The sequence below is a fragment of the Triplophysa dalaica genome, chromosome 13, assembly GCF_015846415.1.
Source record: "Triplophysa dalaica isolate WHDGS20190420 chromosome 13, ASM1584641v1, whole genome shotgun sequence".
Taxonomy (NCBI): Eukaryota; Metazoa; Chordata; class Actinopteri; order Cypriniformes; family Nemacheilidae; genus Triplophysa; species Triplophysa dalaica.
In genome coordinates, this window is record NC_079554.1 from 1,071,029 (window position 1) to 1,139,436 (window position 68,408).

Sequence of the window (68,408 nt, forward strand, 5' to 3'; positions counted from 1 at the left end):
ACTCAGTGATCGCTTTTCAAAATGACAGTTAAGTCTACAGGTTACACTTTATGATAAGGCTGTATTTGTTAGCATTACTTAATGCATTAGTTAACATGAACTTACAATGAACAGTATCGTTTTTCAGCATTTATTCATCTTAGTCAAAGTCTGCTTTTTTGTCAATTCTGCCACATGTACAGTTCATACATACAGTTGAAAGAAAAAGTATGTGAATCCTTTGGGCTTACTTGGATTTCTTCATAAATTGGTCATAAAATGTGTTCTGATCTTCATCTAAGTCACATCAATAGAGAAATACAGTCTGCTTAAACTAATACCGCACAAACATTATACGTTTTCATGTTTTTATTGAACACAATATGTAAACATTCATAGTGCAGGGTGGAAAAAGTATGTGAACCTTTGGGTTTAATAACTGGTTGACCCTCCTTTGGCAGCAATAACCTCAACCAAACGTTTCCTATAGTTGCAGATCAGACCTGCACAACGGTCAGGAGAAATTTTGGACCATTCCTCTTTACAAAAGTGTTTCAGTTCAGCAATATTCTTGGGATGTCTGGTGTGAATCGCTCTCTTGAGGTCATGTCACATCATCTCAATCGGGTTGAGGTCAGGACTCTGACTGGGCCACTCCAGAAGGCGTATTTTCTTCTGTTGAAGCCATTCTGTTGTTGATTTACTTCTATGCTTTGAGTCGTTGTCCTGTTGCATCGTCCATCCTCTGTTAAGCTTCAGTTGGCGGACAGATGGTCTTAAGTTTTCCTGCAAAATGTCTTGATAAACTTTGGAATTCATTTTTCCATCGATGACAGTAATCCGTCCAGGGCCTGAGGCAGCAAAGAAGCCCCAAACCATGATTTCACAGTTGGGATGAGGTTTTGATGTTGGTGTGCTGTGCCTTTTGTTCTCCACACATAGCGTTGTGTGTTCTTTCCAAACAACTCAATTTTGGTTTCATCTGTCCACAGAATGTTTTGCCAGAAGTGCTGTGGAACATCCAGGTGCTCTTTTGCAAACTTCAAACGTGCTGCAATGTTTTTTTTTGGCAGCAGTGGCTTCCTCCGTGGAGTCCTCCCATGAAGTCCATTCTTGTTTAATGTTTTCCTTATTGTAGATTTGTCAACAAAAATGTTAGCATGTGGACATCAAGGCTTTTAGATATACTTTTGTAGCCCTTTCCAGCTTTATGTAAGTCAACAATTCTTGATCGTAGGTCTTCTGAGAGCTCTTTTGTGTGAGGCATGGTTCACATCAGACAACGCTTCTTCAGAACAGCAAACTCAAAACTGGTGTGTGTTTTTTATTGGACAGGCCAGCTTTAATCAACACATCCAATCTCATCACATTGATTGGACCCCAGGTTGGCTGACTCCTGGCTCCAATTAGCTCTTGGAGAAGTCATTAGACTAGGGTTTCACATACTTTTTCCACCCTGCACTATGAATGTTTACATGTTGTGTTCAATAAAAACATGAAAACGTATAATGTTTGTGCGGTATTAGTTTAAGCAGACTGTGTTTCTCTATTGTTGTGACTTAGATGAAGATCAGAACACATTTTATGACCAATTTATGAAGAAATCCAAGTAAGCCCAAAGGGTTCACATACTTTTTCTTTCAACTGTATAAAGGATTGAAATTACGTTACTCTTAGACCCATGGTGCATACAAATAACACTTACACAGAATAAAAAATAAGGTATATATATACAGATTATACATGTTTGTCAAATACTATTACAAGCAGTTGACTCCAGTACAATTGTTGACTGTATGGTTATGGTGCATTAAGTAATGTTAACACTTTCAACTTTTGATTTTCAAAATGTGTTCGTACATTCTGAAATGAACATGAACTATAAAAAACAAAAGGCATTTGTGACATCGCGTTCGGTGTAGGGTGTAAGAATAATAAATGCTAAAAATTGTTAGATCATGTTTGGTAATGCATTAACTAATGTAAACAAATACAACCTTATTGTGTTACTTGTACACATGTCACACATCCTACTTTACATTTATTTAGCCGACTGTTTTATCCACAGCAAGATATAAACAACAAAATGCGTTGTTATAACAAATGGTAATAAACCTAATCTTTTGAAATAATAATAATCTGAAAGTATTTACCTTTCATGTAGTCTGACTTGTCTTTTCTCTTGTTTTTCTCTGGCCGGTAGAGACGGCGCTGCTTCTCTGTGCTATTTGATAGTCAAATACACCTGGCACAGGTGCCGCACCCGTTTGGTTACCATGGATGATGAACTCTTATGTCAATGGAAACGCGGAGCGAATGATATGTGACCAATCAGATGCTTTATTGCTGTACAGTGTTTTTGGTAAACAGAAAAGCTGACATGTTTGCAGAGTCATCAGAGATCCTGCTGTAGTGTTATTAGTGTAAACACTGTGAAAAGAACAGAAACACACACGCTCGTGTCCTCGACCGGTCTGTGCGCCATTGTCTCCATGGTCATGGTCTCCATGGGTGTTAAAAAATGTATAGGGAAATAATAGGAAGAAGGAGACAGTATTGAATTGGGACATTAAACTACTTTACATTTGACTGATTTTTGCTGTAAATATCTAAGAGAGTGTAAAGTGTTTACTGTACATCTTAATGTGAGTTCTGACATGAAAACAGACATAATTTCAATTAACTTTGGTCCCAAAATGGGATAATTTTTTATGAACCAACTGCAGTTTGATTGAAATTAATTGGAAAACACAATACATCTCTCATTTTGGTACCAAACTCTTCATATATATCCGTGACATAAACTTCCCTTTTTTTGTTTATGTTGGTAAGTAAATATTTCCCTAACTTCTTTTTTTGTATGAGGTAATGGATAGTCCTGTTTATATCAGAGTTATGTTTGTTGCCAGATCAGAATATAATCCACACAGAGCTCGTCCACTCAAACCCTCACAAGTATAAAGTGAAAAATGTTGTTTGTATATATAACCCACTTTCAATAACCGTGAGAGCAGCAGAAAATATGTTTGTGCAATGTCTTGTTTAGAGAACGCTCTTTGAGCTTCGCTAACATTCTATGATATATAGGTCTCTGTTTAACAATAAGTACTGATATATGATAATGTGACTTACTGCAGATATGGAAACCTGTACATTTGTGTTACACCACAGGTGCACATGCAGTTTTAATAACCTGTGCATGAATTACTGATGAGATCAGAAGCACTTATCTTGTTACCAACAGAGAGACACTGAATAAAGTCAAATACAGACAAATATTTTTGTTCCCTGTTATCTTACTACACTTTTAGAGGAATCATGAAATGGAAGTTGCAATTGACTTCTTTTCCGTATCCTGCTTCTGAATTAGAATAAAATGTTGAGCGGGGCTTTATTTTGCCCTCCTCTTTTTGATTGGTATGTTGTAAGTTGGGCCTGGAGAGGTGGGCTAAAAATGCTTGGCCATTGAACAGTCAGTATACATTTACAGTAATCATTAAGCAGACGCTTTCATCCAAAGTAACTTACAGAGAGTTCAGGGAGCAGTAATCGATATATATATCGTTTTTTGTTTGTTTATTGCTGACGTCATGTGGTGAAGAGTTGATGTGATGTGAAAATAATGATGTGCACAGATAAATAAGTTCTTAGGAATGAAAACACTTAGAAATGTCCTGTTTGATCGCATGGATCAAAAAGACTCTTCACAGTGATCCCAAATGAACCATTTTTCATCTCTTTCATAACTTTTTTTAATCTGAAGGACCTTTTTTGAAACAAATTGTTTAAGGTTCTTTATGGAAACATTTAGACAAACAAGGTTCTTCTATGGCATTGTGAAGCAACTTTATTTTTAAGAGTGTAGATGCGTGGTCGACGGTGTTCATTAGATCAAAACTGATGTGTCTTGATGCAAACACTTGATTCATCAGCGCATGTTTAATAAAAAAAATACTTTTATTTACAACTTTCTCAACCTTAGCTATCCGTATCTAAAACCTCTCACTCTTTGCACTTCCACATCTGTCATAAAGTGTCGCCAGATAGTTCCATGAATAAACTGGATTTACTCAATTAATTATTTGAAAGAAAGTACAACTTTTTAAAGGTTGACCCATGCTGCTTTATTTGCAAATGTAACTTCACTTGCATGCTGAAAAAAGATGAGCTGACACAGATGACATCATTAAGTTCCGAACGAGTATCTTTTTTAAAGAACAATAATGGCAACTTGATGTTCCTTTAATCACAGAAATGCATTGCCGTTTTTAGGCCCACAGCCTGTAACGCCACAAAGCTGTTGGTGTGAAATTTTAAAGGGCAAATGTGCTGTGATTCTCTTAAAAAAACTGATCATGTAGATCCACGTAGATCGTAAAGCATCTCAATCAGATAAGAAATGTAAGTTATGTACTCTTTCAATTAAATCCACAGCTGCCCTGTCACTCGTGTAAGCAGGGCATTCTTTCCCTTCCCAATATGACAGCGATGTCCTTGACCCACCATTCAATGGCCAATGCGGCATCTCAATTTTGACTATTCAAAATTAACCCTAAATTTTACATACATAAGCAAACATTTACTGGATCTAAGCCTCTCTTCCCCTATTCATTAGATGATTTAGAAAAATATTTTGAGTCATTCAAATCAAATCTAAATATGTTTTAATCCTAAAGTAATATTGGTCCTTTGTGTCCTCCTGATGTGTTTTATATTTTCTGCTACACTGGCAACTTATTTTGTATTTGTGTTTTCTTTCTTTACCGTATTACATTATTGCTTCAATGTTCTTTTGCAATTTCTCATTTAAAGTAGCTCTTGCGATGCCGTGATGTCATACGTTTCTATTTATTTATGTAAACATTTATTATAAACAAAAACTAAAAAGAGTAAAATATATTCATCCATATATTAATCCTTTTTACATAGGTCAAAGATTTTGACAATTCTCTTGGCTTGATCTACTACGAATTTCACATCAGATTCTCCCATCGATTTGCGCAGCAACGCACAAGATCAACCACTAGAGGGCGCTGCAATGTTTTTCTGCCACATTTCAACCTGCTGCCTTGTCTTTATTCACTGTCGTCGATCTGTTCAAAATGTCGTCCTCCTGCATATGACAATAACACTCGTGTTTTTGAATAGAACTGAAGGGATTTAATAACAGCAGTGAGGATGTGTCGAGCAGCGGACGGCAGCGGGACGGGAGGCAAGCAGAAGCCGGGCATCAGTGAGCGGGAGGCGGAATACAAGGGCCCGGGGCTCCGGGGAGTTAAAACCACCTCACTGTTCCGTGCTGTCAACCCGGAGCTCTTCATCAGACCTGTGAGTCACTTCACTTATGTCACTTTATAATGCACAACTAAAGTTTTGTTGATGGGGGCTATTTTGCCTCCTCTAGTTAGTAGTGTAAAAGACATCATTGATTGACATGATTTATTGACCTTGATCTAACAGGACTGACTCTCAAATTCCATTAAGCTGTGTGTATAAACAACATGACTTGTGAATGTGTGTGTTGTCACATCAGTAAGTTTGTTCATTTTCTTTCCCTGCAGAATAAGCCAGTGATGTTTTTCGGGCTGGTGACCATCAGTCTGTGTGTCGGGTATCTGGGTTATCTTCACGCCATCAGAGACCGAGACCAGCAGCTCTATGAGGCCATAGACAGTGATGGAGAGACTTACATGAGGAAAAAAACCTCCAGATGGGACTGATAGAGACTAAACCACTACTGACACTCAACTCTCCTATTATATCAAACTACGTTATCATTATGAAATGAAGTAAATGATGCATTTCTGTCCTTTATAACCATCACATTTTGTCAGAATGCACAGAAGGAAATAGTTTGACCAGCAGCTTGACAAAATCAGATTTATTTTAAACCGAGCAGGTTGCTGAAATGTTGAGGTCCCGAAGCTGTTTTAATTTCATTACTAGACTCACAGAATAAATGAATCCTTTCTGACTCTTATGTTTACAATGACATTTGTAGCTGAACGTTTATGCGTGCTGTAACATTCATGTTATGTGTAACTACATCAACAAACACAGACTGAACGAGAAATTTTATAGTATTTATATTTGTGTATTTGTATATTTGTATTTAAAATCTATGTTGCTGTTTTTTTTAGCCGCTTTGGTGCATTCTTGAATCCTAAACATCACAAAACAAGTGCATTGCTCAAAAGAATCACCTGCAAAAGCCTGTCACTTCTTGAAAATCTTAAATTCATCTTTCAGAAGTAAATGTTTATGGCAACATCAGCACCAGAATCAGAAGTCCTCATGTCATTGAAGACAGTTCTAAGTGTTTATCAATGTAAACTATGATAACCGTTTTGATGACGGTCACTAAAAATGAATGCTATGGATTTTACTGTATGACATAAAGGACGATTTGTTAGTAGCTTTCCTGTTGCTCAGTGGTAGAGCATTGCGTTAGGTTGTGGGTTCGATCCCAGGGGATTGCACATACCTATGTATAAATGTATAGGATAATGCAATGTAAGTCGCTTTGGTTAAAAGCGTCTGCTAAATACATAAATGTAAAATGCATAAATGTAAAGTTATGCAACATTGACAGAAATTCAGAAAAATGTATGTGATTCTAAGTCACAATGTCAAGGCATATAGAGACAACAAGATTATTTTAAAGCGAAAAAGAAATTCACAAAAATGTAAGAACAGAATGATTTTTTGATTCAACCGTTTTGAATTAAATGACACATGCAATGAATAAATGTGACTTGTTGGCATGACTTTGTCAAAATTTCACAGATTTTTATGAATTTTTGAAATACATTCAAAAAACGTAAAATGACACAAAAAGAACATACATTTACAAGAAAACAGGGAAAACATGTCATTTTACATTGAAATTTATTTATAGCGCCCAGCTGCCTGAAATTATTCTTTTTTATAACAAGATTTTTTACAGAAAAGGGGATATTTACAAGAAAAACAAGGGGAAAAATTATTATATATCCTTATAAGCAAAAAATTTACAGGGGGAAAACAATTATTTTACGGTATATTTCTGTCAATCCAGCTAAGAGATAATGTTCATTTTTTTAAGGTGTGGGTACATTTAAAAGGGCGGTTTTTTGCTGGTCTCATGAGTTCACCTGCTCATCCAGTTTTTATGGAGAAAATAATAGAAAACAAATTTGGTTCTGAGACTCGGCTGGAGCTCTGAGTAAACCCTCACAACTATAGAATAGAATAAAATGAATGAAGGAGGCATACAGGAAGAATTGTTGTAAGAGAAATGTAGACGGCTGTCAGTATACTCCTGGGAATGACTGACAGGATCAGTCAGGAATCTATTTAACTTTTTATTTTGCATTAAAGAAAACAATCAAAGTAAATGAAAAAACATCAATGTTTGAAATGATCAGTGATTTTATGTGAGATATTTTACTTCAGCCAGTACCACAAGGCCTATGAATCTGCTAATATTACAAGAAGGAAACAAATAAACGACATCTGATCTTCAGTGTAGACATATTCTTTGATCAGATATTTTGATTATGACATCACAATGTTCCTTAAAGACCAGATGAACTGCTTACGACTGTCTGGATATGACAGACTGTTTGACAGCATTCAGAAAAACCCTCAACAATCTGCTAAAAGAAGGAAACTTGGCTAAAGTGTAACAGGATCTGAGCGCATGTGTGAAGAGCAGCTAGACCTGTTCTGTCTGTTTTCATACTTTTAAAATGATGTATCTGCGAATTGTGCTTTGTGTTTCTGACAATTTATATGAAGTAGAACAAGTAGCATAAAGTAGAACCGAATGTAAAGTTCAGGTGCCAAAAACATTAATGGCAACAATACAATAAGAGAGAACGCTCATCCAGAAAGAACTTCCTGTTTTAGTTTTTTAACACTTCATGAACATTTGAACAAAATAACATCACAACCAACAAAACATTTATAAACAATAAAAATGTTAAATCCATATCTTTAAGATTTAATCAAATGAGTAAGATTTATAACCGGTGGATCAGTGTGTAGTGTTGCAAAGTGGTCTATTTATACATATATGTGTGTGTGTGTTTGTGTATAAATTGTGATCCATTCATTGACTTTTACTGTTTATGCAACCAATCAAGTCTTTGGAACACGTGACTGTGAGTGGGCGGAGTTTAGCGCGTAGCCCCGCCCGGCCGACACAGGTTATAAATTCGCTGCACCGGCTGCGGCTCGTCGGGATCATTCAGCCGTAAGATGCTCACCGTACCCGGGTCAACATGGCGGAAACACTCGCTGCTCTCCTGTGCTCACTAACGGTCTCATGTAGTTTCCTGGAGGGTGTTTTACTTTCAGAGTTTTGATGAAAACTGTCCCATGAACATGAGCGGCTCACGCGCAGGTAAATAAACAACAGCATCAGTCTGAGCTCGTGATCAGTTACTTGTTTATATAAAATGAAGTTCCTCTTATTAAGTGCTCATAAGTATGTATTGTGCTGAATTAAATCTTACTGTATTATAATCGAGCATCATAATTTCATTGCGGAGGTTTTGTGTGAACGTGTTCTGTAAAAGTGTCGCTCAACGCACGAGAGGAAATAAACACGGAATCAGCGCGTCATTCTTCATCTGAAGTAAAAAAAAACACACACATCATATGTACAAACGCTCACTTCTTTAACAATAAATCTTTATTGCTGTTTAAACGCTTTTAGTCACGCGACTGGAGTTTTTCGTGAACGTTTGAAGGCGCGTGTCAGAATGTTTGAACTTTTTTGTGTAAATATTATTGTGCAAATTATACTTCAATAAAATAAACTTCTTTTAACTTCTATAAAATTATTTTTTTAATTGATGAGGATGGAAAGCATTTCAAAAATGTTTTAAAAGACCTCAAGAAGCTACTTGAAAAGAGAATTTCTGCACATGAAAAAAAAAAATCCCCAAACTTCATTTTTGCTCTGTTCTTTTATTAATGTTCTTAAATACGAAGAAAATGAATTAGTGACTCATCTTTTGAAGTAGTTCATTTAAAACTTGCTTAATATATAATATCCAGTAAAAGGCAATATGAGGAGATTTGGAAACATTAGAAATTTAAGTAATTTGTTGACACAATAGTGTTGTGACACCACAGACATGAGTTTGGGTGTCATAACGTCTCTTAAGTTGTTACGCTGCATGTTTAAATACCGTATTTGCGATATAACTTAATACGTGCAATTACATCTCAAGACACCCCTCAGAGGAACGACGGACGGACTCTAAGCATGCAGGCTTTGTAATTTAACTTCTGTCAAATTCAAACGTGTTATTTGATCTTTTAGTAGTTCAATTAATTTCAAGCCCCGTCACAGATGATTAATGACCCAGAGAGTCCAGGATTAAAGTCGTTTTCCTGTTATTTCAGCGTTCCGGTGGTCTCCCCCGTCCCCTGCCCTGCCCGCCGATCATGTGCTGAAGTCTGGAGCGGTCATATTCCCTGGTAAATCTTCCTCTCTGTGATCCGGACAGATCCTGTCATGACTCTGGTCTGTTGTGTTCTTATGAAGAGTGTGAATGTGAACAGGTGCGTTCGATCAGCACGGATGTCCTCTGCTCGTGTTTCCGGCGGAGACTCAATGTAAACTGTCTGAGGTCAGCGGAGAGGAGGTGTCTCAGTTTATTCTCTACTGTCTGCGTCTGCACAAGTATGAAACGCACAACACACTTCACCCAAATACGATGAGAGCCAGCATGTGTACTTATTTTTGTTGTACCTTTTATTTTGTGTTTGAGCAGTAAGAAAGGAGAAGAGGGTCTGGTGTCTGTGGTGGCTGATCTGAGACAAGCTGACGTCAAGGTCGTGAAGTTTATCACAGAGACTCTCCTGACATTGGAGGTATTAACTCTGCCGTAGAGCACTTTCTCTCTGACCAACTGCCTTTAATCATAAAATGATCATTTCTATACATTTACACAAGTTTTATAATAAATGAAGTGTTTGCATGTCATTATACACAGCTGACAAACATTCCTGAGAGTAGATCATGATATCTGTTAAGCAGGAATGAAGTTGGCCGTGTTGTTGGTCTTGATGTGAAAGGCTCCAGTGTTTTTCTTGTGACGTGGTAGAAGAGCGAGTAGATCACATGCCTGCTGTGGGTCACAGGACTGATGTTATCTCATAACAGAGCTCGGGCGGGATCTTGCGCTTGATATGGAATATTTAAATCCTGTACACTTGAATCCTTTGAGTTTGGTGTGTTTTTGCATTTTCACTCGTGTTTTAATGTAGTGTTTAGACAGCTGATGTCTTGTGTCGTGTAGTTCTACAGGAGGATCTTTCATTCGGTGTATTTTGTTCAACCAAAGAAGAAATCTGTTCAGAAGCAGCTGGTGAAACTTCTGACACAGAGCACCAAACAGAAGAGACCCGTTCTCTTTAAAGTGAGTTCATGAGGAGGTCTCTGTGTATCTGGGTTCTTCACCTGCTCATACAAACGTGAGAATGTCACCTAAAGGGATACTTCATCCAAAAATGAAAATTCTGTCAGTTACTTGCCTTTGAGTTGTTCCAAATCTGTGTAAATGTTACCCCCCATCGACCCTCATAGTAAGAAAAAATACTATCATTATTTTTTTCCATTTGAAACAAAAGATATTTTGAAGAATGTAGGACAGCAAACCGTTCTGGGGCACTTTTGGCTAACATTGTATCTTGTCATACTATGGGATTCAATTTGGGCAAAATATTTCTGATTATAACCATGCTTTCAAATATCTTCCTCTGTGTTCATCAGAACAAAGACATTTGTACAGATTTGGAACAAGTCGAAGGTGATTAAATGACATTCATTTTTAGGTGAACTATTCTTCAAAAGGATGGTTCACCAAAAAATGTAATTCTGTAATATGCTGTCAAGTGATGTTTTAAACCTGTTTAAGTTTTATGTTGTTCCTCTGAACACAAAGATGTTTGGAAGAAATGTGGGATACCATATAAAGAAAACTACTATGGCAGTCAATGGTGCCCCAGAACGGTTTGGTTTCCCACATTTAAAAAGACAATAATCATCTTTTGTGTTGAACATGATTATATAACGGTTAGGAACGGATTAAGAATGACTAAATGAGAGAATAAAAAATTTTTTGGGGCGAAGTATCCTTGTACAGGCTTGTACTCACCATGAACGATATTTACATTGTTTTTCTAAACTCGTTTGCAGAATCCTGTTCTAAATGAAAGATTTACTCACTATTTTGAGTGTGAAAATGGACACAATCAGACTGACATGTCACTCAAGATATTTATTGGAAGGTTAAGAATGGCCTGTATGTGAATTTTGTAAACATGGACTGAAAACATTGTCTGCTTAAAATGAAATTTCAGAAATGTCATTAATTGACTTAAAAATGAAAATCATGAAACCTAAAAATGAAAGAATCTTTCTGTGTTACTGTTAGTTTTAGTGTTTCGTATACCTACCGTCCTTCTGAATCCTCGTATCTCCATATTTTATTTTATCTTCAAAATCATTACTGTTAGTCACTCTTTGTTTGTCACTGGATTTATATGTAACCAACAACAACTATTAAAAGAGTCTTCATCTTTTACACTTTTGAATCAATTAAATGCAGAGATTTTCCTGAAAAAATGTGAATTTGTACATGTGATGTTTTGTAAGGACAGGGATATGTCCTTTGTGTTTTTATAGGTATGTATTTTTGTTAACATTGTTTTTTGTTTTGCATATGAACAGCGGGTTTTCCTCAAGGATGTTTGTGAACTTTCAAACTTCATGGACAGGAGTCAGTTATCATGTAGTTTAGGAGGATACCTCATGTACTGCCATGACAGCTGGGTTAACTTCATTAAGGTTTGTGTTTGCTTGGTTTTTTAGACCTTAATTTTACACACTGTGTTTTTGTCTTCTCTAAATGAGGTCACGCTGTACTGTTCGGTGTTGTTTTTACAAAGATGAAAAACTGAAACCGTAGTTTCCTTTTGGAGAGATTGTATTTCTATGTAAATTCAGTTGCATTCAGAAACCGCACAATTAGTATTCTAGCGTATTATTCCAGTCTCACAGGCCTGGAGTCAGTTACTGTACTCTTCACTTTAGGATGGAGAGAGAGAGAGAGAGAGATGTTGAGGACGTGTCACGCTGTAGGTTCTGTCTGTTGATGTGTGTTTAATATGTGCATGTATGATGAGGCTTTTAATCAGCGCCTCTCTATTGTGTGTCTCCCTGGAGGCCGATCGTCTGAGATCATTAGCAAGTGAAAGGATTTCATGTCTTTCTCTCTTCTGCTTCAGCTCGCCCGCTTCTCTCGCTCTTTGTCATGCGAGCGTTTTTCAGGTCTTAAAGAGACAGTATGGGCAAAAATGAAAGTATATTTTTATAAGTTTATTCCTGCTCAAGTCATGTCAAACCTGAATGAGTTTCTTTCTTCAGAACACAAAAGATATTTTAAAGAATGTTGGTAATCAAACATTGAACCTACTTGATGAACACAAAACCACGGAAACATTTAACAAAATATCATGTTTTGTGTTGTACTGAGAAAAGACTCATGAAAGGGAATAAGCAAAAACATTTTTCTGTGTCGGCAGTTCAGTAGTTATGAATTTTGATTTTAATAGTGTGCACGTTTTCGTGCAGGAGATTGACGCGTTTGTGCAGGAGTTTCTGTGTGTGGTGAACAGACTGCCGTCCTGTATCTCGACTCTTCAGTCGCTTGCGAAGCTGCCGGTCCCCACACACTTTGAGCAGCTCCGTGACTTTTGTTCCGTGAATGAAGCTCGATTCCAGCAGCTCAGGAGGTATTTCAGTTTCATTTGATGGCATGATTGTGTTCGCTTATCTCTAACACGCAGGAAATTTGCTGAACAGACTTCTGGGATGTTTGATGCTAGCACCTCGTTTCTGTTAGCATTGAAACCATATGTGTCCAAAACCGCTATGTTTCATGAATTGGATAATGTCTGTGTTTTATAAATAAACACCATTGTGATGGTTATTGGGATGTTTAGATGCATTGAAACTTTTCCACATTTCATTAAGATTTGATCAACATTTGGAGGTTTTTGACCAGTGAATGTAAGCTGTTCTGTTACAGCAGCAATCTGTGTTTGGGTTATGCTGTCATAAATAACATGTTTCAAAACCTTAAAATACTTTTATTTTTTTGGCGGCATCTAGTGGTGAGGTTGTAAATTACAACCAATGGCTGCAACAATAACCTACACCTCTGAACTCAGTTATGTTTTATATTGCACTTCTGTCAGTCGATCCTCCAATAAATGACACACTGGACCTTTAAAGCAGCACTATGGAGTTTTTGCACCCTAAAATTATCTCTCAAGTTATTTTAGTGGTACGACATCTCTTAACTGGAGTTTTACTGCTGCTGCTACCCAAGCAGCACTCTTTCAACTGAAATCAGACTTGTTATTTTGGTGTGTGGGTAGAAACACAAGCCCTGCCCATAACATGTTTTACTCATAGCCCGGGTGAAGCTAGCCTTCAGCTAACAAAAGACAAAACTGTCTAGTTCAATGCAAGTCTGTAAACCACCACCATGGCAGAGCCATCAAAGAGGAAAAGAGTGCGAGTGATCGGACACGAGCCCAAAACGATATCTGACAGACTTTCACTCTGTGAAACTGGTTGCCAAACGGATGGAGACCTAACATTAGCCTTCCTCTTCATGTGTCTGAAAGTCTTATAAGTTCAGAAGTAGAGGACAGTAAGATAAAATGTACATATAATTAATTAGGTTGCACTCAGATTTATTGTGGCAGTTACGTTACTGGTTCACAATTGATAACCGTAAGGTACACTAGAGATAATGCAATGTTTCCGGGTATCAATAGCTTTCATAGCCTGATCGTTCTTTGCCACAAATTAAGTGTTACGCTTGCAAGTGATGACTAGCAAACCACAATAAATGTTGTATGGTCTAAAGTTGCTCTCAACGCCTGTTTGAGTGTTTCTGAAAATATAACTTCAATTATTATCGTTGGCTACATATATGGCATATGTAGCCAACGATAATGTTGTCCATATGTTGTGTTTAGGGTGACTGCAAATGTGCTATGTAGCCTACAACCAGCTGCTTCCTCAGAATCTAGTTTGAGCTATTAGTATAGCCCAGTAGTATACCCCACAGGAGCCAAAAGAGTGCTTTAGTACATGCACAGTTTATGAAGTGACATGATGTAACAGCGGTTTCTGCTTAGACAACAAATTCATTTGTATTGCGCTGCCCACATGGAATACAGTGACAGTTTTTACGACACTGAAATCAGACAAATGTGCTGATCAACCACATGGGGGAACCGTAAGCAGAAGTTCTCTAATGTTGCTTTAAGAGCTATGCACACACAGTTTCTGTCGGAATGTGATGATCTAATACTTTGCGGAATGAAAATCATTGTTTATTAAATCGTCTTTAACACCAGTTCATGTTTTAGAGATCTTGGTTTGGATGACTTGCTGAAGTGCTGTGAGTGTTTATTGGAGAAACTGCGTTTCCCTGAGAATGAGCCGTGTTTTCATGCGATGGCCGGAACGATTCTCTTCTCTCACACTGCACTGGAAATGCTCCAGAACTACAACCGGTTTGTACATCCAGAGCACACTTTCAACATGTTCTCATTGACATTTTATAAAGACTTAGCATCCCTCTCTCTCTCTTGCTCTATCTCTAAGGTTAAGTGCAGCGGTGGAGAAAGTTGAGTTGCTGTGGCAACAGGCCTTCTCCAAGCCCCGCCTCCAGCTTCAGGTTGCCCACCTGCAAAGAGAAGCTCAACAGGTTGAAACAAAAACAGCGTTATACACCTTTTCCCTGCTGTCATGAATACACTTAAATAGATGAAGTGCTGAGATTCATAGGTGATTTGATCTTGTTGTGATTTCAGATACAGGAGCAGATAGTTGTGTTACACAGAGAGAAGGTTCAGCCCTACAGGATTCAACCGGCTGAAGATGTTCACAGATCTGAAAGTCTCCGGCTGGAGTTTGAGTCTTTAATATACATGCATGCAATGGTACGTAACGGATCTTCAGCTTTATGGAGAAGTGTGCACAGATATCTTCAGTTCAATAGACATGAAACATCTGTACAACATGAGACCAGTTACAATCGTCGACAATGACAGCACACTCCATCTGCGTTACAACTATGTGATGCCTCCATTTACATCTGCAAGACAGTTTACTTATCTGCAATATGTCTTGGAGATGTCTGTAATATGTTTGGAAAACATCTGCTAAACTAGCAGTTTTCTATCCATTCTAGAATATAGACATCTACAAGATGTGTGCAAGATGTTTATATGACACACTTAATCCAGGGATCTTGATATGATCAAATAGACGCAAGGCAGATTTATGTGCGCTACCAGGTTTATGTCTTTGTGGTTAGGAGACAGTGCTATAGATGACTAATGTCTCAGCTAGCACATGTACGTCTATAAGACGTCTGCTAAAAAAACTGGATCTGCTTAACATCTTGGATCAGTTTAACAACTGTTCTAAATCTTAAACATCTTATAGATGTCTACATGACATCTGACAGCAGACCTCTCTTGATGTGTATTGCAGAAGAGCAAACTATGTATCGCAGATGTCGTGGAGATGTATCGTGCATGTTTTAATCTGATCACATGTCCTTCTCATATTAACAGGCTCTTGTTCGTCGTGCTGAGGATGTTCTCCACACGTACTCTGAGAGCATTCAGTTAACAGATGTCAGAGAGCCGTGGGTCGATGATCTGCACCGAATAAAGGAGAACCTCCGTTCTTCTGTTCAACATCTTTACCAAACACTTAGAAACGTGTCAGATTTCCACTACACCTTAAACAGAGTATGTGCTTTTCATCTCTTCATGAAATTATGAGATTATTTGTGGCGTTGTGGCGTAACTCTGCATGTGGTTTATTTGTGTAATAGTGTAGAGACTGGTACAAGCAGGTGCTGTGTGAAACCTTCCTGTCAGATCTGTCACAGAGACATGAGGGTGTTTGTGAGAGCAGCTTTACTCCAGACGGACTCATGTGGAGACGAGGAGTGGAGACGTTTCTCAGGAGGAGTTCTTGTCCTGAAGTGCATGAGCTGGTGAAGCTGGCTCATCTCACTGATGTTATATCTGACCCGTACCTACAGCACGCCGGCAAACAGCTGTCTCACAGGTACACTCATTCAATGGCTGGGGGAAAAATCCATCCTCAGATTCTAATCTCATTGTGATTTAACTAAACGATATCGATTTGGGAATCCCAAGAGGCTGTGTGTTTGTGATTACGTGGATTTTAGCGCTTGTCGTTGACTAGTTATAGTGTTACACACACGATGTGAGCGCATAACTATGATGTGACTGATTTTTCAGCCTAATGGTCTGAACAACCCGTATGAAAATTTCTGACTGTGTGTGCATTTGTATTTAGCGCTTGTTTGTACGGTGTCTTTGAATTCTCAAAACGCCTCTCAAAATGATTACTACGGATGTGCAAAACCAATTATTTTATGACTGACGAAAATATCGGAGGCAGTGTGTAAATGTGAGACGCGTGAGGTCTTATTTTTTAACCCTTCAGACTAAACAAACAGCTTGACGCAGCTGAACATATTAACGCACATAATGTTTTAACATACATGCAGCTAAACTCCAAGTACCCATTTGCCAAATAACATGGAACATTCAAAGCCAGTGTTAAACTTACTCTATATTTATAATTACTGACGTAGCTCCCTTTGCTATCATATGCTAACGTTATCCTCCTATACATACGGTACGTTTACGTCAATTCAGACTGTTGATAAATATTACTTGCATCTGCAGTTTTGTCTCGTTCAGTCGATATCGATCCCTCTTGAACAGGGGTGTCAGTCCTGGAGGGCCGGTGTCCTGCAAAGTTTAGCTTCAACCCTAATCATACACACCTGAACCCCTAATCAAGGTCTCACAAAGCAGACTAGAAACTTCTAGACAGGTGTGTTGAGCCAAGTTGGAGCTAACCTCTGCAGGACTGTGGCCCTCCAGGACCGACATTGGACACACCTGCTCTTCAGGAACAACTTTGAAGCTAATCCTGCTTGTACTGTCCCAGGTTGATAGAGCACTCCGGCATGAAGTGATTCGCGCGAACAAGCAGGTTTTTACTTATGGTGAGGGATTTCCTCCAGAATCAAAATAAATCCACTGCTGTCTCCTAGGTTTGGACCCTGTTCAGCGACTACATTACATGTTGTCCACAAACTTTAGCCATGGCGTCACATACACCGCTGTCGCTTGTGAAAACAATGAAATTGTGTAGATTAAGAGGCGGTAATGTTATAAATGCCTGCATCTAACTCTCATCAGGCGTAAAATCTTGCGGAGAATGGCTTATTTAAACAAAGTTACTGGGATCTTGTTTTTCACATTTTCTGGGTTGTTAGATGCACCGGGGACCCCGATTATAGCACTTCAACACAGGAAAAATTTGACTTTCATGCAATGGGTACTTTGAATATAGTAATTATTTCATTACTTTATGATTTCTTGTTACAATGTTTTTCACTCAAAATAGAAGTATAAAGTTATTAAACATAGTTGTGTGTAAATGTGTATTTCAGTAATCTGGACATTGTAAGGGGTTTTATATTTAAATATGAACATTGCGTCTGCAAATCCAATGAGAAACGTTGAGTAACTAAGAATAAATTAGATTACAAATCGATCACCAAATAGGTTGCCATACTCTGCCCTGATTCTGACCAGAACCAAAAAATCTGAGCATATCACTCCAATCCTCAGGTCCTTACACTGGTTACCAGTTACTTTTAGAATCAACTTCAAAGTATTATTAATTGTCTATAAATCGCTTAATGGTCTAGGACCTAAATACATCTCAGATATGCTCATTGAATATAAACCAATCAGACTTCTCAGATCATCAGGATCAAGTCCGTTAGAGACAACAAGGGTTCACTCAAAACAGGGCGAGTCTGCGTTTAGTCATTACGCCACCCGTAGCTGGAATCTGCTTCCAGAAGACATCAGACGTTCACCAACAGAAGCTTCTTTTAAATCCAGATTAAAAACACACTTGTGTAGCTGTGCATTCACAACCTGAGCACTGTGCTGCTTTACATCAACTGCACTTCTATTTCTAATTTATTTTTATTTGCTCTTATTCTTTTTATATATACAGTCACATTTTTTATCAATTTTATTGCTGTTTTATTGCTTCTTAAAATCTAGAGACTTATTTCTTTCTGTCAATCATTTTATGGAAAGCACTTTGAATTGCACTTGTGTATGAAATGTGCTATATAAATAAACTTTCCTTGCCTGGTTCTGTATCAGATGTACTGCTGTGCTTTGGGAAATATGTAATTATGCACATTGCAAATCTAAGCATAAAGTTTGCTGAGGAATTAATATTGTGTTAAAAAAAATTGTGAACCAGAATAACCTTGATCCCATGACTTTAAAACACCTAGTAGCATGGCCTTGTAAACTAACTGAACTGTTTAGCCTGCTGACAAAATGTTTATTTGCATCTCCTACTTGTCAGTTGCTTTAGATAAAAGCATCTGACAAATGAATAAATGTAAAACCTGTTTTACAGACTCTTTAATCCAAAGTGACTTATTGCATTAAAATACACATTTGTTTGGAAGTATGTGCAATCCCTGGAATTGAACCCATGACCTTGCCGTTGCTAGCGCCATGCTCTAACAACAGAGACGCATGAGAGCAGGATACTTTGAATCTATTTGTATTAAAATCAGTACAGTACTACAATCAAATTTTTGACTTTATCAGAATGGTATGAAATGTAGATATGAGTATATGATGCCATCACATGTGTGATTGACATCTGAAACACTGTTCCTCCAAGGTAGAACTGTACTAGCACAGGTTTCATGACCATTTTAGCAGTTTTTGATCCTCATTTAAAACTTGTTTGATATGAAGCATGCTTTTCTATAATGAATAATATATTTTCATTCCACAGATGCATGACTTTAAGAGGACTGTTGACATCGTCCGTGTCTGTATCTCTTCATGACCTTCAGCTTGCTCTTCAGTGGCAGTACGAGTACCTCATGAGTAACAACCCAACCTCTGACATCACATCCCTTCAGACTGATCAGAATAAGAGCGGTCTGAGAGACTCGATCTTCATGTCCATCTTCGTCCCACACGGACCTTTAGTTTCGCAATCTGAGAGTTTGTTTGATTTGCCCAAGTGGCCTTCGGTTGGAGATTGTGACCATCAGGTGTCACCCAGTGGCGTTCCTGGTGCAGGTAAACCTCCCTCTCTCAGCTCGTTCGACTCTGGTTTCGATGGAGCGGGAAGCAGTCACGTGGACACCAGGAACCGAAGGGAGGGGCTCACTAGATATCCAGGCAACAGGGACTCCAAACCGGTATATGCCCAAATTCACGAGGAGAACGTCGCCAGCGTGTCCGACTCTGAAGATCCAGAGTGTAGTTTGAAGAGAGACACCCCTCAGGCCAGTATTCAGATCGTTCCCAAAATAACACCTGACTCTGTGAACCTGGAGATCACGGTGAAGCGATCGGCCACGCTACCCAAGAACCCCTGGCTCAGTCTGCCTATAGATGATCTGGAGAGCTCTTACACGGTTACCATCACGCCAAACTCTTCCAACCAGCAGAGGATTATCAGGAGCTCCGGCCTGTCAACAAACACTCATGATGCAGAACAAACCTCTCGGACACGTGACCGACGGTGTGTTTGTGATAAACATCCAGAGAGGGCGGATAGCTTTGAGGACTCTGAAGTGAATCCCATCATCAATGTTCTGTCCAGTACCATCACTGATCCTGAAGAAAATACTGTGGACGCTGAGGCTTCTCTTCTCTGGGACACATTTGATCTTCACAACCTCAGACATGATTCCTGTGAACAGTGAGTTAGCCGTACATGTCACATCCTCACTTTGATCTTGAAGTTAATTCTGCTTCACAGTGCATAAGTGCACAGCGTGACCATCCAGGTGAGTGTTTGTGTGATGTGTTGAATAGGTTGGACGCGTCTCTGTTTGAGTGGGTTCAGAGAGAACAAGAAGAGCTTCAGGAGGTGGAGAAGACATTAGAGCGAGCAGCTGAGATCCTGAAGGTGAGACTGAAAATTCTTATTTACTCCCACACAAGCCGTCCCAGATGAATGTGACTTAAACTCAATCTCAATGATCTATAGTATTACATTGTTTGATCATTTGATAGATTTTTGACAGGAACTCTTGCCAGTTGTAATATGGCGGTTTTTAATTCTGGTTGCTTTAGACTGTGATGTTTCTGCTGTCTGCTCTTTCTAGTGTTTATAATCATACTTATTAAATCTGCAAACAAAACTGGGTTTGTAATTCGTCTGGGAATAAAGCGCTCATGTATGTCATGTTCAGGAGGAAGAGAATGTGCTTGCACAGGAAGTGATGCTCGATGAGCTGTTAGAAACTGAAGACGTGATCAATCAAGGTCCTGTATGGAGTAAAGATCAGCACGGTGAGGTAAGATTGCCTTTATGCATGAGAACAAATTTTAGATGGAACAGACAGTCGTCTCTCTCACAGTGGACCTCGTCAATCTCACGTTAAAACTGATGAGAATTCATCATAGTGGAGATGATCTTGTGTGAAATGCGACACTAGGATAATGAGTCTGTGAATGATTGACATTCAGTGTGTTTGTTTAGTTTCTCTCATTATGTGCGTCTTTACGCACCGTGTGTGAATATGACAAACACATTTCATGCTAATGTCTTTATTTTCAGATGTCTCTTCAAGATCTGGTTCAATCTGGCGTGATTGGGTTAGACGATGAAATCTCCTCTTCTCTTCCCGTCAGTCCTCGCAGTCAACTCCCATCAACTGATTCTGACACTGAGACCAGTGAGATTTGTGAAAAGCGCTCCAGTTCACGCAGATCAATCACAGAAAGCCTTACGTGTGTGGATGTACCACAGAAAGTGGACAGAGGTGACATCATTCAAGATCTTGAAGTTCTCGAGGAGCAAATCCTGGAGGAGAGGTTCCAACTAGAAGCTTTGCGTCGGGGCGAGTCTGAACCTTTAGCTCTGTCTCGAGTCACAACACGTAGCTCCTGCAGAGAGCGCCGGATGTTTCTGGCACACCTGGAGGACAAGAGGCCGGACGTCGAGAAAATGGAAAGTTTGAGAAGAGAGCGAGTGAAGAAGAGAGTCGTGAGGTGTTCCATCATGGACAAGAACTCTATGAGGAAAGATCTGTGGAGTTCAGACACCGAAGAGAAACTTCAACACACTGACACATCTCCTCTCACAGAGATGAACACCAGTCGAACGCCTCAAGATGAAAAACCGGAGTGTACAGAAGTCACAAACAAATCTCAGTCAAGTATGAGTTCTCCTGCTCCTTCAGATTCTACATCTCAGTCTGAAATTGATCAAGACGTCCGGTCTCGTCACGAGGAGTCAGATTCGAGTGATTTGTGGCGATCTTCCGGCTCAGACTCTCCGGCTTCGGTGCACTCTGAGTGGACATCAAATTCTCCGGTGGATGAAATATCTTCCTGTCCGGTGGTGATGCAGCAGACCAATCCAGAGAACGGTGCTTTTGATCCTGGTGGTGCTCCGGTACCTGCACCAAGGCATGTCTTTTATGACACACGAACACAAGAGTGTTCTGAATCCATCTCGTCAACCGACCTCGTCCGAACTCCCGACCAGATCACAAGATGTCTTCACATGCATAACAATAACAACAACACTCTCGTTCAATCATACAGACATGACGGACATTCTGAAACCCAACCGAACATTTTTACAGTCATGGCAAACACAACAGAAGTGCAGCAGGAGGAAAGTGTTGAAGCAGGATGGGAGGAGACGGGGCAGATGTCGGGCCGCGAGCTGAATGGAGGGGTTTATGATGGAGGTGGCTCCACGAGAGCTGTGTTTGGATTTCTGCTGGACCGGCCACAGCTGAACATGTCTAATAGACCGGTGAGGACTAGAGGTTTCTTCATTCAACTCGAATGTTTCCAATGCCAGCGTGAGGACAGATGAGGCTTCTGCACAGATCCTTCATGGAAAGCACCGTTTTATTCAAGCTGGCGATTTAAATCCAAACAGCCTACTAACATCTGAGGCTGTTTTGCTTGTAAAGGATATTATCTTGGATGACTCACGAAAGCCTGGAAGTCTTAAACTCATTGAGTTTGTGTTGACCAGGAGGAATTGATGTACAAGTCTTTAAGCATGTTTTACATGTCTCTTTATCAGCTGGACCATCAGACGCCCATCGTGCTGGACACAGGCTCTGGTTTGATGAAGGCAGGATTTGCAGACCAGGACCTTCCCACTGTTGTGTTCCCTACTGTAATTGGTCATCCAAAATATGAGGTTTGACCTTTCTCCTCCGTACAGTCTCCAGTGTCACATGAGTTGTAATGCCGATGTTGGCTGTTTGTAATCACAGGAGGTGATGAGTGGAGGTGTGGACAGAGATGTGTATGTCGGACATGATGCTCGGCACATGAGAGGAGTTCTGACCCTCAAACATCCCATAAGAAACGGCATCGTACGCAACTGGGATGAGATGGAGATGGTGAGTTGTGTGTGGTTGATTTCTTTAGAACTCTCTGAAAGTGTCTCTTCTACGTGAATTAAAGTCCACATGAAATCTGAGTTGACCTTATTTACATCATTCTGTGTGTTGGTTTGATGTTCTGGAAAGAGGAAGATGTAAAGTGATTTTTTTGGGATCATTTTGTTTGTTTATAGATCTGGCATCATGCGTTCCAGCAGCTCTCTGTGGATCCTCGGGATCATCCGGTGATGTTGACGGAGGCCGCCAGGAATCCTCTGGAGAACCGTCAGCGGATGATAGAAGTGATGTTTGAAACCTTTAACGTCCCGCTCACGTTTGTGGCCATGCAGGCCGTTCTGGCGCTTTATGCCTCAGGACGAACCACAGGTCAGACCCGTCAGGGATATTTCTCACAATGGTTTATCTATCAGGTTCACCGCTCAAAAATGATTTTATTAGTTTGTTCAGATGGTCACTGACATGTGCAGAATTTGATCCCTGTCGTCAATGTCTGCTTTCATTTTCTTGGTTGTATTTATCGGCGTTGTCTTAATAATATAAAAGATGTCTTGAAAACTGAAAAGCTCTTGATATTTTGTTTGTAAAACATCAAATCTTGTCACACGTGTACTTTCAGGAAAATTCTAATGTTCTGTATTGGCAGTGAAGTTAAATGTTTGTTTGCTTTCTTCTCACCTGAAGAGTGGTTTTTAGGTACAAGTTCAAACTTGACATATGATGGAGATCCTACGCCACAAAAAACACTTTCTTACGAAATATTTCTTATTTTTGTCTTGTTTTCTAGCGCAAATATTGAAAAGCTCTTAAAGCAAGATGCATTTAATCGACAAGGAAAGCTACTGAAGATATTTAGTTTTGTATAATAAACTTGTATAATAAACCTAGATGATCTCTTCCATATCTTACTAGTCAAATAAATGTATCTTGATTTAAGAATATTTACACATTTGTAGTGATAAACTGAAATAAAGGTTTAGTAATGAATTTGTTTGTTTGGTGTACTGCTGATTTTGGTGTGTTTTCTGGGTGTTTGTGTGTGTGTTCAGGTGTGGTTCTGGACTCTGGTGATGGTGTCAGTCACAGTGTTCCAGTGTTTGATGGTCACTGTCTGCCTCACGCTGTCCAGCGCTTCAATCTGGCCGGAGCTGACGTAACGCTACAGCTGCAGAAGGTGATAACAGCAATGAGATCATACAGCTGACACAACCATCTGATTGATTGACACTGGTCATCATACACGATTCGTGTTGTAAATATCCATGAGGAGGACTTGTGTCTTTAACTGTTTGTGACTGAAGTGTGTGTTTGTGTGTTATAGCTTCTCCTGGAACAGGGTGTCTGTATGCAGACGTCTGCAGAGCTGGAGATCGTGCGGGAGATGAAAGAGAAATGTTGTTGTGTGGAGCTTGATTATGAATCTGAGATCAGGAACGGAAGTATGGTGTCCTCAGAGGTCCAATACATGCTACCTGATGGACGGATCGTCTCGCTCTGCACAGAACGCTTCAGGTGATGAAACCGACTCCGTTAGAGATCTTCAGATATTAGCACCTGATAGCACACAAACATCTGGCAGACGTCTAGTTGATGTCTGCGTTTACATCTCCAAGACCTATTCTTCTCAGAGATGTCTGCGGTCTAGATGTCTGTAAGATGTTTCTGATTTAGAACGCATGGTAAATTGCTGGTATACATTTATCAAGATCTTTAGCAGAAATCTTACAGATGTTGTCCGGGCACTGGAAGGCAGTTTAAGGCTAAAGCTATTTTATCGCCCCTAGTGTCTGACTGCAGTACAGGTATCAGTCTCTCCCTCTCCATAGAAACTAATGGAATCACGGCAAACCAATAAATCCAATCGCACTGCAAATACGCTTTAGCCAAAGATGGTTTCTGTCATTTTAGTTCAGAATATTTGATACGATCTGAGGTCAGAACATACATGAGAATCTTGACTTGCCTACTTTTCACAGAAATCAAAATGGTAAAGAGGTCGAAGTGAAGAGAGAAGACCAGACCTGTGAATGAGAGTAGAGTGAGAATATTTCGATGTCAATAAAATGACACGGATAGAAAACATGAGGAGACACATTTTCTCTAAATTCTCTTCAGATTTGGATTTTATAATGAAAATGCTGCTGAATGTGCAGGTAAAGTGAAACCTAGATGACAAAAGTCTCTCTTTATATGTCATACACAGGGCACCAGAGGTCCTGTTCAAGCCATGGCTGATTGGACGAGATCATTATGGGATGCATGAGAGCGTTTTTAAATCCATTCTCCAGTCGGACATTGACCTGCGGAGGAGTTTTTTTGGAAACATTGTTCTGTCAGGTATGAATCAAACGAGTCTGCTGTGGATATATTGAAGCTGTTTTGGTGTTGTGAATATGGGCAGTAAAAAGCATCAACACTACACTCATCCAGAGTTGATTTGATCAAACAAATCTCTTCTCCCACTTCCATAGAAAATATAATGACTGACATTCTTACAAATATCTTCCTTTGTGTTCTTTTGGAACAATCTGAGGGCGAGTAATTGACAGAATTTATTTTTGTGTCTCAGTCTTTCCGAAAAAATGTAAAAAATCAACAACCCAACTGCAATTTGATTTAAGCAATAATATAAATAAATACAGCTAGCTAACACAATGAAAAACATGATTTATGAAAGTTTTTCAGTTTTATGCAAACAAACTAAAGTGTGTTAAAGGGTTAATAGTTTGTGTCTTATTAGTGCACATGTCTGAGTTTGTGTGTTGTCATGTCTGTTGTGAGGTGGTAATACGCTGTTGGCCGGACTCCCCGAGCGTCTGCAGATGGAGATCAGACACATGGTTCCAGCAGATCTGATGGAGTCTGTAAGAGTCACGAGTCCGAGCGATCGAGACTTCTCTGTGTGGTCTGGAGGAGCCGTGTTGGCCAATCTGCCCGTGTTCTCCAGCGCCTGGATCACCTCTGATGAATATGAAGAGTTTGGTCCACAGATTGTGTTCAGGAAATGTTTCTGAGGTTTCCTCATTTTAATGCAGTTTTGTCTTCTTGAAAATAGTTTTTTTTAAGTGTTTTATAGATAAATAACTGCCTGGGGAATTCTGAATCATGTGACCGTAATGCAACGCATCAGCCGTGTTTGATGTTTCTTTGATTTGTGTCTGAGCAACACTAAAAGCTCTTAAAAGCGCTTCATAGCACTGGTTGTATCAATCAGCTATTTTAACTATTATATATCTATTCAAAATGTTATGTCAAAGTTTTCTATGTATGTGATGATCAATTCTCTGTGTTTGTTGATGCCGGACTCGTGTCAAATGTGTGAATGGAATGAGTCAGTTGTGAATCTTTGAAAGTAATGTGCCACATCATCTACAGATTGAATCTTCTTAACATTCATTTCTGAGGTGAAGTCTGAACTGATTTACCTGCCAGAGATCCTGTTCTCCTACATAGCTGCAATTTCTCAACTTTTCCTCGACTGCTTTTGAGTCTTTTGTGTGTTTTGAGTGAAAATGGTTTGATTTGCACGACTTTGATGAAGTTTGTATTTTCACGGTGGTTTTGCTTTAGTCTTCAGTGTCTGAAGGAATCCTTTTGAAATGCGTATGGATGGATAAACATGGATTGAGATTATGTATCCTGCAGGTTTTGATCAGTCACTCTCACAGACCTCTACAGTATAATAAACCCTTCAGTGTGAGCCAGATGAAAGATTTGTAAATGCAATTGTTTGGTGCGTGTTTTATTTCTGCATGTGTGTGACTGCACAGACCGTTGAAGATTTGGTCTGTTTGTTCATCGCTGAATCTTTAGTTTTTATGTTCAGTGGATTTGTCTTTAATGCCCTGTGATCTCCAGCATCAGTGTCTGTTTAACTGTCTTGACCTTTTTATAATAAATCATTCGACATCGATCGAAAACATCCTTGTTTTGTGTTTTTTACAAGTCAAAAGGTTTGTAAACCACTTAAGTGTCATGCTTTTCCTAAAGAAGAATAATCTGACAAATTTGAAACATTCAGTAACACTGCTTAGATTCAGCTGCCGCACATACACTGTAAGAGCAATTTACAGACATAACACCGTAAAATATATCTTTCATGAAAAATAACTTAATTTCAAAGTGATGTAATGTTAAATTAGAACAGAATTTATTTCATTGAACAATCATTTAAGCACAGACTACACATGAACGCATCAAAATCAAAATACAGAAGCTGAAACTATATTTTAAGAGTTTGGTTTCAAATCATGTTTTTAGTGTTTAGTTATTATGGCTTTCATCACAAACCAACTGCAGTTTGATATGTTGCAATACACAATAAAAAATTAAATTATCTAATTTTGAAAAAAGTTTTGTTTTTTCATAGTAATGTTACTTTAGAGATTTTCATCTAGCATAAGTAATCATACAAAGCTTCATTTACAACTGACCCTAACATCAAATGTCCACCCCGTTATTGAGAAACACACATTAGTCTAACGGACGAATAATATATTCTTGCTTTAATCAATAGCGTCTCTTCTGTCGGCATTTTAAAGTCTGCATGAAGCGATTGTCGTTAATTCCATATCTTATACCTCAGAGAAACGACTTCTGAATTGAGAAAAAAAGTGTCGGGTGGGGCTTGATTACATTCACTGACAACTGATTGGATCGTAAAAGGCGAAAGATTTGGATTGTTTCAAGAGGGGGAGGAGCTTAACGTTTCTATTAAAGATTTACAGTGCAAATGAATTTGTAAAAAATACTGATGTGCAAGAATAAACAATTTATGATAAATACTTCACCAATGCGTAAAACAATTAGAATGATAATTTTTGATTTCATGCTGACTTTAAGATGTAATTATGAAAAGCAACCAGTGTGTCGATTATAAGCCTGCTTTGTAAAGTAAAAACAGTTCCACACTTAAAAATCTTGTGTCAGTCCACTCTATTAGTTTAACTTATACAAACGTGGCACCACATGGTTGTAACAAACCTCTAAAATTTAACAGATTTTGTCTCTTTAAAGGTCCAGTGTGGGAGTTTAAACAGCATCTAGTAGTGAGGTTGTGAACTGCAACCAATGGCTCACTCCTCACTCTCTTTTGAAGCACTACGGTGGCTGACACAGGACTAAGATGTCGTCATATTTTCGTTCTTTGCTGAAGGAGATCATGTGTTTATGAAACGTGTTCTGTAGCAGTTTGTCCGTTAAGGGCTACTGTAGAAACAACATGATGAAGTCATGTAGGGGACCAGCAGTGTATGTAGACAGAAATCACTCATTCAAAGATGATAACAACATGACGCTTCGTTATACAAGTTCTTTATAAACCTCTGAACACATAGTTATGTTTATTATATTGCATTTCTGTTCATACATCCTCCAAATATTACATATTGGACATTTAAATATCATAATTTTTGGTAACTCTTCATAAAATTTCATATGTCAACATTAGTTTCTACATTAACTGACATGAGCTATATATGATGAATAGTGTTTTTTGATCTTTGCTAATACAAAAACAGTTGATTGTTGTTACATCTAACAGGATTTGATTTGAAACATGTGTTAGTAAACGGTCAAATAAATAATAGTTGGGTTATTGTCCCTATTTTCTGTCTGTTCTACTCCTAATTGAACACATGCTATTGGTTCAGTTCCTTGCCAATCATTAACCGCTGATGTCATCACCCCCACGTCCACTAAAACAACCTGCCAGACAACCAATCACATATCAGATGTGTTATTACACAGTATTCCTGTATCTTCAGCTCTCTTATGATCACTCTACACATTTTCTCAGTTGTAACAGCATTCAAATTGAAAGGCTTAAAAATGTTTTTTTTTTATAAAAAATAATAACTCTAAAATAACTTTATTAGATTTTACATTTAGTCATTTGGCAGACGCTTTTATCCAAAGCGACTTACAGTGCACTTATTACAGGGACAATCCCCCTGGAGCAACATGGAGTAAAGTGTCTTGCTCAAGGACACACTAGTGGTGGCTGCTGGGATCGAACCAGCAACCTTTGATTTACTAGTTCAGTGGTTTAACCCACTAGACCACTCCCTGTTATTATATAACACAGTTACTTGAAGTCAGATTTTTTTTAAGAGAAATATACAATATCAGTTTTTAAAGATTTATACAATTTCCAAAAATACCACGACACCAAGATAATAAATCTAAAACTGAGACCTGAAAATATCTCAAAACTTACTGACGGATAAAATATATAAAACAATGGAAAGAATCTATGAGGTTTAAGACAACTTTGTTTTTCCTACAACATTTCAAATGCTATTAGACTGTTAATGATAATCTTAAATCCTTAACTTTTATATTTTTATTAAGCCTTGTTGTGCAAGCACTGTTGAGCTTGTGCAGAGGCAGCAGCTTTTGCCAGAGGGGAACTGGAATCCCCTGGTTGGGCCTGGGTTCCCCTGAGGGTTTTTTTCTCGATGGGAGTTTTGGGTTCCTCACCACCGTTTGCATATTGTTGTGCACTATCTGCCTGGCCAGGGGGGCTGCTTTAGAATTCATACTTGTATTAAATGTGTCTCATGTACAGCTGCTTTGTAACAATGAAAATTGTAAAAAGCGCTATATAAATAAAGTTGAGTTGAGAATGTCATAATATTTGCTGTGATGACAGTAGCTGGTTTGTTCTTTCTTGGTTTGTGCAGGGCAAATATAACAAAAGTCAATAATATTTCTATTTTATACTAATCATTTTTCAAACAATTGTTATTAGTTAGCGTTGTGTTTTCTCTGATGGTAGAACAACAGTTTGCTGTCTCTGAGTTTCTGCATCCCAATTTGCCTGCTATGAACTAAAATATCTACTGTTGTTGTTATATATTCTGTTTTTGTTATATATTCTTTTGTTGTTATATATTCTGTGGTTATATATTGTTTTTGTTATATATTCTGTTGTTGTTATAAATGTTGTTGTTGTTATATATTCTGTTGTTGTTATAAATTTTGTTGTTGTTATATATTCTGTTGTTGTTATAAATTTTGTTTTTGTTATATATTCTGTTGTTGTTATAAATTTTGTTGTTGTTATATATTCTGGTTTTGTTATATATTCTGTTGTTGTTATATATTCTGGTTTTGTTTTATAACTATATACAGAGCTAAAATAACCAAATAATGAATTCAGGAGCTGTAAAGTGAAAAGGTAAAGAAAAGAAACAATATAAGTAAACTCCGGTTATCTCAAAAAGTGGTCTGCTGTGTTACTGTAAATAACTTACTGAAAAAATTACTGCAAAAAATGTAATTCTGGGTGTCTGTCTTAACATTTAAGTTTGTGTTTTACTGTAGTCAGAGTAGTTTCAAACTGAAACAGACTATTAATAAGATTATAAACTATAAAAAAATGAAAGTAATAGCATGTCCTAAATTACTGAGCCAATAGTTTATACAGTGTAATAAAATACTGGATTTATTGTGAAAGATGGATGGGACGGGGTGGTCCTGTGACTCTGAGATAAAGTTTGCCTACAGGCCTCCAAATGATTAGAACCGACCCTGCTGACATTACCTGTGATCTCTCTATCATCTATATCTACAGATCACAGTTTCACTTTTGAATTATACCAGACATTAAATCCAGGATAGAGAGGTTGAGTGAATGTGGTGCTGATGCTGTGGATGAGGTTCATTGTGTCAGAGACGCTGTAGAAGGACAGAATTCCTGCTCTCTCATCCACATACACTCCTATTCTATTAGATCTGGACTCTACAGAGAGATCAATGTGTTTGTTATTGTGATAGAATGTGTAACTGGAGCCACAGATCAAACTCCAGGACTGATCATTACATCCAAACACACACTCATCACCCTCTCCCTTCCTCATGATGCTCTTATATGACACTGATATAAACACACAAACACCATTCCACTCAATCTCCCAGTAAGAGCGTCCACACACACTCTCTCTACACAACACCTGATACACATCATCAAATCTGTCTGGATGATCAGGATACTGACGCTGTGTGTAAGTGTGTGTAATCTCTCTGTTGTCCTCAGACAGATGGAGGTGTTCATTCACTGTGTTTAGATCCAGAGTCAACTGAAGAGAATCTGAGGAAGAAAACGATACAGAATGAAAATAAATATCTGTTCAATGTGTTGGATCTGAATGATTTATAAATATACAGTTCCCTTTCTCTCGGTCTCTACGACATTGTGTTGACCCTGGAGAACCTATCAGCTCTGACTACTTTAGAAGAGGCCAATGAAATTTGGCTTATGAAATTTGCATGCCGTCCTCCTCCCCCGTATAACCGGTATTATAGGAAGACGGTGTGCAGCATTCATTTACCTTTTGTTCTTCAGAGCCATCGCTCATGATTGCAAAACTCTTGTATTTCGACTACAACTTAATTGCCGGATCTACGACTTGTCCCTATCCTGCAGCGACCTTCCCCTGGGCGTCTCGGCAGTTCCAGAAGTGTTCTGAGATTTTTTCCAAAAAGCCCTTTTCAGGGCTGGGTTATTTCTCCAGCGCGGCATTTCCCGCTGTTCTCTTGGGTGCGGCACCCTCATCGAGGAGGGGGACAGACATAATACCTGCATCAAGTGGGCATCCAGCAAGCTGAAACAGTGTTCGTCGACACAATGCGGGCAGATGGTCATTCAGACGTTGCGGTCACGGGTGGCTGTCTTCCTCCGGGAACCAATCACCACTTCGTTTGCTAATCGAGCTGTGACGTCGTTGGCTAAGGCCACGCTGTCCGCTAAGGCTAGCAGCGTTGGTGATATTTGGACTTCTGCAAGCATAAACCCGCCAGCCAAGCACTCACGGGCTACCCGCACCCCGCCACGCTCGTCTGATTGTTCCCCAACCGACGGTGGCAGACCGTCTGGATCCTCAGCCACGTATTCGGAATGATGCGTGGTGAAGATGAGATGTCACTCGCAGCATCGGAGGGAGACTTGTTGGCATCCGATGCTGAAGACTCCGAGCAGCTCCCCCCCAAGGGGGGTCGAGCTCAGGAGGAAGCAAATTTCCAGATGTCGACCATGCTTACCCGGGCAGCCACGAACATTGGGTTCTAGTGTACCCCACTGCCTCCTCACCAGCGCTTGCGGGTGGATACGTGGTTCCTAGGGTCGGAGCACGGTGCCAAACCTCGCCCACCACCGGTGTCATTCTTCCCGGAGGTGCATGAGGAGCTGTGTAAGACTTGGAGTGCCCCGCTTACCGCTCGTTCCAGTCAGACCAGCTCTAGCTCCCTCACTTCCCTATGTCGATGTCCCCCAGGTGGTACGTGCGGTCGCGGTGCACCTTTGCCCGCAGACGGCAGCCACCTGGAGGAATCGACCACGCTTTCCGTCCAAAGCGTGTAGGACTTTTGCATTTCTGGTATCAAAGGGCTACATTGCTGTGGGCCAAGCTGCCTCCTCTCTTCATGCAATGGCCATCCTGCAGGTCCACCAGGCCAAGACGTTGAGAGAGCTCCAGTAGGGTAAGGCCCACCCGGGGATTATGCAGGTTCTCCTTGCCGCCACTGACCTCGCCCTACAGGCGACCAAGGTGACGGAACGGGCCCTGGGTCAGACAAAGTCCACGTTAGGGGTCCAGGAGAGACTCACCTCTGGCATAACCTTTTGTAGATGAGTGAGAAAAAGTCCTCTGGACTTTGCTCAGCAGTTCTCTACGGTGAAGAGGCAGATGGAGGCTACCTCACCGTGACTCGGCCGCATATTGGCCTCCGAGATCTTTTGCGACGTCTCCTTCCCAGCAGCCCAGGCCCCCTTTGACACCGGCTCCGGCTCCTGTGCCCCCTTTACAGGCTGCACCCCAGAAGAGGAGGTCGAAGGGAAAACCACCATCCCGTCAGCAGCCTTCCCGGAAGAAGCGTTCCTGACGGGAAGACCCCAGGGAGAACAACATTGGGCATGACCTTCACAGCTACATCTCTGATCAGTCGGTGCGACACAGTTCCTGCCTCGTCCCAACAGCCGGGCCATTTTCAGCGCCTGGCGCCCACATCCTCAAAAGAGTTTCCGTTCTCTCCGGGTGTCCCTTGCAGCTGCTCTCACACTCCACTGGACTGTGCTCGGCAACCCGACCTGACGTCTTGGCGAGACACAAGGTCGAACATACATGGCAGCCGCCACCACTCTCAACACGACAGTGTGTGCAGCTGTTCTACCACCCAGGTAAACCAACGGAGCCAATCTTTCCTCCGGGAGCTGGGGTTAGCACCGCCAGCCGATGAACCACCCCACGTGGGAATGGTGACGCAGACCGTCCCCTTGGTCACAACACGTATCGCCCTATGCACAAGTCGTAATTAAGTTGTAGTCGAAATACAAGAGTTTTGTAATCATGAGCTATGGCTCCTCAGAACTAAAGGTAAATGGATGTTGTACACCGTCTTTCTTTTATACCGGATATCCAGGGGCGGAGACCAGTATGCAAATTCCATTAGCCAAATTTCATTGGCCTCTTCTAAAGTAGTCGGAGCTGATAGGTTCTCAAGGGCGAACCCCATCTGTCGTTTCGACACAACGTCTCGTTCCCTCCATCAGGGAACTGAGGTTACAGACGTAACCGAGACGACTTCCTAGCATCAGACGAGGATGACTCCATGGAACTCTAGGCTTCGGTCGGTCAAGCCCAGGACAAGATGTCTGCCTCTGTCTCTAAAAAAGCTTCTCACTGGGTGCATGCAGCAGCCTCAAATCGACATTGCATCATACCAATCCCGCAGCCCTCTTCACTCTTCACCCCGACAGTGCTTCATGCAGCAAGACTTAAGGCTTAAGTCAGCAGACCCGCTCGCCTCCCCAGGGCACTGTCCCTGGCGAGACAGCCGTTCTGCCAAACACAGAACCTCCCCCCACGGGGACGATGTTGCAGATCTCTCCACCAGTTCCTCTGTCACGGTGTCTGGGGGCCTGGTCACAGCTAAACAGCCCGTCACGTTAGTAAGGACGATCCATCTCGGCTACGCGATACAGTACGCCAAGGGTCGCCAAAGTTTCGGGGCATTCTGTTCACCTCGGTGCGAGAATGTTCCTGTGCTTCGGGACGATGTCGTGGTGGTTCTTCTGGCGAATGGAACGATCGAGCTCGGCGGCCCTCTGGCCGAGATGTCTTCAGGGTTTTACAGTCCACAATAAAGGTGGGGGCTGTGCCAGATCCTGGACCTGCACACTCTGAACAAGACCCTTCACAGGCTCCCATTCAGAATGTTGACGCAGAAACCCATCCTGACATCTGTCATCAGGATTGGTTTGTGTCTATTGACCTAAAGGTTGTATATTTTCATGTCTCGATCCCCCACATTTGAAGGTCGAGCATACCAGAACAAGTTCCTGCCCCTTGGTCTGGCTCGGTCTCCCCCTGTCTTTACCAAGGTCGCGGAGGCTGTTCTCACTCCCCTCAGGGAGCAGGGCGTGTGTATTCTCAACTATCCTGACTACCGCCTCACTTGGCTCACTCGCGAGATCTGTACTCCCTTGAGGTCTCCCCACTGGTGAGACCGTGTAGGTATTCCACATATTATCTCCCTACAGCAGATGTAGTCTCCATAGCGTTCCCCCCTCAGGCGAGGGGGTAGCGCTTCCCAGTGTTCCTTACGGTGACAGGCAGCTATCTCGCCCCTAGAGTAGCAAAGGCCACTGCCTGTACGGCCGTTAGTAAGAGCCTCTTGTCGTGATTCACGCAATTGACCAAATGTCTCATTCCCTCCATCAGGGAACTGAGGTTACATATGTAACCAAGACGTTTTCCTTCATTGTTCAGATCATCCTTTAGAGGAGATATTTCATCAATCTCAGTGTGTGTTATTGTGTACTTTACATTGAAGGAAGTCGACTCTGATCCTGGGGACAGTGTTGATGTGTGTGTCTGTAGAAATCAGCAGATAGAAACAGAGTCAATCTCATGATATTCATTCTCTGGACTGTATTTCTAATATGACGTCAGATTTGATGAGATGATGAATGTTCAGTGTTTTACCGAAGAACTTTCTCATGTGCTGTGTGCAGAAATCCTGCAGTTTGTCTCTCAGCTGAAGGACAGATTCTCTCACAGCATCAAAAGAAAAGAGGAAAGTCCCACTGATGTCGTCTGGAGATTCAGGAGGTGCAGAGAGAGACTGAAAACTCTACAACATCAAATAAACACACAAACACCATCATGACTTCACACTTCAGAACTACTGTCACGTTCATCATCATCTTCATCTTTACTTCCACATCTTCAACAGCTCTATACAGCACTTTTACAAACACATTCCTCCAACATTCTTACACAATTTATTTCCTTGTAGGTGGATTAGAGGTCATGAAGAGAACTTGAATGGAAATGTGCAATGAAATATCATAATCTAGTATTTAAAGGGCTAAAAATGATTCAATGTTCAGACACAACAATCTGCAGAAGGTCTCAATAATGATGGATATTTCTCAGTTTTTATTAACCAATCATAGACAAATCTAATGAAACATGTGAATAGTTAATATCATTTAAAATCTATAATGTATGTCAGACATTATTTTAGAAGAACTGAATTATTTAAAATTACTCTGTAAGATGATTCATATTATTGCAGTTTTGAAATAAATCACCACATTACTGCAATTTACATAATTCAAATAAAAGAATAAAAACAGCATTTGACAAAATGTCCTTCTGTTACCTGCAGCAAATGGATGTGATGTTGTGTGTGTAAAAGCTTCTCCAGCTCAGCGTCTCTCCTCCTCAGATCATCAATCTCCTGCTTCAGTCGCTCCAAGAGTCCTTCAGCTGAACTCACTGCAGCCGTCTCCTGATCTCTGATCAGCTGTGTCACCTCAGAGCGTCTTCTCTCAATGGATGAGATCAGTTCAGTAAACATCATCTCACAGTCCTCCACTGCTGTCTGTGCACACCGCTGTTACACACACACACACACACACATTACTGTGAGACACACTGAGACTTCACTGAGACTCTTCTGAGATCTTCTGCTCCAAACTCACCTTGTGAGACTCCACAACATCTCTGATCTTCTGAAGGTCTTTCTGTTTCTTCTGGATCTGCTGCTAAACTTTATTCTTTGTTTCTCCAAACTGACTCTGAAACATTGAACACAAAGACTGAATAATAGAGTCTGTTTGAACTATTAAATCATCATATATCTCAGTAAACTTCTATGATAATGAAAACATTTTTATTTCAAAATAAAATAAGCACCTGTTTCTCCGTCCATGCTGCAGCTGCTGATATAGTGTCATGTGTTCTGTGTTCATCTATACACAGAGTACATATAAGCTTGTGATCCGTGCGACAGTAAATCTCCAGAATCTTGTCATGTTGAGGGCAGATCATGTCATGAAGTGGTGCAGTGGCGTCTATCAGGTTGTGTCTTTGACCTCTGAAGAGATTCTCGTGTTGCTCAAGATGAGTTTGACAGTAAGAGTTGAGACACAGCAGACAGGATTTGATGGCTTTGTGTTTTCTTCCAGTACAGACGTCACACTCCACATCTCCAGCTCCAGAGGAACACTGATCAGAAACCGCACATTTGACTTTAGTCTTCTTCAGTTTCTCCGTAACTTCAGTCAGTATGATGTTTTTAGCTAAAACACGTCTTGGTCTGAAGTTCTTTTTGCACTGAGGGCAGCTGTAGATTCTCGTCTGATCTTCTTGATTCCAGCAGTCTGTGATACATCTCATACAGTAAGTGTGTCCACAGGGAACAGTCACTGGATCCTTCAGTAGATCCAGACACACTGAACACATGAAGTGATCCTCTGAAATACTCGCTTCTGCCATTTCACCGTATGAACACACACAGATAGAAACACCAAACACTCCACAGATCGATGAGAGTTCAGTTTCTGATTCTCTGAACTGAAAGACTTCCTGCTTCAGATTATGAAACACATGAAACAGGTTTGACAAGTGATATAATAAACACGTCCACTAGATGACAGCAAAGTGCTTTATTTAAGGAAAGTCTCCTGCATGATGACAATATTTGAAATGGCTCTGAGCAGATATTTCAGTCATCCAAAACCAAATAATCTAATGATGAAGATTAATCTCTTCTACACTGCAAAATCTGTGTTCAACTTCTTTTATAATCTATGTTGGGAGAATATTTAGAGTTGAATGGACAAACTGCATTCTTACTGATTTTTTGCTTTTAGTGTAAATATATTTGCATTACAAATATAAACATTGATAGAACTCACAGAAAGAACAAACAAGAATTGAAATCTTATTGGTCGGTTTCTCTGGCAGGTGTTAAAGGGACAGTTCACCAAAAATTTAAATTCTTTCATCATTTACTCACTCTCAGATTGTTCCAAACCTGTTTACATTTATTTCGTCTGCAGAACACAAATGAAGATATTTGGAAGAATGTCAGTAATCAAACAGGTGTCTGTCAATGGGAACATCACAGGTGAAAACACACACATGTGCAACTATTTTAAATGAATGATTATTCAGTCTGATCAATGTGTTCAATCAGACACAGCTGACACATCTGATGTGTGTGTTCACCTGTAGAGCTTCAGTCGAGGACGGACGGTGAGGAAGAGGAGAGACAAGATGAAGACTGAAGGTCGAGCGCAGTCAGGCCCGCGTGATGACATGTTACAGAGAAAAGTGAAGATGTTCAACTCCATACACCACCATATTCTGCTCTTAAAGGGACAGATCCCTAAAAATGAAAATTGTGTGTGTGTGTGTGTGTGTGTGTAGGACAGTGAATCTCCAGCTAATGACACTCATCATGGCAGTGACGGTTCTCTCCCGCACAAGGACAGCATGTGTGCCACAGACACACCAAACAAAAACCTGGAGAATAAAGTCAAAGAGAAGGTACACAAGAGACATCAGATGAGTTTTGACTCATTGCTCTAGATGATGATTTAAATGTGTGTGTCTCACAGGTGTCTCCATCAGACGCTCTCATCAGAAGACACAAACACAGTGATGTTAAGAAGAAGAGTAAAGCTGACAGATCATTTCCATTGACTGCTCCTCATAACTATAAAGCCTATCAGCTCTACACACTTTACAGAGATCAAGACGGAAAAATCATGCAGGTGAAATCTTCTCATGCCTTCATTATTCATTCATGTGCGCTCGTTCTGATTGGCCAATTTGATGATTTTAACCTCCAGTAACGTTTTGTATTTGATATCAAATATAATCAACATTAGCCGATATTTGAAAGTGAAGTGAAAGTGACTAATTTGTCAGTTATGGTGACCCATATCCGAGATATACCTCTGCTTTTAACCCATCCAGAGAGTAGTGAACACACGCACAGCAAGTGGTGAACACACATACACCCAGAGCAGTGGGCAGCTATCACTGCAGCGCCCGGGGAGCAAGTAGGGGTTAGGTGCCTTGCTCAAGGACACCTCAATCGTTACCCGCCTGACCTGAGGATCAAACCGGCAACCTTCTGGTTACGAGTCCAACCCTCTAACCATTAGGCCACGACTGCCCCCCATTTCTGATGATATCAGGATTTGAGACGATGAAAATAGTGAAATAAACATACATGTATGAAATGAAAAAGCGTCAACATGTAAACTTGTGTTCATTTTCAATTAGAACTTTTGTAGACGTGCAACAGAAATAAAGTGACAGTGTTGTCAGTAAGTGAAGGTGATAAAAATGTTTGTGGAGTTGAAAAAAAAACTCCTTGTGAAAACTTTGGAATTTCACTCTTCATTTCCCAGAGAATTTGACTGTGTTTTCCGTATTTTTATGGACGTTTTTTGACAACAGATTTCTCTGTGAAAACTACAGCATTTTTTACAGGGTTTTTCCGTAAAAACTATTGAATTATTGCTGTTAATTTTACAGACATTTTACAGTGTTTTTCTGTATTTTTTACGGACACTTTCTGATAACAGGTTTTTTGTGTGAAAACAGCAGAATTTTACTGTTAATTTCACAGGCATTTTTTACAGTGTGGCTTTTCACCCCCCAGCGCAGCCACAGACAGATGAAGAGGCCACTACAACATAACATTCACACACACTGGTTCATCTGAACTGGAGACTGTCGCACCTGCCACAGTTCAGTCACAACATCAGAAACTGACTGATTCAGCTCTTTCTGTGATTGCAGGACGGTGGCAGATAGCACTCTCCCTGGGCAGCTGGAGGTGCATGTTGATGGCCTGTGTTGCTTGCTGCTGTCGCAATTCGAGAAAGATCTTCCAGCCGCGATTTTTCTTTGTACATGTTCTTCATCTACATTACAACAATAAAGTTCTGTCAAAGCACAATCAAAACACTCAGTTTGGATATTCTATCACTTTTATCACATTCTAGCAGACCAACTGAAGCTGGTGCAGACAAAAGATCTGAATCATTTTCTGCAGAAACGTCAACAACAGCACTCGCACCAATTATGGCAGCTATTGGGTTGTCCTCCGGGGTGAGGGGTACAGTGCGTCTTCCACCTCCCTTGGCATGCTCATAGCTTTCTATGACGTGCAACACACTTTTTTCGAATTAAATTTTCAGTCAGACCATTCGTTTTAACGTCTTTTAGGGAACTTTGCTACCCCCCTACCTCGTTCACAGCCTGCACTACACACCCATGCCATATACTTGGTTTCCTTTGACTCCTACTGGACAGGCTTCCAAAAAGTGTCCCTGCAAGAACCTCTACCTCCGCCAGAAGGACCTGGATTTCAGTTTTTGACATTGACTTGTGCTATTTTATATGGTGATGATATTAATTAGATCTCAAAGAGTTCGGCTGCGCTCAATTTTAAGATCGTTTGCGATTTATAGATCTCACATCTGGTAAAGAGGCGTACACAAGGTTTTTTGTGCTTATGTCTGTTTTCACTGAATCACACATACAAAAATGTCAAAAATTATCGTACATCAAATTTAAGGCGATTTCTGCGCAACATTTGATAAATGAGGCCCCAGATGTTTTCCAGATCATCAGATCTTTAGAAGACGTATTGCAGAAGAGCAAACTTTGTATTGCAGATGTCGTGGAGATGTATTGTGCACGTTTGAATCTGATCAAATGTCTTTCTCATGTTAACAGGCTCTTGTTCCTCGTGCTGAGGATGTTCTCCACACCTTATCAGAGAGCGTTCAGTTAACAGATGTCAGAGAGCCGTGGGTTGATGATCTGCACCGAATGAAGGAGAACTCAACTCAACTCAACTCAACTTTAGTTATATAGCACTTTTTACAATTTTCATTGTTACAACGCAGCTGTACATGAGACACATTGAATACAAGTATGAATTCTAAAGCAGCCCCCTGGCCAGGCAGATAGTGCACAACAATATGCAAACGGTGGTGAGAAACCCAAAACTCCCATCGAGAAAAAAACCCTCAGGGGAACCCAGGCCCAACCAAGGGATTCCAGTTCCCCTCTGGCAAAAGCTGCTGCCTCTGCACAAGCTCATCAGTGCTTGCACAACAAGGCTTAATAAAAATATAAAAATGAAGGATTTAAGATTATCATTAACAATCTAATAGCATTTGAAATGTTGTAGGAAAAACAAAGTTGTCGCGTCCTTTATCCAGCTCTATCCTCTTAGCTCTTGTCAGGTCACAGCTTCCCATTCTCAGCTCTGCCATCAGGTCTGGGCATGAAATGCATCCTGCGGTAACCTTGGAACAAAGAGACAAGACTGGCTGAGAGTAGAGTACTGTTCTGCACTCTTTGATGCAACAAGTACATCATTTGTTGTTGGATGTGTTCCTGGTTCCGGTTGATCTAAATAATGCAGCCTAAATCCTCTGAGGATTAATATTATGGAGGTGTAGTGTATGCAAGATTAAAAAGATGCGTCTTTAGTCTAGATTTAAACTGACAGAGTGTGTCTGCTTCCCGGACCGTGCAGGGAAGAATATTCCAAAGTTTAGAAGCTAAATAAGAAAAGGATCTACCACCTGCACTTGATTTTGAAATTCTAGGTATTATCAACTGACAGGACGCCTGAGAGCATAATGTACGTGGAGGTCTGTAATACAATAGAAGTTCATTCAAATACTGCGGCGCTTGACCATGTAGGGCTTTATAGGTAATAAGCAAGATCTTAAAGTTAATGCGATGCTTTATAGGTAACCAGTGCAAGGTTGAAAGAACCGGGGTTATATGCTCATACTTTTTTGTACGTGTAAGAACTCGAGCTGCCGCGTTTTGAACCAGTTGCAGTTTTTGTAATAGGCCCGCAGGGCAACCACCTAGGAGTGCATTACAGTTATCTAGTCTTGATGTCATGAATGCATGAATTAATTTCTATGCATCTGACAGTGACACCATATGACGTAATTTGGATATAGTCTTAAAATGGAAAACGTCTTGGTTACGTATGTAACCTCAGTTCCTGATGGAGGGAACGAGACGTTGTGTCGAGAACGACAGATGGGGTTCGCCCTAGAGAACCAATCAACTCTGACTACTATAGAAAAGGCCAATGAAATTTGGCGAATGCAATTTGCATGCTGGGCTCCGCCCCCGGAAATCCGTTATAAAAGAAGGCCGGCTTGCAGCATTCACTTACCTTTGTTCTGAAGAGCCTGAGACCTCTCAAACTGCAGCAAAATACGATACGTGTTCGTGGCATAAGGGACACAACGTCTCGTTCCCTCCATCAGGGAACTGAGGTTACATACGTAACCAAGACGTTCCCTTTCTGTCGGTCTCTCGACGTTGTGTCGAGAACAACAGATGGGGTTGCCTATGGAAAACGCCACAACGCTGTATCGCGTCACAATCTCTAGCGAAGCGACGGTAACAAGCCTGGGCGTGTCATCTCGAAGCTTTCGTGAGACTGTAACCTTCCAGTGTGGTGGTCGGGGGGTTACGGAGCTTTCTTGGAGAAAGATGGGTACAGCCCTGACCGGTAACTGGTAACACAAAACAATGTTCACAGATTTCCTGAGAGGAGAGATTCAAAAACACAAAGAAGACTGGGACCCTTTAAACTCCCTATTGCTCTTTTTGGAGTCCTCTAAGGTTGCAGAGAAAAGGGAATTTTAAAGGCCGGTGTCAATCCTGGTCAGCTTTCTCAGATCTACCATTTCCTTCTTCCAGTCCTCAGTTTCTTTATATTCTGGTGCAGGCTCAGACCTGGTCAGGTACACACACCATTATTTACAACAAATTAAATGCAGTGGTGGAAAGTAACGAAAAGCAATTACTCATATGACTGTAATTGAGTAGTTTTTTCGTGAATTGTACTTTTTAAGTAGTTTAAAATCAGTGTACTTTTATGTGATTACATTTTTATTGCTGTATCTGAACTTTTACTACGCTATTTTTAATTTCCATGTGATTGGCCAACGAGAACAATCAGACCCGTTACGTGACCCCGTCCACTCAAATCGCGCAGATTCATTAAGAAAGAAGCATCTTAATTAGTGGTGGGCATAGATTAATTTTTTTAATCTAGATTAATCTTGGAATTAATCTAGATTAATCTAGATTAAAATGGCTCATGGGGCACGGTGGTTTAGTGGTTAGCACGTTCGCCTCACACCTCCAGGGTTGGGGGTTTGATTCCCACTTCCGACTTGTGTGTGTGGAGTTTGCATGTTCTCGGGGGTTTTCTCCGGGTACTCCGGTTTCCTCCCCTGGTCCAAAGACATGCATGGTAGATTGATTGGCATCTCTGGAAAAATTGTCCGTAGGGTGCGAGTGCGTGAGTGAATGAGTGAGTGTGTGTGCGCCCTGCGATGGGTTGGCACTCCATCCAGGGTGTATCCTGCCTTTATGCCCGATGACTCCTGAGATAGGCGCAGGCTCCCCGTGACCCGAGGTAGTTTGGATAAGCGGTAGAAAATGGAATGGAAAATGGCTCATTTGAATTCTGCCGAAGGCATTCAGAATATGTGTGCTACCCAAATAATGACTAAAAGTAAGTCTTTGAGAACGGGTTTCTCAAGCCAGGTGGCGCATTAGACCAGGGGCTCATCTCCTGTTTCCAAAATGCATCACAAACTGCTTGAGAAAGCTGTTCTACTATGATAATTGGTGATGAAAATTAAATTATGTTCAATAAGATGAACTTGTGTTTACTTCCGCATTAGCTAAGGGATGATTTGCGTTAAGGTGGTACTTGAGACTGGAAGAGCTCCTACAGTACATTTACATTTAGTCATTTAGCAGACGCTTTTATCCAAAGCGACTTACAAAGAGTGAGGGAGCAACAAGCGATATGTCATACAGGAGCCATAATACATTAGATCTCAATACAAAGTTACTGGTTTCAACTAAAGCTAGACCAGTACCTGTTGAGAGAAAGTTTTTTTTTAAACCAATTCCGCATTGCACAAAGTGCAAACAACCTTAGTCTTGTCGATGTTTCTATTGGGAAGCTTCTTAAAAATTAATATTCCCTGAAGCAAACCCGGTGGCTTCATAGCTGCATCCATGTTAGCACGTCCGATGCGGTAATTTCACAGTAACGTTATGTTGTGTTCAGACCAAACGCGAATGGGGTGTCAAGCGCAAGTGATTTATATGTTAATGCAAGAGCCAATAGACCTACTTGCGGCACGAATCGCGCGAATGACGCGAATCACGCGAGTTGAAAAATCTTGTTCTCGCCCCGTACAGTGAAGTTAAGCTGGTATACATCCGCGCTAAAATATCAAGGTGAAAGTCATCATAGCTTGCGTAGTATAGACCCAGTTCCCAACCCAACTTTGAGAATAGATTAACGGCGAATTTTTTTTTATCGCGTCATAAGAGTCTCACTGCGCCGTTAACGGCCCACCACTAGTATTACACAACTACAGTATTTCTATGTGGGGAATTGTGGATAGACTTGTCCCACACGATAATCTTGCAATATAGCCTACTTAAGCTGCTGTCACTAAAGACTACTCTTATTATTTTAATCTATATTACAGGTATCATATAGTTTTGTCATGGCAGAGAGTTAGACAGTAAACAGAACAGTTCAGCCATAGCAACAGAGATCATTCAGGAATGGGATAAACCGAGATGACTGTAGAAATTACGTTTTATTTTGAATTATGAATGACAAATGCTGATGATTCCCCACGCGTTATTTCTGCCATGGTATACTGGTAGTACACCGACAGCTGCAAAAAATCGTAATTTAGCCCTTTGGTACATAAACACAAAACGGCCGGCTGGCAGACCAAATCAACCCGACTCCCTAGTCACCGGGATTTTCCACTTCAGTCCGTGCACGCTGTTATCAAGTCATACACGTTTAAATACAGCATATATGTAACAATACGGAAAATGTATATAAACACAAGCAATCATTACATAGAATAAAGAAGGGGCCATTATCATTTTTTAGTATAACACACATTTTAGACTGCCCCTAGTCGCCATGTTAGCTCTGAATCTTAGTGCAGAGCAAAACGTGATTGGCTGAAGTTAGAACGTGGCCTATTGGACAACAAAAGCGGAAGTTAACCAATTGGCTTGCGTAGATAGTGGGCGGAGTCCACCTATTTGTGGATTGTGCGCACGATTTGACGACAAATACACAGAGAGCAATCCGCAAATGTGTTCACTGATCCACAAATGTGTTCACTGATCCACAAATGCACAGAAAGCGATTCACAAATGTGCAGAAAGCAATCCACAATTGTGCAGAAAGCGATCCATAAATGTGCAGAAAGCGATCCATAAATGTGCAGAAAGCGATCCATAAATGTGCAGAAAGCAATCCACAAATGTGCAGAAAGCGATCCATAAATGTGCAGAAAGCGATCCATAAATGTGCAGAACGCGATCCACAAATGTGCAGAAAGCGATCCATAAATGTGCAGAAAGCGATCCACAAATGTGCAGAAAGCGATTCACTAATGTGCAGAAAGCGATCCATAAATGTGCAGAAAGCAATCCAACAATGCACAGAAAGCGATTCACAAATGTGCAGAAAGCGATCCACAAACGGCAGAAAGCGATCCATAAATGTGCAGAAAGCGATTCACAAATGTGCAGAAAGCGATCCACAAATGTGCAGAAAGCGGTCCACAAATGTGCAGAAATCAATCAACAAATGTGAAGAAAGCAATCCATAAATGTGCAGAAAGCGATCCACAAATGTGCAGAAACCAATCAACAAATGCACAGAAAGCAATTCACAAATGCACAGAAAGCGATTCATAAATGTGCAGAAAGCGATCCGAAAATGTGCAGAAAGCGATACACAAATGTGAAGAAAGCGATCCATAAATGTGCAGAAAGCGATCCACAAATGTGCAGAAAGCGATCAACAAATGCACAGAAAGCGATCCACAAATGTGCAGAAAGCGATCCGAAAATGTGCAGAAAGCGATCAACAAATGCACAGAAAGCGATCCACAAATGTGCAGAAAGCGATCCGAAAATGTGCAGAAAGCGATACACAAATGTGAAGAAAGCGATCCATAAATGTGCAGAAAGCGATCCACAAATGTGCAGAAAGCGATCCACAAATGTGCAGAAAGCGATCCATAAATGTGCAGAAAGCGATCCACAAATGTGCAGAAAGCGATCCATAAATGTGCAGAAAGCCATCCACAAATGTGCAGAAAGCAGTCCACAAATGTGCAGAAAGCAGTCCACAAATGTGCAGAAACCGATCAACAAATGTGAAGAAAGCAATCCATAAATGTGCAGAAAGCGATCCACAAATGTGCAGAAAGCGATCCATAAATGTGCAGAAAGCGATCCAAAAATGTGCAGAAAGCGATCCATAATTGTGCAGAAAGCCATCCACAAATTTGCAGAAAGCGATCCATAAATATGCAGAAAGCCATCCACAAATGTGCAGAAAGCAGTCCACAAATGTGCAGAAAGCAGTCCACAATTGTGCAGAAAGCGATCCATAAATGTGCAGAAAGCGATCCATAAATGTGCAGAAAGCGATCCATAAATGTGCAGAAAGCAATCCACAAATGTGCAGAAAGCGATCCATAAATGTGCAGAAAGCGATCCATAAATGTGCAGAACGCGATCCACAAATGTGCAGAAAGCGATCCAAAAATGTGCAGAAAGCGATCCACAAATGTGCAGAAAGCGATTCACTAATGTGCAGAAAGCGATCCATAAATGTGCAGAAAGCAATCCAACAATGCACAGAAAGCGATTCACAAATGTGCAGAAAGCGATCCACAAACGGCAGAAAGCGATCCATAAATGTGCAGAAAGCGATTCACAAATGTGCAGAAAGCGATCCACAAATGTGCAGAAAGCGATCCATAAATGTGCAGAAAGCCATCCACAAATGTGCAGAAACCAATCAACAAATGTGAAGAAAGCAATCCATAAATGTGCAGAAAGCGATCCACAAATGTGCAGAAACCAATCAACAAATGCACAGAAAGCAATTCACAAATGTGCAGAAAGCGATCAACAAATGCACAGAAAGCGATTCATAAATGTGCAGAAAGCGATCCGAAAATGTGCAGAAAGCGATACACAAATGTGAAGAAAGCGATCCATAAATGTGAAGAAAGCGATCCATAAATGTGCAGAAAGCGATCCATAAATGTGCAGAAAGCGATTCACAAATGTGCAGAAAGCGATCCATAAATGTGCAGAAAGCGATCCACAAATGTGCAGAAAGCGATCCATAAATGTGCAGAAAGCGATCCATAAATGTGCAGAAAGCAATCCACAAATGTGCAGAAAGCGATTCACAAATGTGAAGAAAGCGATCCATAAATGTGAAGAAAGCGATCCATAAATGTGCAGAAAGCGATCCATAAATGTGCAGAAAGCGATCCATAAGTGTGCAGAAAGCGATCCATAAATGTGCAGAAAGCGATCCATAAATGTGCAGAAAGCGATCCATAAATGTGCAGAAAGCGATCCATAAATGTGCAGAAAGCAATCCACAAATGTGCAGAAAGCGATACACAAATGTGAAGAAAGCGATCCATAAATGTGAAGAAAGCGATCCATAAATGTGCAGAAAGCGATCCATAAATGTGCAGAAAGCGATTCACAAATGTGCAGAAAGCGATCCATAAATGTGCAGAAAGCGATCCATAAATGTGCAGAAAGCGATCCATAAATGTGCAGAAAGCAATCCACAAATGTGCAGAAAGCGATACACAAATGTGAAGAAAGCGATCCATAAATGTGAAGAAAGCGATCCATAAATGTGCAGAAAGCGATCCATAAATGTGCAGAAAGCGATTCACAAATGTGCAGAAAGCGATCCATAAATGTGCAGAAAGCGATCCACAAATGTGCAGAAAGCGATCCACAAATGTGCAGAAAGCGATCCACAAATGTGCAGAAACCGATCCATAAATGCGCAGAAAGCGATCCACAAATGTGCAGAAAGCGATCCATAAATGTGCAGAAAGCGATCCACAAATGTGCAGAAAGCGATCCATAAATGTGCAGAAAGCGATTCACAAATGTGCAGAAAGCGATCCACAAATGTGCAGAAAGCGATCCACAAATGTGCAGAAAGCGATCCATAAATGTGCAGAAAGCGATCCATAAATGTGCAGAAAGCAATCCACAAATGTGCAGAAAGCGATCCATAAATGTGCAGAAAGCCATCCACAAATGTGCAGAAAGCGATCCATAAATGTGCAGAAAGCAATCCACAAATGTGCAGAAAGCGATTCACAAATGTGCAGAAAGCGATCCATAAATGTGCAGAAAGCAATCCACAAATGTGCAGAAAGCGATCCATAAATGTGCAGAAAGCCATCCACAAATGTGCAGAAAGCGATCCATAAATGTGCAGAAAGCGATCCATAAATGTGCAGAAAGCGATCCACAAATGTGCAGAAAGCGATTCACAAATGTGCAGAAAGCGATCCACAAATGTGCAGAAAGCGATCCACAAATGTGCAGAAAGCAATCCACAAATGTGCAGAAAGCGATTCACAAATGTGCAGAAAGCGATCCACAAACGTGCAGAAAGCGATCCACAAATGTGCAGAAAGCGATCCACAAACGTGCAGAAAGCAATCCACAAATGTGCAGAAAGCGATCCATAAATGTGCAGAAAGCGATCCATAAATGTGCAGAAAGCGATTCACAAATGTGCAGAAAGCGATCCATAAATGTGCAGAAAGCAATCCACAAATGTGCAGAAAGCGATCCACAAATGTGCAGAAAGCGATTCACAAATGTGCAGAAAGCGATCCATAAATGTGCAGAAAGCAATCCACAAATGTGCAGAAAGCGATCCACAAATGTGCAGAAAGCGATCCATAAATGTGCAGAAAGCAATCCACAAATGTGCAGAAAGCGATCCATAAATGTGCTGAACGCGATCCACAAATGTGCAGAAAGCGATTCACAAATGTGCAGAAAGCGATCCATAAATGTGCAGAAAGCGATTCACAAATGTGCAGAAACCAATCAACAAATGTGAAGAAAGCGATTCACAAATGTGCAGAAACCAATCAACAAATGTGAAGAAAGCGATTCACAAATGTGCAGAAAGCCATCCACAAATTTGCAGAAAGCGATCCATAAATGTGCAGAAAGCAATCCACAAATGTGCAGAAAGCGATTCACAAATGTGCAGAAAGCGATCCACAAATGTGCAGAAAGCGATCCACAAATGTGCAGAAAGCAATCCACAAATGTGCAGAAAGCGATTCACAAATGTGCAGAAAGCGATCCACAAATGTGCAGAAAGCGATCCATAAATGTGCAGAAAGCGATTCACAAATGTGCAGAAAGCGATCCATAAATGTGCAGAAAGCAATCCACAAATGTGCAGAAAGCGATCCACAAATGTGCAGAAAGCGATCCATAAATGTGCAGAAAGCGATCCACAAATGTGCAGAAAGCGATTCACTAATGTGCAGAAAGCGATCCACAAATGTGCAGAAAGCGATCCACAAATGTGCAGAAAGCGATCCATAAATGTGCAGAAAGCAATCCACAAATGTGCAGAAAGCGATCCACAAATGTGCAGAAAGCGATCCATAAATGTGCAGAAAGCAATCCACAAATGTGCAGAAAGCGATCCATAAATGTGCAGAACGCGATCCACAAATGTGCAGAAAGCGATCCATAAATGTGCAGAAAGCGATACACAAATGTGCAGAAACCAATCAACAAATGTGAAGAAAGCGATTCACAAATGTGCAGAAACCAATCAACATATGTGAAGAAAGCGATTCACAAATGTGCAGAAACCAATCCACAAATGTGCAGAAAGCGATTCACAAATGTGCAGAAAGCGATCCACAAATGTGCAGAAAGCGATCCACAAATGTGCAGAAAGCGATTCACAAATGTGCAGAAAGCGATTCACAAATGTGCAGAAAGCGATTCACAAACGGCAGAAAGCGATCCACAAATGTGCAGAAAGCGATTCACAAATGCACAGAAAGCGATTCACAAATGTGCAGAAAGCGATTCACAAATGTGCAGAAAGCGATCCAAAAATGTGCAGAAAGCGGTCCACAAATGTGCAGAAACCAATCAACAAATGTGAAGAAAGCAGTCCATAAATGTGCAGAAAGCGATCCACAAATGTGCAGAAACCAATCAACAAATGTGAAGAAAGCGATTCACAAATGTGCAGAAACCAATCAACAAATGTGAAGAAAGCGATTCACAAATGTGCAGAAACCAATCAACATATGTGAAGAAAGCGATTCACAAATGTGCAGAAACCAATCCACAAATGTGCAGAAAGCGATTCACAAATGTGCAGAAAGCGATCCACAAATGTGCAGAAAGCGATCCACAAATGTGCAGAAAGCGATTCACAAATGTGCAGAAAGCGATTCACAAATGTGCAGAAATCGATTCACAAACGGCAGAAAGCGATCCACAAATGTGCAGAAAGCGATTCACAAATGCACAGAAAGCGATTCACAAATGTGCAGAAAGCGATTCACAAATGTGCAGAAAGCGATCCACAAATGTGCAGAAAGCGATTCACAAATGTGCAGAAAGCGATTCACAAATGTGCAGAAAGCGATTCACAAACGGCAGAAAGCGATCCATAAATGTGCAGAAAGCAATCCACAAATGCACAGAAAGCGATTCACAAATGTGCAGAAAGCGATCCACAAACGGCAGAAAGCGATCCATAAATGTGCAGAAAGCAATCCACAAATGCACAGAAAGCGATTCACAAATGTGCAGAAAGCGATTCACAAATGTGCAGAAAGCGATCCAAAAATGTGCAGAAAGCGGTCCACAAATGTGCAGAAACCAATCAACAAATGTGAAGAAAGCAGTCCATAAATGTGCAGAAAGCGATCCACAAATGTGCAGAAACCAATCAACAAATGCACAGAAAGCGATTCACAAATGTGCAGAAAGCGATCCACAAATGTGCAGAAAGCGATCCACAAATGTGCAGAAAGCGATACACAAATGTGAAGAAAGCGATCCATAAATGTGCAGAAAGCGATAATCAAATTTGCAGAAAGCGATCCACAAATGTGCAGAAAGCGATCCACAAATGTGCAGAAAGCGATCCATAAATGTGCAGAAAGCGATCCACAAATGTGTAGAAAGCGATTCATAAATGTGCAGAAAGCGATCCATGAATGTGCAGAAAGCAATCCACGAATGCACAGAAAGCGATTCACAAATGTGCAGAAAGCGATCCACAAACGGCAGAAAGCGATCCATAATTGTGCAGAAAGCAATCCACAAATGCACAAAGCGATTCACAAATGTGCAGAAAGCAATTCACAAATGTGCAGAAAGCGATTCACAAATGTGCAGAAACCGATCCACAAATGTGCAGAAAGCGATCCACAAATGTGCAGAACGCGATTCACAAATGTGCAGAAAGCGATCCATAAATGTGCAGAAAGCGATCCATAAATGTGCAGAAAGCGATCCATAAATGTGCAGAAACCAATCAACAAATGCACAGAAAGAGATTCACAAATGTGCAGAAAGCGATCCACAAATGTGCAGAAAGCGATCCACAAATGTGCAGAAAGCGATACACAATTGTGAAGAAAGCGATCCATAAATGTGCAGAAAGCGATCAACAAATGTGCAGAAAGCGATCCACAAATGTGCAGAAAGCGATCCACAAATGTGCAGAAAGCGATCCATAAATGTGCAGAAAGCGATCCACAAATGTGCAGAAAGCGATTCATAAATGTGCAGAAAGCGATCCATGAATGTGCAGAAAGCAATCCACGAATGCACAGAAAGCGATTCACAAATGTGCAGAAAGCGATCCACAAACGGCAGAAAGCGATCCATAATTGTGCAGAAAGCAATCCACAAATGCACAAAGCGATTCACAAATGTGCAGAAAGCAATTCACAAATGTGCAGAAAGCGATTCACAAATGTGCAGAAACCGATCCACAAATGTGCAGAAAGCGATCCACAAATGTGCAGAACGCGATTCACAAATGTGCAGAAAGCGATCCATAAATGTGCAGAAAGCGATCCATAAATGTGCAGAAAGCGATCCATAAATGTGCAGAAAGCAATCCACAAATGTGCAGAAAGCGATCCATAAATGTGCAGAAAGCGATCCACAAATGTGCAGAAAGCGATTCACAAATGTGCAGAAAGCGATTCACAAATGTGCAGAAAGCCATCCACAAATGTGCAGAAAGCGATCTATAAATGTGCAGAAAGCCATCCACAAATGTGCAGAAAGCGGTCCACAAATGTGCAGAAACCAATCAACAAATGTGAAGAAAGCAATCCATAAATGTGCAGAAAGCGATCCACAAATGTGAAGAAAGCAATCCATAAATGTGCAGAAAGCGATCCACAAATGTGCAGAAACCGATCAACAAATGCACAGAAAGCAATTCACAAATGTGCAGAAAGCGATCCACAAATGTGCAGAAAGCCATCCACAAATGTGCAGAAAGCGATCCATAAATGTGCAGAAAGCCATCCACAAATGTGCAGAAAGCAGTCCACAAATGTGCAGAAACCAATCAACAAATGTGAAGAAAGCAATCCATAAATGTGCAGAAAGCGATCCACAAATGTGCAGAAAGCGATCCATAAATGTGCAGAAAGCGATCCACAAATGTGCAGAAAGTGATTCAATGTGCAGAAAGCGATCCACAAATGTGCAGAAAGCGATCCACAAATGTGCAGAAAGTGATTCAATGTGCAGAAAGCGATCCACAAATGTGCAGAAAGTGATTCAATGTGCAGAAAGCGATCCACAAATGTGCAGAAAGCGATCCACAAATGTGCAGAAAGCGATCCACAAATGTGCAGAAACCAATCAACAAATGTGAAGAAAGCGATCCACAAACGGCAGAAAGCGATCCACAAACGGCAGAAAGCGATTCACAAATGTGCAGAAAGCGATTCACAAATGTGCAGAAACCGATCCACAAATGTGCAGAAAGCGATCCACAAATGTGCAGAAAGCGATTCACAAATGTGCAGAAAGCGATCCATAAATGTGCAGAAAGCGTTCCACAAATGCACAGAAAGCAATCCACAAATGCACAGAAAGCGATTCACAAATGTGCAGAAAGCGATTCACAAATGTGCAGAAAGCGATTCACAAATGTGCAGAAACCGATCCACAAATGTGCAGAAAGCGATCCACAAATGTGCAGAAAGCGATTCACAAATGTGCAGAAAGCGATCCATAAATGTGCAGAAAGCGATCCATAAATGTGCAGAAAGCGATCCATAAATGTGCAGAAAGTGATCCATAAATGTGCAGAAAGCAATCCACAAATGTGCAGAAAGCGATCCATAAATGTGCAGAAAGCCATCCACAAATGTGCAGAAAGCAATCCATAAATGTGCAGAAAGCCATCCACAAATGTGCAGAAAGCAGTCCACAAATGTGCAGAAACCAATCAACAAATGTGAAGAAAGCAATCCATAAATGTGCAGAAAGCGATCCACAAATGTGCAGAAAGCGATCCATAAATGTGCAGAAAGCGATCCACAAATGTGCAGAAAGCGATCCATAAATGTGCAGAAAGCGATCCACAAATGTGCAGAAAGCGATCCACAAATGTGCAGAAAGTGATTCAATGTGCAGAAAGGGATCCATAAATGTGCAGAAAGCGATCCACAAATGTGCAGAAAGCGATCCATAAATGTGCAGAAAGCGATCCACAAATGTGCAGAAAGCGATCCACAAATGTGAAGAAAGCGATCCATAAATGTGCAGAAAGCGATTCACAAATGTGCAGAAAGCGATCCATAAATGTGCAGAAAGCGATCCATAAATGTGCAGAAAACAATCCACAAATGCACAGAAAGCGATTCACAAATGTGCAGAAAGCGATCCATAAATGTGCAGAAAGCGATCCATAAATGTGCAGAAAGCCATCCACAAATGTGCAGAAACCCATCAACAAATGTGAAGAAAGCAATCCATAAATGTGCAGAAAGCGATCCACAAATGTGCAGAAAGCGATCCACAAATGTGCAGAAAGCCATCCACAAATTTGCAGAAAGCGATCCATAAATGTGCAGAAAGCAATCCACAAATGTGCAGAAAGCGATTCACAAATGTGCAGAAAGCGATCCACAAATGTGCAGAAAGCGATCCACAAATGTGCAGAAAGCAATCCACAAATGTGCAGAAAGCAATCCATAAATGTGCAGAAAGCAATCCATAAATGTGCAGAAAGCGATCCACAAATGTGCAGAAACCAATCAACAAATGTGAAGAAAGCAATCCATAAATGTGCAGAAAGCGATCCACAAATGTGCAGAAAGCGATCCACAAATGTGCAGAAAGCGATCAACAAATGCACAGAAAGCGATTCACAAATGTGCAGAAAGCGATCCACAAATGTGCAGAAAGCGATCCACAAATGTGCAGAAAGCGATACACAAATGTGAAGAAAGCGATCCATAAATGTGCAGAAAACGCAACAAATGTGCAGAAAGCGATCCATAAATGTGCAGAAAGCAATCCACAAATGTGCAGAAAGCGATCCACAAATGTGCAGAAAGCGATCCATAAATGTGCAGAAAGCGATCCACAAATGTGCAGAAAGCGATTCACAAATGTGCAGAAACCAATCAACAAATGCACAGAAAGCGATTCACAAATGTGCAGAAAGCGATCCACAAATGTGCAGAAAGTGATCCACAAATGTGCAGAAAGCGATACACAAATGTGAAGAAAGCAATCCATAAATGTGCAGAAAACGCAACAAATGTGCAGAAAGCGATCCATAAATGTGCAGAAAGCAATCCACAAATGTGCAGAAAGCAATCCACAAATGTGCAGAAAGCGATCCATAAATGTGCAGAAAGCGATCCATAAATGTGCAGAAAGCGATTCACAAATGTGCAGAAAGTGATTCAATATGCAGAAAGCGATCCATAAATGTGCAGAAAGCGATCCACAAATGTGCAGAAAGCGATCCATAAATGTGCAGAAAGCGATCCTTAAATGTGCAGAAAGCGATCCATAAATGTGCAGAAAGCGATCAACAAATGTGCAGAAACCGATCAACAAATGCACAGAAAGCAATTCACAAATGTGCAGAAAGCGATCCACAAATGTGCAGAAAGCCATCCACAAATGTGCAGAAAGCGATCCATAAATGTGCAGAAAGCAGTCCACAAATGTGCAGAAAGCAGTCCACAAATGTGCAGAAAGCAGTCCACAAATGTGCAGAAAGCAGTCCACAAATGTGCAGAAAGCAGTCCACAAATGTGCAGAAAGCAGTCCACAAATGTGCAGAAAGCAGTCCACAAATGTGCAGAAAGCAGTCCACAAATGTGCAGAAACCAATCAACAAATGTGAAGAAAGCAATCCATAAATGTGCAGAAAGCGATCCACAAATGTGCAGAAAGCGATCCACAAATGTGCAGAAAGCGATCCACAAATGTGCAGAAAGTGATTCAATGTGCAGAAAGCGATCCACAAATGTGCAGAAAGTGATTCAATGTGCAGAAAGCGATCCACAAATGTGCAGAAAGCGATCCATAAATGTGCAGAAAGCCATCCACAAATGTGCAGAAAGCAGTCCACAAATGTGCAGAAACCAATCAACAAATGTGAAGAAAGCAATCCATAAATGTGCAGAAAGCGATCCACAAATGTGCAGAAAGCGATCCATAAATGTGCAGAAAGCGATCCACAAATGTGCAGAAAGCGATCCATAAATGTGCAGAAAGCGATCCACAAATGTGCAGAAAGCGATCCACAAATGTGCAGAAAGTGATTCAATGTGCAGAAAGCGATCTATAAATGTGCAGAAAGCCATCCACAAATGTGCAGAAAGCGGTCCACAAATGTGCAGAAACCAATCAACAAATGTGAAGAAAGCAATCCATAAATGTGCAGAAAGCGATCCACAAATGTGAAGAAAGCCATCCACAAATGTGCAGAAAGCGATCAACAAATGTGCAGAAACCGATCAACAAATGCACAGAAAGCAATTCACAAATGTGCAGAAAGCGATCCACAAATGTGCAGAAAGCCATCCACAAATGTGCAGAAAGCGATCCATAAATGTGCAGAAAGCCATCCACAAATGTGCAGTAAGCAGTCCACAAATGTGCAGAAACCAATCAACAAATGTGAAGAAAGCAATCCATAAATGTGCAGAAAGCGATCCACAAATGTGCAGAAAGCGATCCATAAATGTGCAGAAAGCGATCCACAAATGTGCAGAAAGCGATCCACAAATGTGCAGAAAGCGATCCACAAATGTGCAGAAAGTGATTCAATGTGCAGAAAGCGATCCACAAATGTGCAGAAAGTGATTCAATGTGCAGAAAGCGATCCACAAATGTGCAGAAAGCGATCCACAAATGTGCAGAAAGCGATCCACAAATGTGCAGAAACCAATCAACAAATGTGAAGAAAGCAATCCATAAATGTGCAGAAAGCGATCCACAAATGTGCAGAAAGCGATCCACAAATGTGCAGAAAGCGATCCACAAATGTGCAGAAAGCGATCCACAAATGTGCAGAAAGCGATTCACAAATGTGCAGAAAGCGATTCACAAATGTGCAGAAACCGATCCACAAATGTGCAGAAAGCGATCCATAAATGTGCAGAAAGCGATCCATAAATGTGCAGAAAGCCATCCACAAATGTGCAGAAAGCGATCCACAAATGTGCAGAAAGCGATCCATAAATGTGCAGAAAGCGATCCACAAATGTGCAGAAAGCGATCCACAAATGTGCAGAAAGCGATCCATAAATGTGCAGAAAGCGATCCACAAATGTGCAGAAAGCGATCCATAAATGTGCAGAAAGCGATCCACAAATGTGCAGAAAGCGATCCACAAACGGCAGAAAGCGATCCACAAACGGCAGAAAGCGATTCACAAATGTGCAGAAAGCGATTCACAAATGTGCAGAAACCGATCCACAAATGTGCAGAAAGCGATCCACAAATGTGCAGAAACCAATCAACAAATGTGAAGAAAGCAATCCATAAATGTGCAGAAAGCGATCCACAAATGTGCAGAAAGCGATCCACAAATGTGCAGAAAGAGATCCACAAATGTGCAGAAAGCGATTCACAAATGTGCAGAAAGCGATCCAAAAATGTGCAGAAAGCGGTCCACAAATGTGCAGAAACCAATCAACAAATGTGAAGAAAGCAGTCCATAAATGTGCAGAAAGCGATCCACAAATGTGCAGAAACCAATCAACAAATGCACAGAAAGCGATTCACAAATGTGCAGAAAGCGATCCACAAATGTGCAGAAAGCGATCCACAAATGTGCAGAAAGCGATACACAAATGTGAAGAAAGCGATCCATAAATGTGCAGAAAGCGATAATCAAATTTGCAGAAAGCGATCCACAAATGTGCAGAAAGCGATCCACAAATGTGCAGAAAGCGATCCATAAATGTGCAGAAAGCGATCCACAAATGTGTAGAAAGCGATTCATAAATGTGCAGAAAGCGATCCATGAATGTGCAGAAAGCAATCCACGAATGCACAGAAAGCGATTCACAAATGTGCAGAAAGCGATCCACAAACGGCAGAAAGCGATCCATAATTGTGCAGAAAGCAATCCACAAATGCACAAAGCGATTCACAAATGTGCAGAAAGCAATTCACAAATGTGCAGAAAGCGATTCACAAATGTGCAGAAACCGATCCACAAATGTGCAGAAAGCGATCCACAAATGTGCAGAACGCGATTCACAAATGTGCAGAAAGCGATCCATAAATGTGCAGAAAGCGATCCATAAATGTGCAGAAAGCGATCCATAAATGTGCAGAAACCAATCAACAAATGCACAGAAAGAGATTCACAAATGTGCAGAAAGCGATCCACAAATGTGCAGAAAGCGATCCACAAATGTGCAGAAAGCGATACACAATTGTGAAGAAAGCGATCCATAAATGTGCAGAAAGCGATCAACAAATGTGCAGAAAGCGATCCACAAATGTGCAGAAAGCGATCCACAAATGTGCAGAAAGCGATCCATAAATGTGCAGAAAGCGATCCACAAATGTGCAGAAAGCGATTCATAAATGTGCAGAAAGCGATCCATGAATGTGCAGAAAGCAATCCACGAATGCACAGAAAGCGATTCACAAATGTGCAGAAAGCGATCCACAAACGGCAGAAAGCGATCCATAATTGTGCAGAAAGCAATCCACAAATGCACAAAGCGATTCACAAATGTGCAGAAAGCAATTCACAAATGTGCAGAAAGCGATTCACAAATGTGCAGAAACCGATCCACAAATGTGCAGAAAGCGATCCACAAATGTGCAGAACGCGATTCACAAATGTGCAGAAAGCGATCCATAAATGTGCAGAAAGCGATCCATAAATGTGCAGAAAGCGATCCATAAATGTGCAGAAAGCAATCCACAAATGTGCAGAAAGCGATCCATAAATGTGCAGAAAGCGATCCACAAATGTGCAGAAAGCGATTCACAAATGTGCAGAAAGCGATTCACAAATGTGCAGAAAGCCATCCACAAATGTGCAGAAAGCGATCTATAAATGTGCAGAAAGCCATCCACAAATGTGCAGAAAGCGGTCCACAAATGTGCAGAAACCAATCAACAAATGTGAAGAAAGCAATCCATAAATGTGCAGAAAGCGATCCACAAATGTGAAGAAAGCAATCCATAAATGTGCAGAAAGCGATCCACAAATGTGCAGAAACCGATCAACAAATGCACAGAAAGCAATTCACAAATGTGCAGAAAGCGATCCACAAATGTGCAGAAAGCCATCCACAAATGTGCAGAAAGCGATCCATAAATGTGCAGAAAGCCATCCACAAATGTGCAGAAAGCAGTCCACAAATGTGCAGAAACCAATCAACAAATGTGAAGAAAGCAATCCATAAATGTGCAGAAAGCGATCCACAAATGTGCAGAAAGCGATCCATAAATGTGCAGAAAGCGATCCACAAATGTGCAGAAAGTGATTCAATGTGCAGAAAGCGATCCACAAATGTGCAGAAAGCGATCCACAAATGTGCAGAAAGTGATTCAATGTGCAGAAAGCGATCCACAAATGTGCAGAAAGTGATTCAATGTGCAGAAAGCGATCCACAAATGTGCAGAAAGCGATCCACAAATGTGCAGAAAGCGATCCACAAATGTGCAGAAACCAATCAACAAATGTGAAGAAAGCAATCCATAAATGTGCAGAAAGCGATCCACAAATGTGCAGAAAGCGATCCACAAATGTGCAGAAAGCGATCCACAAATGTGCAGAAAGCGATCCACAAATGTGCAGAAAGCGATTCACAAATGTGCAGAAAGCGATTCACAAATGTGCAGAAACCGATCCACAAATGTGCAGAAAGCGATCCATAAATGTGCAGAAAGCGATCCATAAATGTGCAGAAAGCCATCCACAAATGTGCAGAAAGCGATCCACAAATGTGCAGAAAGCGATCCATAAATGTGCAGAAAGCAATCCACAAATGTGCAGAAAGCGATACACAATTGTGAAGAAAGCGATCCATAAATGTGCAGAAAGCGATCAACAAATGTGCAGAAAGCGATCCACAAATGTGCAGAAAGCGATCCACAAATGTGCAGAAAGCGATCCATAAATGTGCAGAAAGCGATCCACAAATGTGCAGAAAGCGATTCATAAATGTGCAGAAAGCGATCCATGAATGTGCAGAAAGCAATCCACGAATGCACAGAAAGCGATTCACAAATGTGCAGAAAGCGATCCACAAACGGCAGAAAGCGATCCATAATTGTGCAGAAAGCAATCCACAAATGCACAAAGCGATTCACAAATGTGCAGAAAGCAATTCACAAATGTGCAGAAAGCGATTCACAAATGTGCAGAAACCGATCCACAAATGTGCAGAAAGCGATCCACAAATGTGCAGAACGCGATTCACAAATGTGCAGAAAGCGATCCATAAATGTGCAGAAAGCGATCCATAAATGTGCAGAAAGCGATCCATAAATGTGCAGAAAGCAATCCACAAATGTGCAGAAAGCGATCCATAAATGTGCAGAAAGCGATCCACAAATGTGCAGAAAGCGATTCACAAATGTGCAGAAAGCGATTCACAAATGTGCAGAAAGCCATCCACAAATGTGCAGAAAGCGATCTATAAATGTGCAGAAAGCCATCCACAAATGTGCAGAAAGCGGTCCACAAATGTGCAGAAACCAATCAACAAATGTGAAGAAAGCAATCCATAAATGTGCAGAAAGCGATCCACAAATGTGAAGAAAGCAATCCATAAATGTGCAGAAAGCGATCCACAAATGTGCAGAAACCGATCAACAAATGCACAGAAAGCAATTCACAAATGTGCAGAAAGCGATCCACAAATGTGCAGAAAGCCATCCACAAATGTGCAGAAAGCGATCCATAAATGTGCAGAAAGCCATCCACAAATGTGCAGAAAGCAGTCCACAAATGTGCAGAAACCAATCAACAAATGTGAAGAAAGCAATCCATAAATGTGCAGAAAGCGATCCACAAATGTGCAGAAAGCGATCCATAAATGTGCAGAAAGCGATCCACAAATGTGCAGAAAGTGATTCAATGTGCAGAAAGCGATCCACAAATGTGCAGAAAGCGATCCACAAATGTGCAGAAAGTGATTCAATGTGCAGAAAGCGATCCACAAATGTGCAGAAAGTGATTCAATGTGCAGAAAGCGATCCACAAATGTGCAGAAAGCGATCCACAAATGTGCAGAAAGCGATCCACAAATGTGCAGAAACCAATCAACAAATGTGAAGAAAGCAATCCATAAATGTGCAGAAAGCGATCCACAAATGTGCAGAAAGCGATCCACAAATGTGCAGAAAGCGATCCACAAATGTGCAGAAAGCGATCCACAAATGTGCAGAAAGCGATTCACAAATGTGCAGAAAGCGATTCACAAATGTGCAGAAACCGATCCACAAATGTGCAGAAAGCGATCCATAAATGTGCAGAAAGCGATCCATAAATGTGCAGAAAGCCATCCACAAATGTGCAGAAAGCGATCCACAAATGTGCAGAAAGCGATCCATAAATGTGCAGAAAGCGATCCACAAATGTGCAGAAAGCGATCCACAAATGTGCAGAAAGCGATCCATAAATGTGCAGAAAGCGATCCACAAATGTGCAGAAAGCGATCCATAAATGTGCAGAAAGCGATCCACAAATGTGCAGAAAGCGATCCACAAACGGCAGAAAGCGATCCACAAACGGCAGAAAGCGATTCACAAATGTGCAGAAAGCGATTCACAAATGTGCAGAAACCGATCCACAAATGTGCAGAAAGCGATCCACAAATGTGCAGAAAGCGATTCACAAATGTGCAGAAAGCGATCCATAAATGTGCAGAAAGCGTTCCACAAATGCACAGAAAGCAATCCACAAATGCACAGAAAGCGATTCACAAATGTGCAGAAAGCGATTCACAAATGTGCAGAAAGCGATTCACAAATGTGCAGAAACCGATCCACAAATGTGCAGAAAGCGATCCACAAATGTGCAGAAAGCGATTCACAAATGTGCAGAAAGCGATCCATAAATGTGCAGAAAGCGATCCATAAATCTGCAGAAAGCGATCCATAAATGTGCAGAAAGTGATCCATAAATGTGCAGAAAGCAATCCACAAATGTGCAGAAAGCGATCCATAAATGTGCAGAAAGCCATCCACAAATGTGCAGAAAGCGATCCATAAATGTGCAGAAAGCCATCCACAAATGTGCAGAAAGCAGTCCACAAATGTGCAGAAACCAATCAACAAATGTGAAGAAAGCAATCCATAAATGTGCAGAAAGCGATCCACAAATGTGCAGAAAGCGATCCATAAATGTGCAGAAAGCGATCCACAAATGTGCAGAAAGCGATCCATAAATGTGCAGAAAGCGATCCACAAATGTGCAGAAAGCGATCCACAAATGTGCAGAAAGTGATTCAATGTGCAGAAAGGGATCCATAAATGTGCAGAAAGCGATCCACAAATGTGCAGAAAGCGATCCATAAATGTGCAGAAAGCGATCCACAAATGTGCAGAAAGCGATCCACAAATGTGCAGAAAGCGATCCATAAATGTGCAGAAAGCGATTCACAAATGTGCAGAAAGCGATCCATAAATGTGCAGAAAGCGATCCATAAATGTGCAGAAAACAATCCACAAATGCACAGAAAGCGATTCACAAATGTGCAGAAAGCGATCCATAAATGTGCAGAAAGCGATCCATAAATGTGCAGAAAGCCATCCACAAATGTGCAGAAACCCATCAACAAATGTGAAGAAAGCAATCCATAAATGTGCAGAAAGCGATCCACAAATGTGCAGAAAGCGATCCACAAATGTGCAGAAAGCCATCCACAAATTTGCAGAAAGCGATCCATAAATGTGCAGAAAGCAATCCACAAATGTGCAGAAAGCGATTCACAAATGTGCAGAAAGCGATCCACAAATGTGCAGAAAGCGATCCACAAATGTGCAGAAAGCAATCCACAAATGTGCAGAAAGCAATCCATAAATGTGCAGAAAGCAATCCATAAATGTGCAGAAAGCGATCCACAAATGTGCAGAAACCAATCAACAAATGTGAAGAAAGCAATCCATAAATGTGCAGAAAGCGATCCACAAATGTGCAGAAAGCGATCCACAAATGTGCAGAAAGCGATCAACAAATGCACAGAAAGCGATTCACAAATGTGCAGAAAGCGATCCACAAATGTGCAGAAAGCGATCCACAAATGTGCAGAAAGCGATACACAAATGTGAAGAAAGCGATCCATAAATGTGCAGAAAACGCAACAAATGTGCAGAAAGCGATCCATAAATGTGCAGAAAGCAATCCACAAATGTGCAGAAAGCGATCCACAAATGTGCAGAAAGCGATCCATAAATGTGCAGAAAGCGATCCACAAATGTGCAGAAAGCGATTCACAAATGTGCAGAAACCAATCAACAAATGCACAGAAAGCGATTCACAAATGTGCAGAAAGCGATCCACAAATGTGCAGAAAGTGATCCACAAATGTGCAGAAAGCGATACACAAATGTGAAGAAAGCAATCCATAAATGTGCAGAAAACGCAACAAATGTGCAGAAAGCGATCCATAAATGTGCAGAAAGCAATCCACAAATGTGCAGAAAGCAATCCACAAATGTGCAGAAAGCGATCCATAAATGTGCAGAAAGCGATCCATAAATGTGCAGAAAGCGATTCACAAATGTGCAGAAAGTGATTCAATATGCAGAAAGCGATCCATAAATGTGCAGAAAGCGATCCACAAATGTGCAGAAAGCGATCCATAAATGTGCAGAAAGCGATCCTTAAATGTGCAGAAAGCGATCCATAAATGTGCAGAAAGCGATCAACAAATGTGCAGAAACCGATCAACAAATGCACAGAAAGCAATTCACAAATGTGCAGAAAGCGATCCACAAATGTGCAGAAAGCCATCCACAAATGTGCAGAAAGCGATCCATAAATGTGCAGAAAGCAGTCCACAAATGTGCAGAAAGCAGTCCACAAATGTGCAGAAAGCAGTCCACAAATGTGCAGAAAGCAGTCCACAAATGTGCAGAAAGCAGTCCACAAATGTGCAGAAAGCAGTCCACAAATGTGCAGAAAGCAGTCCACAAATGTGCAGAAAGCAGTCCACAAATGTGCAGAAAGCAGTCCACAAATGTGCAGAAACCAATCAACAAATGTGAAGAAAGCAATCCATAAATGTGCAGAAAGCGATCCACAAATGTGCAGAAAGCGATCCACAAATGTGCAGAAAGCGATCCACAAATGTGCAGAAAGTGATTCAATGTGCAGAAAGCGATCCACAAATGTGCAGAAAGTGATTCAATGTGCAGAAAGCGATCCACAAATGTGCAGAAAGCGATCCATAAATGTGCAGAAAGCCATCCACAAATGTGCAGAAAGCAGTCCACAAATGTGCAGAAACCAATCAACAAATGTGAAGAAAGCAATCCATAAATGTGCAGAAAGCGATCCACAAATGTGCAGAAAGCGATCCATAAATGTGCAGAAAGCGATCCACAAATGTGCAGAAAGCGATCCATAAATGTGCAGAAAGCGATCCACAAATGTGCAGAAAGCGATCCACAAATGTGCAGAAAGTGATTCAATGTGCAGAAAGCGATCTATAAATGTGCAGAAAGCCATCCACAAATGTGCAGAAAGCGGTCCACAAATGTGCAGAAACCAATCAACAAATGTGAAGAAAGCAATCCATAAATGTGCAGAAAGCGATCCACAAATGTGAAGAAAGCCATCCACAAATGTGCAGAAAGCGATCAACAAATGTGCAGAAACCGATCAACAAATGCACAGAAAGCAATTCACAAATGTGCAGAAAGCGATCCACAAATGTGCAGAAAGCCATCCACAAATGTGCAGAAAGCGATCCATAAATGTGCAGAAAGCCATCCACAAATGTGCAGAAAGCAGTCCACAAATGTGCAGAAACCAATCAACAAATGTGAAGAAAGCAATCCATAAATGTGCAGAAAGCGATCCACAAATGTGCAGAAAGCGATCCATAAATGTGCAGAAAGCGATCCACAAATGTGCAGAAAGCGATCCATAAATGTGCAGAAAGCGATCCACAAATGTGCAGAAAGCGATCCACAAATGTGCAGAAAGTGATTCAATGTGCAGAAAGCGATCCACAAATGTGCAGAAAGTGATTCAATGTGCAGAAAGCGATCCACAAATGTGCAGAAAGCGATCCACAAATGTGCAGAAAGCGATCCACAAATGTGCAGAAACCAATCAACAAATGTGAAGAAAGCAATCCATAAATGTGCAGAAAGCGATCCACAAATGTGCAGAAAGCGATCCACAAATGTGCAGAAAGCGATCCACAAATGTGCAGAAAGCGATCCACAAATGTGCAGAAAGCGATTCACAAATGTGCAGAAAGCGATTCACAAATGTGCAGAAACCGATCCACAAATGTGCAGAAAGCGATCCATAAATGTGCAGAAAGCGATCCATAAATGTGCAGAAAGCCATCCACAAATGTGCAGAAAGCGATCCACAAATGTGCAGAAAGCGATCCATAAATGTGCAGAAAGCGATCCACAAATGTGCAGAAAGCGATCCACAAATGTGCAGAAAGCGATCCATAAATGTGCAGAAAGCGATCCACAAATGTGCAGAAAGCGATCCATAAATGTGCAGAAAGCGATCCACAAATGTGCAGAAAGCGATCCACAAACGGCAGAAAGCGATCCACAAACGGCAGAAAGCGATTCACAAATGTGCAGAAAGCGATTCACAAATGTGCAGAAACCGATCCACAAATGTGCAGAAAGCGATCCACAAATGTGCAGAAACCAATCAACAAATGTGAAGAAAGCAATCCATAAATGTGCAGAAAGCGATCCACAAATGTGCAGAAAGCGATCCACAAATGTGCAGAAAGAGATCCACAAATGTGCAGAAAGCGATCCACAAATGTGCAGAAAGCGATTCACAAATGTGCAGAAAGCGATTCACAAATGTGCAGAAAGCGATCCACAAATGTGCAGAAAGCGATCCATAAATGTGCAGAAAGCGATCCACAAATGTGCAGAAAGCGATCCACAAATGTGCAGAAAGCGATCCATAAATGTGCAGAAAGCGATCCACAAATGTGCAGAAAGCGATCCATAAATGTGCAGAAAGCGATCCACAAATGTGCAGAAAGCGATCCACAAACGGCAGAAAGCGATCCACAAACGGCAGAAAGCGATTCACAAATGTGCAGAAAGCGATTCACAAATGTGCAGAAACCGATCCACAAATGTGCAGAAAGCGATCCACAAATGTGCAGAAAGCGATTCACAAATGTGCAGAAAGCGATCCATAAATGTGCAGAAAGTGATCCATAAATGTGCAGAAAGCAATCCACAAATGTGCAGAAGCGATCCATAAATGTGCAGAAAGCCATCCACAAATGTGCAGAAAGCGATCCATAAATGTGCAGAAAGCCATCCACAAATGTGCAGAAAGCAGTCCACAAATGTGCAGAAACCAATCAACAAATGTGAAGAAAGCAATCCATAAATGTGCAGAAAGCGATCCACAAATGTGCAGAAAGCGATCCATAAATGTGCAGAAAGCGATCCACAAATGTGCAGAAAGCGATCCATAAATGTGCAGAAAGCGATCCACAAATGTGCAGAAAGCGATCCACAAATGTGCAGAAAGTGATTCAATGTGCAGAAAGGGATCCATAAATGTGCAGAAAGCGATCCACAAATGTGCAGAAAGCGATCCATAAATGTGCAGAAAGCGATCCACAAATGTGCAGAAAGCGATCCATAAATGTGCAGAAAGCGATTCACAAATGTGCAGAAAGCGATCCACAAATGTGCAGAAAGCGATCCACAAATGTGCAGAAACCAATCAACAAATGTGAAGAAAGCAATCCATAAATGTGCAGAAAGCGATCCACAAATGTGCAGAAAGCGATCCACAAATGTGCAGAAAGCGATCCACAAATGTGCAGAAAGCGATCCACAAATGTGCAGAAAGCGATTCACAAATGTGCAGAAAGCGATTCACAAATGTGCAGAAACCGATCCACAAATGTGCAGAAAGCGATCCATAAATGTGCAGAAAGCGATCCATAAATGTGCAGAAAGCCATCCACAAATGTGCAGAAAGCGATCCACAAATGTGCAGAAAGCGATCCATAAATGTGCAGAAAGCGATCCACAAATGTGCAGAAAGCGATCCACAAATGTGCAGAAAGCGATCCATAAATGTGCAGAAAGCGATCCACAAATGTGCAGAAAGCGATCCATAAATGTGCAGAAAGCGATCCACAAATGTGCAGAAAGCGATCCACAAACGGCAGAAAGCGATCCACAAACGGCAGAAAGCGATTCACAAATGTGCAGAAAGCGATTCACAAATGTGCAGAAACCGATCCACAAATGTGCAGAAAGCGATCCACAAATGTGCAGAAAGCGATTCACAAATGTGCAGAAAGCGATCCATAAATGTGCAGAAAGCGTTCCACAAATGCACAGAAAGCAATCCACAAATGCACAGAAAGCGATTCACAAATGTGCAGAAAGCGATTCACAAATGTGCAGAAAGCGATTCACAAATGTGCAGAAACCGATCCACAAATGTGCAGAAAGCGATCCACAAATGTGCAGAAAGCGATTCACAAATGTGCAGAAAGCGATCCATAAATGTGCAGAAAGCGATCCATAAATCTGCAGAAAGCGATCCATAAATGTGCAGAAAGTGATCCATAAATGTGCAGAAAGCAATCCACAAATGTGCAGAAAGCGATCCATAAATGTGCAGAAAGCCATCCACAAATGTGCAGAAAGCGATCCATAAATGTGCAGAAAGCCATCCACAAATGTGCAGAAAGCAGTCCACAAATGTGCAGAAACCAATCAACAAATGTGAAGAAAGCAATCCATAAATGTGCAGAAAGCGATCCACAAATGTGCAGAAAGCGATCCATAAATGTGCAGAAAGCGATCCACAAATGTGCAGAAAGCGATCCATAAATGTGCAGAAAGCGATCCACAAATGTGCAGAAAGCGATCCACAAATGTGCAGAAAGTGATTCAATGTGCAGAAAGGGATCCATAAATGTGCAGAAAGCGATCCACAAATGTGCAGAAAGCGATCCATAAATGTGCAGAAAGCGATCCACAAATGTGCAGAAAGCGATCCACAAATGTGCAGAAAGCGATCCATAAATGTGCAGAAAGCGATTCACAAATGTGCAGAAAGCGATCCATAAATGTGCAGAAAGCGATCCATAAATGTGCAGAAAACAATCCACAAATGCACAGAAAGCGATTCACAAATGTGCAGAAAGCGATCCATAAATGTGCAGAAAGCGATCCATAAATGTGCAGAAAGCCATCCACAAATGTGCAGAAACCCATCAACAAATGTGAAGAAAGCAATCCATAAATGTGCAGAAAGCGATCCACAAATGTGCAGAAAGCGATCCACAAATGTGCAGAAAGCCATCCACAAATTTGCAGAAAGCGATCCATAAATGTGCAGAAAGCAATCCACAAATGTGCAGAAAGCGATTCACAAATGTGCAGAAAGCGATCCACAAATGTGCAGAAAGCGATCCACAAATGTGCAGAAAGCAATCCACAAATGTGCAGAAAGCAATCCATAAATGTGCAGAAAGCAATCCATAAATGTGCAGAAAGCGATCCACAAATGTGCAGAAACCAATCAACAAATGTGAAGAAAGCAATCCATAAATGTGCAGAAAGCGATCCACAAATGTGCAGAAAGCGATCCACAAATGTGCAGAAAGCGATCAACAAATGCACAGAAAGCGATTCACAAATGTGCAGAAAGCGATCCACAAATGTGCAGAAAGCGATCCACAAATGTGCAGAAAGCGATACACAAATGTGAAGAAAGCGATCCATAAATGTGCAGAAACGCAACAAATGTGCAGAAAGCGATCCATAAATGTGCAGAAAGCAATCCACAAATGTGCAGAAAGCGATCCACAAATGTGCAGAAAGCGATCCATAAATGTGCAGAAAGCGATCCACAAATGTGCAGAAAGCGATTCACAAATGTGCAGAAACCAATCAACAAATGCACAGAAAGCGATTCACAAATGTGCAGAAAGCGATCCACAAATGTGCAGAAAGTGATCCACAAATGTGCAGAAAGCGATACACAAATGTGAAGAAAGCAATCCATAAATGTGCAGAAAACGCAACAAATGTGCAGAAAGCGATCCATAAATGTGCAGAAAGCAATCCACAAATGTGCAGAAAGCAATCCACAAATGTGCAGAAAGCGATCCATAAATGTGCAGAAAGCGATCCATAAATGTGCAGAAAGCGATTCACAAATGTGCAGAAAGTGATTCAATATGCAGAAAGCGATCCATAAATGTGCAGAAAGCGATCCACAAATGTGCAGAAAGCGATCCATAAATGTGCAGAAAGCGATCCTTAAATGTGCAGAAAGCGATCCATAAATGTGCAGAAAGCGATCAACAAATGTGCAGAAACCGATCAACAAATGCACAGAAAGCAATTCACAAATGTGCAGAAAGCGATCCACAAATGTGCAGAAAGCCATCCACAAATGTGCAGAAAGCGATCCATAAATGTGCAGAAAGCAGTCCACAAATGTGCAGAAAGCAGTCCACAAATGTGCAGAAAGCAGTCCACAAATGTGCAGAAAGCAGTCCACAAATGTGCAGAAAGCAGTCCACAAATGTGCAGAAAGCAGTCCACAAATGTGCAGAAAGCAGTCCACAAATGTGCAGAAAGCAGTCCACAAATGTGCAGAAAGCAGTCCACAAATGTGCAGAAACCAATCAACAAATGTGAAGAAAGCAATCCATAAATGTGCAGAAAGCGATCCACAAATGTGCAGAAAGCGATCCACAAATGTGCAGAAAGCGATCCACAAATGTGCAGAAAGTGATTCAATGTGCAGAAAGCGATCCACAAATGTGCAGAAAGTGATTCAATGTGCAGAAAGCGATCCACAAATGTGCAGAAAGCGATCCATAAATGTGCAGAAAGCCAT

The 68,408-nt window shown here is 41.0% G+C and overlaps 4 protein-coding genes and 1 pseudogene across 4 annotated transcripts in view; 3 read left to right on the forward strand and 2 right to left on the reverse strand.

Annotated features, from left to right (window-relative positions):
- gjb7 (gap junction protein beta 7) overlaps nucleotides 1-2,266 on the reverse strand; it is a 3,940-nt gene extending 1,674 nt beyond the window's left edge. Inside the window, exon 1 of the mRNA XM_056764921.1 lies at nucleotides 2,133-2,266. The gene's annotated coding sequence lies outside the window, so the exon portion shown is untranslated. The remainder of the gene's footprint in view (nucleotides 1-2,132) is intronic.
- A 2,806-nt stretch (nucleotides 2,267-5,072) lies between these two features.
- smim8 (small integral membrane protein 8) lies at nucleotides 5,073-6,118 on the forward strand. Its single transcript, XM_056764925.1, has 2 exons — nucleotides 5,073-5,307; nucleotides 5,541-6,118. The coding sequence occupies exons 1-2, from the start codon at nucleotides 5,158-5,160 to the stop codon at nucleotides 5,697-5,699; spliced, it is 309 nt and encodes a 102-aa protein (XP_056620903.1). The 5' UTR covers nucleotides 5,073-5,157; the 3' UTR covers nucleotides 5,700-6,118.
- A 2,086-nt stretch (nucleotides 6,119-8,204) lies between these two features.
- On the forward strand, nucleotides 8,205-26,443 carry LOC130434635 (uncharacterized). Its single transcript, XM_056764902.1, has 23 exons — nucleotides 8,205-8,365; nucleotides 9,376-9,450; nucleotides 9,535-9,655; nucleotides 9,747-9,846; nucleotides 10,275-10,394; nucleotides 11,708-11,824; nucleotides 12,611-12,771; nucleotides 14,425-14,571; nucleotides 14,663-14,765; nucleotides 14,872-15,000; nucleotides 15,640-15,819; nucleotides 15,906-16,144; nucleotides 18,959-19,879; nucleotides 19,996-20,089; nucleotides 20,376-20,480; nucleotides 20,744-21,952; nucleotides 22,232-22,351; nucleotides 22,428-22,556; nucleotides 22,733-22,925; nucleotides 23,606-23,730; nucleotides 23,878-24,068; nucleotides 24,760-24,893; nucleotides 25,338-26,443. Exons 1-23 carry the CDS (start codon nucleotides 8,341-8,343, stop codon nucleotides 25,568-25,570), a joined length of 4,971 nt encoding a protein of 1,656 aa, XP_056620880.1. The 5' UTR covers nucleotides 8,205-8,340; the 3' UTR covers nucleotides 25,571-26,443.
- Nucleotides 26,444-27,884: 1,441 nt separating this feature from the next.
- LOC130434640 (E3 ubiquitin/ISG15 ligase TRIM25-like) lies at nucleotides 27,885-36,418 on the reverse strand (annotated as a pseudogene).
- Nucleotides 36,419-37,089: 671 nt separating this feature from the next.
- Nucleotides 37,090-38,736, forward strand: LOC130434842 (ankyrin repeat domain-containing protein 6-like). The gene is made up of 4 exons (XM_056765209.1): nucleotides 37,090-37,180; nucleotides 37,277-37,396; nucleotides 37,468-37,623; nucleotides 38,663-38,736. The coding sequence occupies exons 1-4, from the start codon at nucleotides 37,124-37,126 to the stop codon at nucleotides 38,675-38,677; spliced, it is 348 nt and encodes a 115-aa protein (XP_056621187.1). The 5' UTR covers nucleotides 37,090-37,123; the 3' UTR covers nucleotides 38,678-38,736.
- Nucleotides 38,737-68,408: the final 29,672 nt, after the last annotated feature.

Excerpts from the sequence above, each read along its gene's own strand:
- LOC130434842 (XM_056765209.1), top strand. The coding sequence starts at position 37,124 with ATGAAGACTGAAGGTCGAGCGCAGTCAGGCCCGCGTGATGACATGTTA. Across the intron at positions 37,181-37,276 it reads ATGACATGTTACAGAGAAAA|GACAGTGAATCTCCAGCTAA; the intron begins GTGAAGATGTTC and ends GTGTGTGTGTAG. Across the intron at positions 37,397-37,467 it reads AGAATAAAGTCAAAGAGAAG|GTGTCTCCATCAGACGCTCT; the intron begins GTACACAAGAGA and ends TGTGTCTCACAG.
- LOC130434635 (XM_056764902.1), top strand. The coding sequence starts at position 8,341 with ATGAACATGAGCGGCTCACGCGCAG. Across the intron at positions 22,926-23,605 it reads TGCCTCAGGACGAACCACAG|GTGTGGTTCTGGACTCTGGT; the intron begins GTCAGACCCGTC and ends GTGTGTGTTCAG. Across the intron at positions 23,731-23,877 it reads TAACGCTACAGCTGCAGAAG|CTTCTCCTGGAACAGGGTGT; the intron begins GTGATAACAGCA and ends TGTGTGTTATAG.
- smim8 (XM_056764925.1), top strand. The coding sequence starts at position 5,158 with ATGTGTCGAGCAGCGGACGGCAGCGGGACGGGAGGCAAGCAGAAGCCG. Across the intron at positions 5,308-5,540 it reads CGGAGCTCTTCATCAGACCT|AATAAGCCAGTGATGTTTTT; the intron begins GTGAGTCACTTC and ends CTTTCCCTGCAG.